The 59,941-nt window shown below is 35.9% G+C and overlaps 1 protein-coding gene and 1 long non-coding RNA gene across 3 annotated transcripts; one reads left to right on the forward strand and one right to left on the reverse strand.

Annotated features, from left to right (window-relative positions):
* The first annotated feature begins 37,368 nt into the window (after window positions 1-37,368).
* LOC141576719 (guanylate-binding protein 6-like) lies at window positions 37,369-39,209 on the forward strand. Its single transcript, XM_074360139.1, has 2 exons — window positions 37,369-37,609; window positions 38,359-39,209. The coding sequence occupies exons 1-2, from the start codon at window positions 37,489-37,491 to the stop codon at window positions 38,742-38,744; spliced, it is 507 nt and encodes a 168-aa protein (XP_074216240.1). The 5' UTR covers window positions 37,369-37,488; the 3' UTR covers window positions 38,745-39,209.
* Window positions 39,210-53,677: 14,468 nt separating this feature from the next.
* Window positions 53,678-59,034, reverse strand: LOC141576722 (uncharacterized). Of its 2 annotated transcripts, XR_012505129.1 has the most exons (4): window positions 58,812-59,034; window positions 58,591-58,713; window positions 55,721-55,821; window positions 53,678-53,771 (listed from the first exon to the last, which is right to left on the reverse strand). It is a non-coding gene; the product is annotated as an uncharacterized LOC141576722 (long non-coding RNA). The 2 variants fall into 2 exon arrangements; XR_012505128.1 differs by having other exon boundaries at window positions 58,591-59,034.
* Between the last annotated feature and the right edge of the window lie 907 nt (window positions 59,035-59,941).

Here is a 59,941-nt window from a genome sequence, read left to right on the forward strand (position 1 = left end):
AACACTTTTATTCACTATTTTCCTGGAACTTCCACAAAAAGCCAGGGTGAAAGACAGTAAGAGTATCAACAAATAAAATTGTTACACTAAAAACAAATCTATTCACCAATCAGATGACATCATCATATATATATATAAATCTTGAAATCATGTACAATTCACTGAGTAGCTCAACTTTTAAGCTGTAAGCGACTCAAATACTTCAGCAAGTAGAAAATACAAATTGTCAATGTATCAGAATTTCTTTCTTGTACACAGTAACAATGAATAATGTCAAGAATAATTTAACAGAATTATATTTTACATAATATCAATATTACTAGAATACTTAAGAATCAATTTTATCAAGGTGTAAGTCTAGTAAATTGAAATGGAAAAGACATTACCAAAAGAAATAAAATAAAACCTTAAAAAAAGAAGACATCCCATGTTGATAACAAAACTAAACATGGAAGGAGTGCCCAAAGCAATCTAGAGAGAAATAGACTGAAGCCAGTTTACTACAAGATTTATCTGCTGACTGAAACTTCCTGTAGTGGAAGCCCACCAATCTACTAAGTATTTACCTTAATTAAAGTGTTTGATTGGCTTCAATTGATGTAGTACAAACTCTTGTAATCCGTATTTTCAGAAATGAAATTGTACTTCCTTAAACATTTGAAAACTGTTGGTGTGTACAACCTGAATCCATACTTAAGCACTGATACAGTTGATATTAAGGGCAGTAATCCTGTGACTGTTAGGATTAGTAATAATCAGAGTGTTGATTTCTATGTTTAAAATCTCATTTTTTTTTATAATTTATTGATAAAAATATAGGTAGTGATATGGAGGATTTTAGCCAGAAGTACAAATATATGTTGAATAATGCTGCAAGGACTATTAATGTTTGTAGGTTGATGTTAATGAAATTTGTTATATCTTGAGTTATTACTCATTTGAGGAAAAACCCTTATACTGGTGGCAGACCACCTAAGACAATATGATGATGGGGATAAAAATTGTGATCAGAAGAGTTTTATTTTATGTGTGTGATAATGATACTGTTGCAGTCCATGCACAGGGCATAAATAGTAAGTTGACAGTGTTTTTGATACAAATTAGTGCATTTAGGGTTGTCATGATTGGATTACACATTGTAATAGCTTTTATTCATCTTATATAGACAGTTGATGAGCAGGCTATAAATTTTGTAGTGAGTTTTGTTAGTCTGTCTCAGCTGCTGATGATACTTCATAATACAGCTTTGATGAATAGTATGTTTAGTGGGCAGTGAGATTTGGTGTAACACATAGGGGTGTACATTTGTCACATTAATAAGATTGGCTGTATTGTATGACATATGCCTTGTATAAATTCAATCACTAAGAAAAGAAATGGGGGAAGTTCAATTTTATGTCTAGGGCTATTGTTAAAATGGTGGATGCTCTTAGATTAAATAATTTTGTACTTGTTCATTGACTGGAGTATACTAGATTAATAATAATATCCAATGTAAATAGTATTGATGTGGTGTTTTTTGTTAGAAAATACTTGTTGGATGCTTCTATAACTTGTGCATTTAATTTTCTTTTAGAATGGAAATACTAGTACCATGTGAGCTTTTTATTAAAATAATGATTCCTGAGATAATGGTCAGTAGAATGACAGTAAAAATAGGGTTTACTAGTATACTAAAGATATAAAACAATACTCTTAGGGTATGTGCCTGATAGTTTATTTAACAGACTATATTCACCATAGAATGTGGTATAATGTGGTAGCATGAACATTTTAAAATTCTTAGGGGTAGGATCAATTCCTATGATTCTAGGAACTGATTAAACCTCTTTTATTTACTATTTTAAAAGAGCTCTTTTGGGGGAGGGTATAGCTCAGTGATAGTTTGTATGCTTAGATGATGATGATGATAATAATAAATAATAATAATAATAATAATAATAATTTAAATAATAATAATATTTTAATTAATAATAATAATAATAATAATAATAATAATAATAATAATAATAATAATAATAATAATTTAAACATACATAAATAAACCTACTTACTTCCCCCCTAAAAGCAAAGCAAAACAAACAAACAAAAACTCTTTGGTCAGACATACTTCTTATATTTTTGTAGTGGGATGCCTGATGCACTGACAGGTACTGAAACATATACATAGAGCTAGACTTTGTGTTAATTTTTTTCATAAATAAGTGATGTATAAAAAAGAAATCTAAAAAGAGAACATATATCCAAAACAGAAATAGACTCATAGACATAGAATACAAACTTGTGGTTGCCAAGGGGGAGAGGGGTGGGAAGGGATAAACTGGGAGTTCAAAATTTGTAGATACTGACAGGCATATGCAGCATAGATAAACAAGATTGTACTGTATAGCACAGGGAAATATATACAAGATCTTGTGGTAGCTCACAGGGAAAATAATGTAACAATGAATATATATATATATATATATATATGTTCATGTATAACTAAAAAATTATGCTCTACACTGGAATTTGACACAACATTGTAAAATGACTATAACTCAATAAAAATGTTAAAAAATAAGAGATGTATAAGATGATCATCTCAAAATTGTGTGTAGGATATTCAAATTCATAGAAAGGATATTGTTAGGATGCATGTTTGAATAATAACATTGGCTGTATGTAATTTGGCTGTATATAATTCTGTTATCTAGGGATTTTGAAATGCCCTTAAAAATAGAATAATTTTGAAACCATTTATTATAGTGATACTGACATATTCAGCTATAAAGATCAGAGAATATAGACCTGCTACATATTCTACATGGAAGGTATATACAAGTTTTGATTCTCCTGTTAAATCAAAATGGGGTTCTGTTGATTTCTGCTACAGTAGAGGTAAATATAAAAAAATATATGGCTAGGGGTTGGGAGGGGAAAATTAATCATAGGTATTCTTCTTTAATAAATGAGAGTATAAATGATCCATTTATCAGTGGGAATAATAAACCAATAATTGCTAGTTTACTTTATTTGAGATTGTGCTTTTGCCTATAAAGCTCTGATTAGTGTGTATTTTTAATATTGAACTCATCCAGATCAGAGCATGGAATAAGAAGCTAGGCTTCATACAGCCAGTATAAGAAGGGTGCCTAAGTTTACATCAGTGGATAGTGAATATGTTATGTTAAGAGGACTGCTAATGTGAAAGCCATGGTTAAGTCCAGCATTGGTGCAATAATATACATAAATTGATGATATTTGGGCCTCTCTAAATTTCCAGAACCTAGGAATTCCCTTTAATTAATGTGAATAATGACACAGTGAGCAAACCTGTAATACTTAGTAAAAGAATGCAGATTGTAAATCTGTTCTTAGGAAGAGGGCTTAACCTTAAGGAAATAAAGATTTATGTTTGATGCAATTGCTGTGTTCTGCTACTGTAGCAAACCATGTTCTACACTAGGGTATGTATAAATTATTAAAGTTTTACTGTATCATCAATTAATTTGATGGTGCTTTTATAAAGTGACCCTTAATTCTTTTGTCCTCTCATACTGGGACAAGTGTATAATAGATACAAACTTACTGGGATCATTCCAGTCTGAACTCATATCTCACAGAACTTTAATCATTAAATGAAATGTTTTCAGCAGTTACAACACTGGGATCTTCTGATACAATTCTGAGGGTATAAAACCTATTGCTGAAATGAATTCTAAATTTGAATTGAGCTATTATTCTTAGAGTACTTTTTTCTGTTAATCAATGTATTGGATCAATACATGCTACAGCATTTTGAAAAGCTGGTCTAAATTTTAATCACTTGGAGCTTGTTATATTCATTGGGGCCACCACAACCATAATTATTAACCCATTAAAAGCTATGCTATCCCTTAAGATTCAATTATTTATTTTATAGATTAAACACATAAAGCACCAAAGGATCTTCTCATTTTATACGGCTCCCACCTCTTATTGGGAAGGTCAATTTCACTGATGAAAAGAGATAGTAAAAACCTTGTGCCATTCTCCTAACTGCTTATTTAGAAAACAAGTGATTATGCTACATTTGCAGTGTCAGGAAACCATGGCCATTAAATATGTCCTTTGTTAGGCAGTGCCTCTAAGATTAGAAGTGCTAGAGGTAACCTTCCTGGTAAACATGCAGGACATGTGATTACCAAGTTCCTTTTCCTTTTAGAAAGTCATTCCTTAAATGCAAACCTGTGTTGGACTAACAGTTTGTTATAATTAAGTATTGCTTAGGGTTTATTTTACTGTTAACCATCAGTAAGTGATTCATCCTGATATAAGCTTATGCAAGGATAAATATTTCTTGCTACCAATATGAATAGTATTGCTTTTACTAATTAATAGATTAGTCCAGTATTAAATTATGAGGTTTATTCTTTTGCTATTGATATTGAGATGAATGTGTTCTTAACCTTGAATACTTTCTTAATTGATGGCTTCTTTTAAGCAAACTACAGCATTGTTTATGCTTATTCTCTAGAGAAGTTTATATCCTGCATCTACAAACCTGTACCTTTTAAAATTACATTAAATTATATTAACAGTTTTGTTTTTAATTAATAATTAAAATTGAACTAAAATTCTTTTATGAACAACCTGCTATCATCAGACTTGTTGGGCTTATTACCTCTACTCATAAATCTTCTATTATACCATATAGATGAATTTGTTCCAGTAAACTGTTCATAAATACATCATCTGGTTTCAAGGTATTTAACTTATTTCATCTTTCCCTAATGGTACTTTATACTACTAGATTTAATTTTCTATCTTCAATATATTAAGTGTTAAACAAATCTCTAGTTTACTTATGATAGTTGAATATGGTAGGAAGCCTGGGCTGGCTTTAGTTCAAATTTTTCATGAAGTATGGGATCTACTGGGTGTAAACCAGGTGCTTTTCTTTCAACTACACTTTAATGCATCAAAGCACACTCTCTGGTGTGCTGACCTTGTCATGAATCACCTCCTCTTTAATGACTTGTACTTGCTAATGGGCTATAAAAAGTTATCACTATTTGAGTAGGGTGATGGGATGAGTGTGCCTGCTTCATGTCCTGATTGTATTTGTCACCCTTCTTAATTTACAACTATGTTCTCCTTTGGTATTTCTTAACAGCTTTGTATATATTATTTTGTACTCAAGTTGGCCCTTGACTTACCATCCAATAGTTTACACTTAGACCTGACATTTTTATATCTGATCATTATGATTATGACTGCTCCTTTTGGGGGTACACTGAAGATGCTGGTAAAGAGAGAAACCACCAAAAAAAAAACTGATAAAATAAATGAGTTTAGAAAAGTTGTATGATAAAATATCAATACAGAAAAATCAGTTGTTAAAATATACACAATATCACTAATTATCAGAGAAATGCAAATCAAAACTACAATGAGGTATCACTTCACACCAGTCAGAATGGCCATCATTCAAAAATCCACAAATGACAAATGCTGGAGAGGCTGTGGAGAAAAGGGAACTCTCCTACACTGTTGGTGGGAATGCAGTTTGGTGCAGCCACTGTGGAAAACAGTATGGAGATTCCTCAAAAGACTAGGAATAGACTTACCATATGACCCAGGAATCCCACTCCTGGGCCTCTATCCAGAAGTAACCCTACTTCAAAAAGACACTTGTGTCCCAATGTTTATAGCAGCAATATTTACAGTAGCCAAGACATGGAAACAGCCTAAATGTCCATCAACAGATGACCGGATAAATAAGAAGTGGTATATTTATACAATTGAATACTATTCAGCCATATAAATTGACAAAATAATGTCATTTGCAGCAACATGGATGCTCCTGGAGAATGTCATTCTAAGTGGAGTAAGCCAGAAAGAGAAAGAAAAATACCATATGAGATCACTTATATGTGGAACCTAAAACAAACAAACAAACAAACAAACAAACAAACAAACAAAAAGCATAAATACAAATCAGAAATAGACACATACACATAGAATACAAACTTGTGGTTGCCAAGGGGGCGGAGGGTGGGAAGGGATAGACTGGGATTTCAAAATTGTAGAATAGATAAAGATTATACTGTATAGCACAGGGAAATAAATACAAGATCTTATGGTAGCTCACAGAGAGAAAAATTTGACAATGAATATATATATATATATATATATATATATATATGTACATGTATAACTGAAAAATTGTGCTCTTCACTGGAATTTGACACAACATTGTAAAATGATTATAAAGCAATAAAAATGTTTAAAAAAGAAAAATGAGTTGACTTTCTATATGCTAATAAAGAAGTTCCAGAAATATAAATTACTAAAACAACCTTATTTCACAATTGTACCAAAAAATAACCAAAATGTCTAGAAATAAATTATAAAGGATGTGAAAGGCCTGCACATGGAAACTTGTAAAACACTGATAAAGAAATTGATACAGGACACACATCCACAAAATTTGTGCTCATACATTTGAAGAACATTGGTATAACATTCATCAAGCCAAAGCAGTGTACACATTAATTGCAAACTCTATCAAATTCAAATAGATTTTTTTTTCATGGACACAAAAACCAAGAAATCCTAGCATTTGTGTAGAACAAAGAACCCAGAATAACCTAAATGATCCTAAGAAAGGAGAAAACAGCTAGAGGCATCTTTCTCACTGACTTCACAGTACATGATGAAGCTACAGTCACCTAAGCAGTGTGGTAGTGGCACAAAAACAGGCACATGAACCAGAGTGATAGAATAGAGAGCACAGGAATAAACCCAGTTTATGTTGTCAGTTAATTCACGACAAAAGAGCTAAGGACACACAATGGGGAAAGACAGTATCCTCAATAAATGGTGCCAAGAACACCGGAAACCATATCCCCCCAAAATGACACTAGACACTGTCAACATCACACACAAAATTAAGAGTAAACTCCACAAGTTCCCATATAAAGCCCCTTCTCTACTGGATCCTCTGAAAATGGAAACCATTAGCTGTAACCACATGGAGAAAGCTTCTGCCCACTTTTTCCACATCTTTTACTCTCATGATGTTGCCTCCTGTTGGTTCCTGAAGAAGTCTGGCTCCTGCCTGTGTGTACTTACCTGAGCATTGTCCTGAAGTTGAAACCACGACGGGTCCTGAAGAGGCCCAGCCTCCACTAGCTCCACGAGGAGCCAAGTCCCTCAGTGAGAAGCGTGCACCTCAAGGGTCAGAGAGTGGGCATGGAGCCACCTTCTGACCAGCTGGGAACTGAAAGGTGCAACCACTCAGTGTTTACCAAGTGTACTCTAATTTGTCCATACAATTATAAAAATGTACATCTATAAATATTCTAAAGGAAAACATGTAATAAAATCTACATAACCTTGTCTAAGTGATGAACTTTAAAAAAAAATCCCCAAATCTATCCACAAAAGTAAAATTTGTATCATGGAATTTAAAAAAAAAATTTAAACATTGTTTACAATCTTATTCAGAAAACCTAAAGAAAAACCACACACTGAGAAAAATAAATCTACACAACACATACCTGATTAAGGATTTGGACTCAAATTACATCAAGAATTTTATAACAAACAACCCAAATAAAAACTAGTAAAGATCTTAACAAACACCTTTCCAAAGAAAATCATATACCATTAAGGAATTACAAACTAAAATGATGATATAGAAATGCACACATATTAGAACCACTAAACTCCAAAGAAATGACATTACCTGTGATTGATAGAGAATGAAGAAAAACAGGAACTCTCCCTCACTGCTGGAGGAATCTATGTGTGGCTACTTTGAAAGACAGTTTGGCAGTTTTTTCCAAAGCTAGTCAAAGTTCACCTGAGGACCCAACAGTGTGTCTCTAGTATTTAGACAACTGCTTTGAAAGTGTCCAAACAAAACCTAGCCTGCAATTATGCACAACAACTCTACTCATAATGCCTAGAATCTTTAAAATATGAGGATATCCTTCCATGCATGAATACATAAGAAAATTGGGGTATACCCATGTGAAGGATGGCAAATTACACTCTAAAATAGATCTCTTTAGCTTGAAGACTACAATGGACAGATTTCTTAAAAAGGAACCATGAGATTCTATGAAACCCAAGTCAATTTTGCCTTTTTGAGGCAATTTTATATTTATAATGGAAATCTCCATTTGAAACGTTGTGTCCCCCTCTGTACCAGGAATAGAAAAATGACTAAATCTCAAACAAAAACAACAACAATAACAACAACAACAACAACAACAACAAAACAATCTTATTAATGGAGAAGGCTAAGATTTAAATCTATACAATGAACATACCCTTCCTTTCTTTTGGTTTTAGATGAAGATGGTATTTCAAATGATGTCTTGGGCCATTTCAGGGAATTACTCGAGTTTCTTGGTATCTCCCATGCTTAAAGGAGGTACGCATGTTACTAAGCTTGTTTATATAATTATGTATAGACTGCTAATACCACAAAAGTATGTACTTAAAATGATTTAAATGTTATGATTTAAAATGATTTAAGTGTCATATTATGTATTTTTAATCACAATCAAAATAATCGGGAATGTAGTACTGATACAATGCATGATAGTAATACACACTAAAAAGATCCCTAGTGAAAAAAGCCATAAAGAAAAGTTCTCCCAGATGAAGTGATTATCGTGTATGCTTTAAACCCATCAAGGTTGTCAAAATGAGAGAATCTCAGTAACAATTCTAGAAAAAGAAAACATGCAGTTAGGCATACTGGTGAAAGTTGAAGTGAGCCTATGGATTAAATAATAATGTGGAAAGCATATCACTTCCTCATTTGCACATTATATGGTGGTTCTTCAGGAGAGTGTCCCTGCTTTGGGGAAAGCAGACTACAGTATTTGGTGCAAAGTGCCAAATATGAGGGCTTTTTATCATTACAAAAATTATTGGAAAGTCCAGTATTTTCAAAGCAACCATATCAATACTATGGCAGAAAGTGGATAAGACAGATATCAAACGTTGATGTAGAAGCCAATACTTACCCAGACCAAGGTCATCTAAAGTTGTGATAATTGCCCTTGTAGAAATCCACTTGCTATTAAGAGGCAGGGTGGGAGGAGTATACAAGTAACCATCAAGGTTAAACAGTATCTAAATATCCTTATTGTCTTGCATCAGAGGTGCTGATGTACTGTCCTTCTGTCTAAGCATCATCCATGTGAGTTTCTGCCTGGGTCCCCAAGCCATTCATCCACATGTCTATGCAAGTAACTGTCTCACTCCCAACAACATAGCACTGCCAGTAACTCCTAGAGCGGCCAAAGGGAAACAGAACATGATGGGATATAGTCAGTGGTAGTGGTTTGGAAGAGGCTGGTTTGGCCGTGTGGCATCTTCCTAGGTTTGCAGGCCTCTGTGAGTGAGCAAGAAAGCCTGATATCTGGGTACATGTCAAGGTGACCTCAGCTGAGCTGAGAGGGTGGGGCATTGGTGAAGTTTATAAAAGACTTTTCAGGGGTACTTCTGCCTACACTTGTGCAACATGGCCTGTTCATCCCCAGCACAGATTAGAGAACAACACAGTTCCCACAGGTGCTGCACAAGGCCAAACCTAAGGTGTAATGGCTTGCTGATCCTGCCATCATGTGGTAACTCAAAACCATCATCAATCCAGTAATGTGTGAATTTTCCCTGAGAAAAGTGTTTTACTGAATTCAATATAAATTCAATGTAGATTTTATAGAAATTCAATTATAGTGAAGTAGAAATCCACATATACAAATATATCCCATGCATGCAACAATAATTTTGCCATCATATGTTTCCTAACATAAACACCTATAATGTAGTTTCTTTAAAGGTTAATTGAAATGAAGGGAGAAGTAGTAAGATCTTAAGATCCTATAGAGAGACAATTTCACAGCAAAAGATATTTGGATGTATGTGGCTTATTTGGGAAGTGATGACAGGAATCCAGAGAGGTGTAGATAGCAAAAAGGGACAGTAAGACAGGGAAAATGGAAAAGTCAAGAAAGGCTAGTTATAGGACTGGTTCCCCTTCTAGGAAATGAGGTCAATCCCAAAATGGATATTCTGAAGAACTACATAGAATGGACTTCAGAAGTATCTCTTTGAAGGGCAATGTGGAGATTTATCCAACAACTCACATTTCCCATTGATTGAGAGTTTTTGTAGATGTCTTTAACACCCCTAAACTTACAGGCTGTGCTTGTGCAAAATGAGCTGCCTTTCACAGTTTAAAGAAAAGCCTGAGACAGAATAGATGAAAGGCACTCGAGGCAGGACATAGACGTAAGCTTACTGGTACCAGGAATGCTCTGCTACAGTACGTTTGAGAACAGAGGTAAGAGGATGAGCAATGAGAATTGGAAATAACTGAAGCCTAAGAATTGGGAAATAGAGTGACCGAATCTGAGTAATACTTTCAGACAAAGCCTTGTACTGAAAATAATTTAAGCTTCTGGATTAAGGAAATGTATCTTTTCAAAAGCAATAAAAATGTTAAACTAGTACTGAATGACATCATTAGGCCAAATTTCAAGGGAAAGTGGGAACTCAATGAGGTAAGTGGAGCATGGAAGCTGTTGTCAAACAAAGGAATGTGCCATCAATTTTGAAGGTGTGTGATAAGGGGACAGAATTCAAAAGCCAGAGCTCACCCAAAGAGTCTATGGGGATGCAATGTACTTGATGACCATAGTTAATAATACTGTATTACATATTTGAAAGTTACTAAGAGAGTAGATATTAAACGTTCTCATCATAGGAAAAAAATATATATAGCTATTTGTGGCAATGGATATTAACTAGACTTATTGTGATCATATGTATGAAATACATAAATATGATATATATATATAATATACCTATCTCAAATCCATGATTTTGTGCACCTGAAAGTAATATAATATTATATGCCAGTTATATCTCAATTTAAAAATAATGTAAAAATGCATGAACTAAAATATCAAAGGAGAAAAGAAGAAAAATAAAGGTAAAGGACTTAGGTTTTAATAACATGATATTAACCAATTATGAGAAATAAAAGCCATATAAAGGGATGTATAATTCTATATTCTTGCCTCTCAAGAACACTGAAGATTAATGCAATGACAACATAGTTCCATTCAACACAAAAGGTGATGAAGCTTCAATGGCAAAGTGTCTTTATTAATGAAGAAATATGTTTTGCTTGAACATTAAAAATTCCAAGCTTGAAATTCCCATAGTAGAGCCCTAGTAAAGCATTCTTGCTGCAGTTTGAGGGGCTTAAACTTTCACTTCAAAAAATAACTTCTGATCAGAATACTCCCTAATCTATATGAGGCAAATGAATAACTGTGCATTGTTTGTTTTTTTCAGCTTAAAGGGAATAGATGCTATCTCATCTCTCCTGAAAATTATCCATTATTTCACACCTCCTAGAGTCATTAATTAGAATTCCAGCATTATTTGATAATAAAACTAGAATGGGTTTTATTATACATAAAACTATATGTTATATTAGAAAATATAATAACAGTATAATATATATTAATCACTTATTGTATTCCTGGAACTGTGTTAAACTTGCTCAATGTTAATATATTAAATGTGATCACTATACACCTTGTGTGATTCTCAATGTGATTGTGCCATTTGTCAATTCATTGACTTCCCAATTCCAAGTCTACTCTTTATTCTCTATTCTGAAAAAATACAGCTGAACTCCTCAAGTATTTTTCCTTGTCAAAGTGGCAAATTTCAGCTTTGTCAGTAGAAAGTGTTAGGAGGACAGACAGGGTCTAGTAGGAGAACTCCTTTAGATATTGAAAGACTAAACTAGTTATTCTTAACATTTTCTGTACATAAACATCAACAGGGATGCTCTTAAAAATGCTCACAGTTGATCTTTGGACCATCACCAGAGTGTCTGATTTAACAGAGCTGGACTTGGAGCTAAGCATGAGTGTTTTTTTAAGGCCTCCTCCCCAAGTGATTTTAATTGCAAGCCAAGGATGAAAACAACTGGAGTACACCTACAAAGAAAGTGTGAACTTGAAGGGAATCTGCCTTCCCTCACTCCCAATGCATTATATTCAATGTTGATTTGATACAGTATGGAAAGGAGAGAGAAGAGAAGCAAAAAAAGATTCATGGCTATCATATTTATTTGCAGCCCGGGGTTTGTTTTAAAGTGTATGTTTTGTTATTATTCAAATATGGTGAGGCCAACAGATAAGGAGATGATTGTCATTGAAAAGACGGTTTGTTATTCACAGCTCCCAAGAGGAGAGGGCATGCCATGCCATGCCAATGTGGGGCCACACAAGAAAGTGCCAGGGTCAGTAAGGAGCAGAGTGAGCAAGGTGAAACCTGGGCAAGAGCTTTATTGTGGCTGCTGCTGGAAGGGGAAATGGAAAGGGTGAAGCAAAGTAGGCAGGGTTAAGATTGGTTAGTTTGAATAATTTCAGCAGGCTGTATGGTATGGGGGTGTCCATAGTTGACTGATATCTGATCCTCAGGTGATTAGAGCAGTTGGATAGTGGCCCAGAGTGTGAAGGCTGATAGAGGAGGTGGCTGGAATACAGCCTATTGATTGGTTGGTTTTTATACAAAAGGCAAACTTGCAAGGGAGTCCTTTACTATTTCTAAGAATTGGCTAACCCTAGATTGATCAGTCTCTTCAGGGACTGCAAAATCCCAAGATACCAAACCATTAAATACAGAAGCTAGTAAATATAGTTACAGGGTTGCACCTCTTGGATGGTCCAGGAACTCAAGCCAAAATTTTGGTGTAGGATGACTCTGGACTGGTAATATCCACAGGCACCTTAAAGAATTAAATATGAATCCTTCACAATGGAAGATAATTTTACCTTATTCATCTTACAATTCCAACAAGGAATTTTAAAAGAAATTAAATAGCAATAACAATTTAAAAATTGCCAAGCTCAAAAGGAAACAATGAGCAAACACCCCTCCAAAAAAAAAAAAAGAATAAAGTGACTAACAAAATTTAAATGTTGAAAATTATTGAATACAGATTACAAACTCATAAGCTTTCTCTGTTTAAACAAATAAAAGACAAACTTTAAAATATTTGCAAGTAATAGAAAATTATATAGTGACAGCAAATTTCAAAAGGAATGGAAAAGTCTTTAAATGAAAAATGGAATAGCTGAAATTAAAAACCCAAAATATATTATTAAAAGTAGATTAGAGACATCTGACAAGAGAACTGCTGTTCTGGGTGACAAGTCAGAATACAATATCCTGAGTGCAGCACAGAAGAGGAAGTAGGAGGAGAAGGAGAAGAAGATATGTAAGAGAAGTGAGGCATCTTAGAGGATAAGGCAAGAAAATCTAAACTATATGAAATGGGTGTTCCAGAACCAAATTGAGATTAATGCAGAAGCAGTTTTAAAGAAATATCAACAGCCAGAAAGAAATTAACAAAATGGCAATAATTGCATACCTATCAATAATTACTCTAAATGTAGATGGACTAAAGTCTCCAAACAGAAGACATAGAGTGACTGAACATATGAAAAACAAGATCTATGTATATGTTGTCTACAAAAGACTCACTTTGGATCAAGATACACACAGACTTAAAGTGAAGGAATGGCAAAATATATCCTATGAAAAGGGAAACAAAAAGAAAGCTGGGGTGGCAATACTTACATCAGACAAAATAGATTTAAAACAAAGACTGTAAAAAGAGACAAAGAAGAGCATTACATAATGATAAAGGGATCAATTTAACAAGAGGATGTAACAATTGTATGGGGGGAAGGTATAGTTCAAGTGGTAGAGTTCTTGCTTAGCATGCATGAGGTCCTGGGTTCAATCCCTAGTAGCTCCTCTAAAAATAGACAAAGCTAATTACCCTGCCCCCAAAATTAAATAATTAAATCATACAATAATAAATAAAATATTTTTAAAAGATGACACAAGACTTGTAAATATCTATGCATCCAACATAGGAGTACATAAATACACAAAGCAAATATTAACAGACACAAAGGGAGACAGTAAGATAATAATAGTAATGACAATAATACAATAATATTTGAGGACTTTAACACCTCACTTACATCAATGGCTAGATCACAGAAAAGCAGAAAGGAAACAATGACTTTAAACAATACTTTAGACCAGATGAACATAATAGATAAACACAGAACATTCCACCCAGAGGCAGCAGATACATATTCCTTTCAAATGCACATAAAGCATTCTACAAGATAGATCAGATGTGAGGCCACAAAACAAAACTCAATAAATTTAAGAAGAGTGAAATTATATTAAGCATCTTTTCTGATCAAAATGGTATAAAATTAGAAATCAATTATAATAAGAAAGCTGGAAAAAAAAAGCCACAAACACATGGAGGCTAAAGATCAAGGTTCTAAAAAAGTAAATGGGTGAACAAAGAAATCAAAGAGGAAATTAAAAAATACCTTGAAACAAATTAAAATAGAAATACAGCAATCCAAAATCTATAGGACAGAGCAAAAATCATTCTAAGACAAAAATGTGTAGTTATAAAGGCCTATCTTGGGAAACAAGAAAGCAAATAAGCCATCTAAACTTACACCAAAAGAAACTAAAGCAAACAAACAAAGAAACAAAGAAAGCCCAAAGTGAGTAAAAGGAAGGAAATACTAGAACAATATGATGGGAGGAGGAGAGAGAGAGAGAAGGGACAGAAAGTTTATTAGGAAGAAATAATGGTTGAAAACTTCCCAAATTTAGGGAGGGAAATAAACATCCATATTCATACAGCATAAAGAATCCAAAGGGAATGGATTTAAAGTCCACACGGAGACACATTATAAGCAATTGTCAAATCAAAGATGAAGAGAGACTTTACAAAGCAACATTAAAAAAATAACTTGTCACATACAAGAGAACCCATAACTATGAGAGAATTTCCTTTTCTTTTTAACATTTTTATTAATTTATAATCACTTTACAATGTTGTGTCAAATTCTAGTGTAGAGCATAATTTTTCAGTTATACATGAACATATATATATATATATATTCATTGTCACATACCTTTTTCTGTGAGCTACCATAAGACCTTGTATATATTTCTCTGTGCTATACAGTATAATCTTGTTTATCAGTTCTACAATTTTGAAATCCCAGTCTATCCCTTCCCACCCTCCACCCCCTTGGCAACCACAAGCTTGTATTCTATGTCTATGAGTCTATTTCTGTTTTGTATTTATGCTTTGTTTTTTTTGTTTGTTTGTTTTTATTTTTAGATTCCACATATGAGCGATCTCATATGGTATTTTTCTTTCTCTTTCTGGCTTACTTCATTTAGAATGACATTCTCCAGGAACATCCATGTTGCTGCAAATGGAGTTATGTTGTTGGTTTTTATGGCTGAATAGTATTCCATTGTATAACTATACCACTTCTTCTTTATCCAGTTATCTGTTGATGGACATTTAGGCTGTTTCCATGTCTTGGCTATTGTAAATATTGCTGCTATGAACATTGGGGTGCATGTGTCATCCTGAAGTAGGGGTCCTTCTGGATATATGCCCAGGAGTGGGATTCCTGGGTCATATGGTAAGTCTATTCCTAGTCTTTTGAGGAATCTCCATACTGTTTTCCACAGTGGCTGCACCAAACTGCATTCCCACCAGCAGGGAAGGAGGGTTCCCTTTTCTTGACAGCCTCTCCAGTACTTGTCATTTGTGGATTTTTAAATTATGGCCATTCTGTAGGTGTGAAGTGATACTTGATTGTAGTTTTAATTTGCATTTCTCTAATAATTAGTGATATTGAGCATTTTTTCATGTGCCTATTGATCATTTGTATGTCTTCCTTGGAGAATTGCTTGTTTAGCTCTTCTGCCCATTTTTGGATTGGGTTTTTTTTTTATTAAGTCATATGAGCTGCTTATATATTCTGGAGATCAAGCCTTTGTCGGTTTCATTTGCAAACATTTTCTCCCATTCCATAGGTTGTCTTTTTGTTTTACTTATGGTTTCCTCTGCTGTGCAGAAGCTTGTAAGTTTCATTAGGTCCCATTTATTTATTCTTGCTTTTACTTCTATTGCTTGAGTAGACTATTCTAGGAGAACATTCTTGAGATGTATGTCAGATAATATTTTGCCTATATTTTCTTCCAGGAGGTTTATTGTATCTTGTCTTATGTTTAAGTCTTTGATCCATTTTGAGTTTATTTTTGTGTATGGTGTAAGGGAGGGTTCTAGCTTCATTGCTTTACATGTTCTGTCCAGTTTCCTCCATACCATTTGCTGAAGAGACTGTCTTTATTCCATTGCCTCCTTTGTTGAAGATGAGTTGACCAAAAGTTTGTGGGTTCACTCATACCAGTCATTCTCAAACTCTTCCAGAAGATTGAAAAGGAGGGAATACTCCCAAACTCATTCTATGAAGCCATCATCATCAGGAAAAAGAAAGTAAAGAAACAATCCCCTTTAAAATAGCACCCAAAATAATAAAATACCTAGGAATAAATCTAACCAAGGAGGTGAAAAAATTATACAGAAAACAATAAACCACTGATGAAGAAAATTAAAGAAGACTTTAAAAAATGGAAAGATATCTCATGTTCTTGGATTGGAAGAATCAATATTGTTAAAATGGTCACACTACCCAAGGCAGTGTACAGATTTAATGCAATCCCTATCAAATTACCCAGGGCATATTTCACAGAAATAGAACAAATCATAATAAAATTATATGGAACCATCAAAGACCTAGAATTACAAAAGCATTACTGAAGAGAAAGAAAGAGGCTGGAGAAATAACCCTCCCAGACTTCAGACAATACTACAGAGCTACAGTCATCAAGACAACATTGTATTGGTACAAAAACATACATATGGACCAATGGAACAGAATAGTGAGTCCAGAAATGAGAGAATTTCTCAGCATAAATCTTATAGGCTAGAAAGGAGTAGAACGATATACTCAAAATGCTGATAGAAGAAAAACTGTAAAATAAGACTACTATATCCCACAAAATTGGTATTCAAAAGTGAAGGAGAGATAAAGACATTCTGAGACAAACAAAAGCTGAAGGAGTTCATCACCACGAAATACTAAAGGGAGTTATTCAAGTTGAAAAGAAAAGACACTAAATAGCAACAGGAAAGTATACCAAAGTATAAAACTCACTGATAAATATAAATATATAAACAAATATGGAATATTGTACACTGTGATAGTAGTGTGTAAGTCACAGTTTATTTTGGTTTAAGAGTTAAAAGAGAAAAATGTTAAAAATAAACATAATTATAAAAATTTATGAATGGATGCACAATATAAAAATATATAAAATGTGACAACAAATATAAAGTTGGAGAAGTAAAAGAGTAGAGTTTTTGTATGTGATTGAAGTCAAGTTATTGTCAGTTTAAAAAGAGACATTACTCTAAGATATTTTATGCAAGCCTCATGGTAACCACATGACATGAAAATACCAACAGAGGAGAAAAAAGAAAAAGAGAAAACAATCAAAGAGTAACAAAAATCAACAAAACACAGAGGAAGACAGCAAGAAAGGAAAAGAGTAAAAAAGAACTATAAGACAGACAAAGCTATCAACAGTTAATGTCCAGCAACAAATGAGTAGATTAAGAAAATGTGGTCTAATCATACAATGGAATATTACTCGGCTTTAAAAAGGTAAGGAATTCCCACCATTTAACACAACATTAATGAAACTGGAAGACGTTACATAAGCAAATTAAGTTGGTCACAGAGGACAAATACTGCATGATTCTACTTACATGAGGTGCCTAAAAATTGTCAAAGTCATAGATGTAGTGAATAAAATGCTGGTTGCCAGGAGCTATGAAGAGGATGAAAGGGAGATTGGTTGTTCATTAGGTTGTCAGTTGCACAAGATGTGTATGTTCTAGAGAGCTGCAGTATAGTACTATGCCTACAGTTAACAATACTGCACTACAAACTTAAAAACTTGTTAAGATATATAAAATAGATAAACAAGTTTATACTGTTTAACACAGGAAACTATATTCAGTATCTTGTAGTAACATATAAAGAAAAAGATATGAAAATTAATATATGTATGTATATATATGACTGAAACATTATTCTGTGTATCAGAAATGGATGCAACATTGTAAACTGACTAAACTTTAATAAAAATTAAATTAAAAAATGTGTGTGTGTATGTGTATATATATTATATATATAAATATATATATATAATATATATATATATAGCAGTTTGGCCCACTAAAATGTTTTTGAAGCAACAGCACTGCAGAAATAATGAACAAATGCAACACCCAGATTTTTGTTTTCAAATTTTTGTTCACTTAAAAAAATGTAGCAAACAATGTTCCTTAGAGAAATCTCAGATTGATTGCAGGTGGAGGGGAAAAACACAAAATGTGGCTATGATATAGTTTGGTGCCAGAAAACAAAAGTACACTCAAAGATTAAGGAGGTCATATCAAATAGGTCATATCAAATATGCCAAATGGACATATCATGGGCAAGTTTGGGATAATTTTAATATCAAAAAGACTCATGACTATAAGTGATTATAATCACATAACCTAAGCCGGTATCCAGATATAACTTCAGCAATAGGAAACATAGGGAAAGAAAAACAAGATAAAAGACACCATGAGAAAATAAACATGTGGGATATTCTATATGAAAAGTAGTTTCTTTTAAAAATCAACGCTGTTTTTAAAATGAATAACAAGTTAAAAACACAAAATGATACTTCTAGTTTTATATAAACAGATATAACAAATAAATATGGAACATGATACTTGGTTTGACCCTGATTCAAAGATATAAATAAATGATACAGCTATAAAAGTATGTTAGATGCAATTGGGAAATTCAAATATTGGCTATCAGGTTATATTAGAGAATTATTAATTACCATTTTTTCCCAGTTACACTAATAACATGTTTATTTAGGAGAAGTTACTTATTCTTGTGAGATGCATGCTGAAATACTTAGGGGTATTGTGAAGTGTCATGAAACAAGTTTTAAATGGTTCATCGAAAAAAGTATGTAGAGAGAGAAAGTAAACGTGACAAAATATTAACAAATTTTAAATCTTAATGGAAGGTATATGGGTGTTCATTGCACTATCTTTTCCACTTTTCTGTATGTTTAAAATGTATCAATTTAATGTTTGGAGAGAGAAAAGAACCGTCAAAGTGTAGAAAGGCATTCTTGCAGTGTTGTTAAAAATATTATAACTCAGGGTACGATCTAAATGCACTGCAAAAATAAATCACTTAAACACATTTAGTACAGTTGGTCCAGCCACAGAATGAATTCAGTCAATCAGTGAACAGTTATCAGGCATCAATACTACCCTAAGCCCTGAGGACAGAGTGATAAAGAAAATAGAGAAGGCCTCTGCTCTCAGGGGAGAGCCAAAAACAAGCCAACAAATAAATGAACAAATTCATTACCAATAGGACTGGTGTATGGCATGAAGGAAATAATAAATGACAGAGGAGTTTCCCTAGATTGAGGGAGAGGGAAGGTTACGTTGGGGTGGCAGTATTTGAGCTGAGGCTTGAGTGACAACAAGGAGCTGCCACGGGGGACACCTCTTAAATCTTCCCATCCTCACAAGGGATAGCAGAGTGTAAAGACACTGATGTGAGCATGAGGACGGCTACACAGGTGAAAAAGATGAGCACGGCTGAGGAACATGTTTGCAATTATGGTGCTGTGTGAGAAGAGGGGTCTAGAACATCTTCTCTAATAGGATACAACTCTTCAAAGATACATGTACACACAGAATGATACAATGCAAACCACCAACAGCTTGTCACTGTATTGACATCACAGGAGACCTTTCTCTCTCTCACTATCTGTTTTTCCCAAGGTACAAATGAACATGTGACTTTTATATAGATATAGATTGATGATATAGATATAGATATAAATATAGATATAGATATAGATATAGATATTTTAAAGGCTTATGCACCCTTCTGGAGGGAAAAAAAAAGCAGCAGAAATAGCTCAGTAACTCCCTGGCACCCTGAATGAAGTTCAATCTGGACACTTGAGAAGGACCATTCTGATCCCACCTAGTCACAATCCAAGAGCTGCACACTGCCTGTCCAAAGGCGTCCACTCTTTGCAGGGAACAGCTTCATACATTTATGAAATGCTTTGCTTTCTTCCTTGACTCTAAACCTTGGGACTAGGACAGAAAATAGGGGAAACTTCTCATAAGCTACCAACAACAGAAGACTAGCTGAGCCTAAACAAACAAACAAACAAACAAAGCAATTAATTAATTTTTTTTAACATTTTTTATTGATTTATAATCATTTTACAATGTTGTGTCAAATTCCAGCGTTCAGCACAATTTTTCAGTCATACATGGACATACACACACTAATTGTCACATTTTTTTCTCTGTGAGCTACCATAACATTTTGTGTATATTACCCTGTGCTATACAGTATAATCTTGTTTATCTATTGTACAATTTTGAAATCCCAGTCTATCCCTTCCCACCCTCGGCCTCCCTGGTTAATCTTTTTAAAGTGTAGCTATGACTGATTCAGCATCCTGTTTACAGCCAAGGAGGAAAGCAACCTACCAGTTGCTCGTTAGTGGGAGCCTGATGATTGGCTGCTCAGCCACAGATATCCACAAGAGGGCAGCAGAGGAGTTTGCTTGCTCAAACACAATCCCGTATGCCCTATCCTCCAGGGCCTCCATTCTTCCCTCTTCACCCACTCTTTTAGTTCCCCCCTCAAAATGATCTCCTGCTTTTCAGCTTACTGTGGAGAATAAATCTGTTGGATCTCCACCTTCTGTAGACAATGCTCAAACCACTCATGCCACATACTCCCAACCATAAACAAACTGAGAAAGTAGCATTTAAACCTTTGTCTTCAATTAAATTGCATGGCGAATGATTTCCCCAAGTCCCAAAAGGAAAGAGGGAAACTATGCAAAAAGTCAAGAAGCCTTGGCTGCTTACTCTCTGAGATTCCCCAAACTTATATCAACTTATAAACTTATTTGTGGTGATACTTTTCTTTGGTTTCAGAAAGCTAAATGGACCACTATCTTGGAAGACCTGGAGGGGTCTCAAATTACTGCTGAGTTCAGTCAGAAAGTAAGAGTTAGAGAAAAAGGGTTAGAAGCCATTCTAAGTTTTATCTTGTTAAAATCGTTTGGTCCTTTGTTCAAAATTGTAAACAACTGAAGGATGAAATGTGGCAAATTAACACCAGCAATTAGAAACTATTTGGAAAGAGCAGTCAAGGCTTGAACTGAATTACAAAAGTAGCCTTTGCTCTAGCCGCAGCTTTCTGAATGATATAAGACTTGAGCTTTATGACAGAAAAAAGTCTACTGTTAAAATGCTGAGATGCCTGAATTTCAGACATCAGCTCAGCATTGTGAGGGTAACGTTTCTAAAAAATAGAAAGTTCACTATCAAATCACATGGCTTTACAACTAAAACAATTACAAAAATCTGAACAAAGACAGGACCCCAAAATATGGGCTTCCATTGAACAGAATACTTGCTGGCATTACAAAGAAAAGTTCACTGGATTTTGGACTGTCTAGACTCCAAATAGAAAGAAAAGCCCCAAAAACACACAGGAGGAATACTAACTTAGCTCTGAGGAAGCAAGCATTCTTTGACCACAGTTCCCACTAAATTCACAGGGTGAGGTTACCCTTGTGAGTTGAAGGGCACCCTACCACATTTCTCTTTAATTTTGGAGTGACATATTTCACTTTTAACACTGCTTCCTTTTCTGGCACCTTCTTCAAAGTCACCAAACTGCCAGTGGTGGGTTTTGATAATTTGTCTCATAGTTTGCCTCCCAGTCCCTCAGTATATCTATAAGATCCCTTCTGTGTCAACACAATTTTCCTCTTAGACCAACTACTCCAATAACTTCATGGATTGGGGTATTATACTTCATTGTGATACTGCAGGACTTCTTTCACAGGTCTCCTATTCATTTCTTTCACTTTTGTTACCTCTAATGGCTTTACCTGACTTCCTTAAGCTTCTCTGTCCTCTTCAACCTAGTACCAATCTTACTGTGGACTTAAGTCAATTAGTGGACAGGACTTCTCTTCTTTATAGACAAGGAATTTAACTGAAATTGGGCATGTATGAGGTGGAGAACCCCATAATAGAATGCTATGGTAAGTAGAAGTAGTTCTGTCCATGCCCACCCCCCCAAGATCCCCCAATATAACATAACACAAGAGAAACTTGATGGGTGCTAATAGTTCAAGAATTATTAGATAAGGTACTCCTGGTTCCTACTTGTATCCCATGCAACACTTTCATTCTGGCGGTTTAAAAGCCAAATGGAAAGGATACTGGCTATTCCAAGACTGGAGATTCTAACATGTTCCCCTTCAAATCTAATAGAACTCTATCCTGAGGTCTATTTAAATGTTCCCATAACTATATACTTCAACCCTCAATCCACCCTTATCAGACTTTCCCCTTCCCACTCTAGCCCTTAAACTCTCTATAATCACTCAGCTTTAGGCTTCTTTTGCCCTTCTGGGGATTTTTGGAAATGTAGGGACCCTAAAAGCAACTACCACATATGGAAAAGACTAATCGGAAACAGAGTGGATATTTTAACAACTCAAATGAATTTGAAAAATACCCAGATAGCTGCTTGGTGTCTTCCTATTCCCCATTCCAAAATTGAGTTTACAGTCACCTTGACATGTATCCAGATGTCAGGCTTCCTCCCACACTCACAGAGGCCTGCAGACCTGGGCAGATGTCACACACCAAACCAGCCTCTTCCTCACTACCACTGAGTGTATTTCATCACGTTTTGTTTCTCTTTGGCTGATCTAGGAGCTACTGGCAGTGCTATGTTGTTGGGAGTGAGACTGTTACTGGCATAGACGTGTGGATGCATGGCTTGGGGACCAGGCAGGAACCCATGTGGATGATGTATAGACACATGGACAGTACACAGATTCCTTTTCTGCATCTCTGCTCCAAGACAATGAGGATAGTTAGACACTTTAACCCAAATGGCACTAGAAGCAGACACTCAGCCTGAGATTCTGGACTTGGACCATTTTACTTGGCTTGTAAGACAATGATACATATATGAGCTGATGACAACCTCTGGTATATCGTAGCACCACATTTACTTAAACCAGGATGACTTCCCATTGTCCACCTTTGTAAACAATGTCTTACTGGAACATAGTTATGCCCATTTGTTTACCTATTGCATGGGTGCTTTCACTGAATAGTTGTGACAGAGAACCTATATCTCAAAAAGCCTAAAATATTTACTACCTGGCCTTTTATGAAGAAGTTCCCATAGACACGGAGAATGCTGAGGAAGGTGGAGAAGAGGAGGAAGGAGAAGTACTCCCTATACCCTCACAGTCTGGCTTCCTTGGACATCTCCCTGCTGCACTTCTCATCTTTCCCTTATACACTGGTCCATTTTCTTTCTCACAAATGTGTGCACCCAGTCACTTTCTTATCTGACCAAATACATCCCTTTGGAACTGGTCCAATTGGCTAAATTCCTGTGGAAAGAGGGTATCTATGTTAGGAGAGGGTCCATGTGTTAGGGAAGTACAGGCATGCTGAGCAAAATGCCAATAGTGAGCATCTCCAGATAATACAATGAAGGGTTGTTCATTTCCATCTTTAATCTTTATTTTCTAATTATGATAAAAGATATTCATTTAACTAAACATATATAATTATGGAACAGATGTAAAATGTTAAAAGCCCTTTACTAACAAAAATACCCAGGAATCCCCACCAAGAGGAAAATGTTTGAATTATACTTGTTGTATACAGCCTTGCTTACATTTGTGCCATGGATTTTCTATTTTTCTTGTTTGCCAAGGAAACTTAAGCCGCCTTTGGCAACTTTACAGGGGGGGAGAGATGTATCAAGAAGGGGGGCTATGAAGGCCTTCCAGTGCAGGGCAGCCCACAGAAAGCGGTGGCATGTGTTAAGATGTGACTATTAAATAGCTTTTTCTAATCTCCTCTCACCATGAACTACACACCCATATTCGTACTGTAATCAGTGGATCTAGCATGACTCTGCTAAATGAAAAACAGCATGAATTACTTTTGCTTTCAGCTTTAGTTTTATTACCATCATACTAGATGGACCAAGAAAAGATGAACCTCCTCACTCTTTTTTAGCTTTCATGAAGGAGAGTCAGACTGGTAGGAGGAGCTAGTGAGCAAGGTGTGAGAGGCACTGAGAACTGTTCTTGTATCCCCAGTGTGTGGAGCAGGTATGTCCTTGTCTTTTACATGCAGTACAAAATTGATTTCTTTTCTGATTTTATTGAAATAGAGTCGATTTACAATACTGTCTTAGTTTCTTGTGTACAACACAGTGATTGATATATATATATATATTCTTTCTCATTATAGGTTATTACAAGATGCTGAATATAGTTCAATAGGACTTTGTTGCTTATCTATTCTGTATGTAGTAGTTAGCAAGATTGATTTCAGATTCAAAGTGACACCTGAGGAAGGGCAAGTAGCCTGCTGTCTGGCATGCAGGGGTCTGTGGCTGGCTTTAGTTCAAAGGAAGCTCAGCTTCTCTGTATGGACCAGTAGCAGCTGCAAAGTGACAGCCAGACACACTGTGTCCCCCTCGATGTGCTGCTCCTTGAGAGAGTCCTCCTGGGAGCCTGCCTGTCTTGCTCTGTCAAGGTCTCTGGGCTGGCGTTAGAATTCAGAGAATAAGACAATCCCTGTCAAGGAGGTTATAGGGAACTGTCATCTATAGAGATTGTTTCTTTTTAATGTTTCTATTAGTCAATTTAAGAAAGCTCACAGTGAGAGCTCTGTAAATCTCTATGTAGCGATAAATTTAGTCCCCTCACCCCTGATCTTTATTAGTTAAACTTTACGATCACATCAAAACTATCTTTCTCTTTCTGTCTCTCTGGCTTCCTCTTCCTCCCTCTCATTCTCTCTCTTCCCCTGTCCCCCAACCCCTGCCCCCTCATTTGTGGGTTTGTTTTTCATAAGAACATTGGAATCATTTGTAGCATGTTTTATACATACACAACCTAGGTTTAACAATCCCTTTGGGTGATTATTTTTTCTGTAGATCACATTTTGAAAACCAACCTGGAACAGGATTGAATAGCTGCAGTTTGTTAATTTGATGTTAAAAATTATGTGGCTTATTCACAGCTAAGAAATCACAGGTCTGTTTCTTTAAAACATTTTTTATTGAGTTATAGTCATTTTACAATGTTGTGCCAATTCCACTGTAAAGCACAATTTTTCAATTATATATGGACATACACACATTCATTGTCACACATTTCACTGTGAGGTACCACAAGATCTTGTATATATTTCCCTGTGCTATACAGTATAATCTTGTTTATCTATTCTACATATGCCTGTCAGTATCTACAAGTTTTGAACTCCCAGTCTGTCCCTCCCCCCGCCCTGCCCTCTTGGCAACCACAAGTTTGTATTCTATGTCTATGAGTCAGTTTCTGTTTTGTATTTATATTCATTTTAAAATTTTTTGAGATTCCACATATGAGAGATCTCATATGGTAATTTTCTTTCTCTTTCTGGCTTACTTCACTTAGAATGACATTCTCCAGGAGCATCCATATTGCTGCAAATGGCGTTATGTTGTCGGTTTTTATGGCTGAATAGTATTCCATTGTACAAATATACCACTTCTTCTTCATCAAGTCATCTGTTGATGGACATTTAGGCTGTTGACATCTCTTGGCTATTGTAAATAGTGCTGCTATGAACATTGGGGTGCAGGTGTCTTTTTGAAGTAGGGTTCCTTCTTGATAGAGGCCCAGGAGTGGGATCACTGGGTCATATGTTATGTCTATTCCTAGTCTTTTGAGGAATCTCCATACTGTTTTCCACAGTGGCTGCACCAAACTGCATTCCCACCAGCAGTGTAAGAGGGTTCCCTTTTCTCCACAGCCTCTCCAACATTTGTCATTTGTGGACATTTGAATGATGGCCATTCTGGCTATTGTGAGGTGATACCTCACTGTAGTTTTGATTTGCATTTCTCTGATAATTAGTGATATTGAGCATTTTTTTCTTGTTCCTATTGATCATTTGTATGTCTTCCTTGGAGAATTGCTTGTTTAGATCTTCTGCCCATTTTTGAATTGGGCTGTTGGTTTTTTCTTATTATGTCGTATGATCTACTTACATATTCTGGAGATCAAGCCTTTGTTGGTTTCAGCATTTGCAAAAATTTTTTCCCATTCCTTATATTTTTGTTTTGTTTTACTTATGGTTTCCTTTGCTGTGCAGAAGCTTGTAAGCTTAGTTAGGCCCCATTTGTTTATTCTTGCTTTTAATTATACTACTTGGGTAGACTGCCCTAGGAGAACATTTTTGAGCTGTATGTCAGATAATGTTTTACCTATGTTTTCTTCTAGGAGATTTATTGTATCTTGTGTTATGTTTAAACATTTGATCCATTTTGAGTTTATTTTTGTGTATGGTGTAAGGGAATGTTCTAGCTTCATTGATTTACATGCTGCTGTCCAGTTTTCCCAAAATCATTTGCTGAATAGACTATCTTTATTCCATTGTATATTCTTGCCTCCTTTGTCGAAGATTAGTTGACCAAGAGCCTGTGGGTTCATTTCTGGGCTTTCTATTCTATTCCACAGACCTGGTTTTTATAAAGTTGTTTCTCTCACATTTTCCTGCAGCTTCCTTTAAGTTTTCCATTTAAAGAGGGGGACTGGACAACTCTGGTCATTATAATGTAGCTGTTAGAGGATCCTGTTTTACCTTTGTATTCTTTTCTCCCACAATGAAGAATCAGACAAAAGGAGATGGTACAGGAGCAGTGTTTGAATTTTCTTGCTGCTTTGCTCTGAAAAAAAAATTATAGACCTTGTTTCTTAGTAACCTGAAGTTTGCAGGTTGTGTTCAAATATGTAACCCAATTTGTTTAGTGCAGTTGTTGTGGATAAATCTCCATCTAATTCAGTAAGCATGCATTGAAATCCCATTTTGTGCTGCATTCTATGCTCATATATAAGCTTTGACTTATCTGATTTTATTATCAAAACATCCTCCAGACTGGACTTACCATTTTTTTCATATTACCCCTATAATTATTCTTAAAAACTTAGGTTTAGCTAGGTGAGGCTTCTTGTTTAAGGCCACACAAGTAGTAACTGATAAAGCTGGTATTTTTTAAAAATATTTTTGATAGTATTTGAGGCATCTTGAATACTTGACCTATAAATATGGAACTGAATAGTTGAGACATTTGAATATAATATCATGTTTATATAGTCTGATTATGAAATATGCATAGATATTATAGGGAAATTTTAATATAATGCCAATCAGAAATATGCCAGAAGAACCATGGTACAACTGTTTTTAATACTTAATTTTTAAAATCAAATTTGCCTTGGAAAAAAATTACAAGGGAATCTCATATCCTTTTCACCTAGATTTACCCACTGGTGGCATTTTCCTAGATTTGCTTCCTCTCTCTAAATATATGTATATGTCTCTCAATATAATATAAAACAATATTTGCATTTTCATTCTTATTTTCATTTATGGGATTAAGTTGCAAAAATCCTGACCCTTCTCAGCTAAGTACCTTGGCCTAAATCTCTCAAGATTCAGGACATCCTCCTGAAACAGAAGAAGAGTGGCAAGTGGAAGAAGGAGCAACTGTGTGGGAACATTGACCTAAAGTGTGCAGTCTCCTTCTCAAAAAGGGGGGGCAGGAGGGTGGGAAAAGTCTTCAGTAGTTTACCTATGAGGATGATGTTACCTGTGCGTTTTTCCATACATAGACTTCATTATTTTCAGGTAGTTTATTTTTATTCTTAATTGTATTTTGTTTCGTTTTCACATATTTGTAGACTTTGCAGTTTTATTCCATCTATTAATTTCCAGTTTCATTTCATTGGGTTCAGAAAAGATACTTTTTATGAGTTTAACCTTTAAAATTTGTTGACTTGTTTTGTGGCCTAAAATAGGGTCTATCCTTGGAAATATTCCATGCCCATCTGGGAAAACATGTTTTCTCTTGTTGTTGGATGAGAGTGTTCTGTATATGTCTGTTAGGTTCAATTAATTTATAGTGTTATTCAAGTACTCTGTTTTTTCTACCTATTATTGCAAGTAAGGTATTAAACTATTGTATTATTGTTAAGTGATCTGTTGCTCAATATTGTCAATGTTTATTTCACATATTTTGGAACTCTGAGGTTCAGGTATACATATTTAGAATTGTTTATCTTCTAGATAAACTTGACTCTTTTAACATAATGTCCTTCTTTGTCTCTTTTAACAGTGCTTGAAATAACTTTTTTATCTCATATAGATATAACCACAACAGTACTCTTTTTGTTGTTATTTGAATAGAAAATCTTCCTGGGGTGTACAGTAAGGTGGTAGTTGCTCAGGCTGACCTGTCTCCAACCTGTCTGGTGGCAAACCAGCACCCATTCACTCCTTCTAGTCTAGGCTTCTCCAGCCTTTCTATCTGTTTCAGTCTTTCTCCAAGTAGCCAATGGGACTTGTCTCCTCTGTGTAGGACCCCAGGACTGGGATGCCAAGTCTGTGGCTTGACCTACTCACTCCTCAGGGTTAGGGTCTGTTTGCACAGTCTTCCTTTTCTTCTTAGTCCTTCCCTAGGTGCACAGGTCCCAACCTGAAGTTTTTACTCCTCCCTAATTATGTGGAAATATCTCTTGAAATCTTGTTTGTATAGGAGTTCTGCCAGTTTTCAGTCATTTTTCTGTGAGAAGTTATTATCCCTCATCTTGACCCCCCTCCTCTGGAAACAGTATTCTTGATTGGTAGGTTCCCCCCTACCCCATCACTCAGTTTTTAGCAATTTAAACATATCATTCCACTGCCTTCTGGCCTCCAAATATTTTGTTGATAAATTGACTGACAATCTTATTGGATGTGATGAGTTACTGCTTTTTGTTGCTTTCAAGATTCTCTCTTTGTCTTTTGACAGTTTGATTATAATATGCCTCAGCATTGGTCTCTGATGATTTATCCTACTGGAGTTTGTTGAATAACTTGCATTTGTAGATTTATATATTTCATTGCATTGGGAATTTTTTAGCCATTATTTCCTCAAATAATCTCTCTGCCCTGCCTCTCCCTTCTGCTTTAGGGACTTTCATAATGTATATACCTGTCTATGTAACAGTATTCCATAAGTTTCTTAGGCTGTATTCACTTTAAAAAAATTATTTCTTCCTTCTGCTCCTGAGACTTGATAATTTCAAATGTCCTGTCTTCAAGTTTGCTGAGTCTTTTTCCCTGTGCAAGTCTAATCCCCTTTATATGTATTCAAATGCTCTTCCCCTGAGCTTTACCCCCAAGTCTAATTCCCTGTAGAAAATGTGTAAATTCATTCATTGTATTTTCCAGCCTCAGAATTTCAGTTTGGTTCCTTTTTTATTATTTTTATCTCCTTGTTCATTTTCTAATTTTGTTCACATATTGTTTTTCTGATTTTCTTTAGTTATTTTTCTGAGTTTTCCTTTAGCTTTTTAAGCATATTTTAAAAAAGTTATTTTAAAGTCTTTGCCTAAAACATCTAATGCACTTGTTTCCTCAGGGTTGTTTTTTTTTTTTTTTTTTACCACTTTATATTCTTCCTTTGGAAGGGCCATATTTTCATTTATTTTGTATGTCTTGTGATTTTTGTTGTTGTTGTTGAAAAATTGGATATTTATTTATCTATTTATTTATTTTAAATGGAGGTACTCAGGATTTAACCCAGGATCTTGGACATGTTAAGTACATGCCCTACTACTGAGTTATTACCCTCCCACCCCCTGAAAATTGAGCATTTATGAAAGCAGTCACCTTTCCCATTCTTTGCATACTGGCCTTTTGACAAGGAAGTCTTTTCCTAAGCTGGCTCTTGATTTTGAAACTTGGGATTAAGCTTAGGAGAAGTTGTAAAGTCTTTTTAGGCTTTTTTGAGCATGCATCTTCCCTGGGCCTGTGTGTTGCTTTTTCAGTTTTCCCATATATGTGCTCCTTTTAAGTATATTAATTTCCCAAAGGATGTCTCCTTTGAACTTTTGATTGTCTATTGTGTGTCTCCACCCTGAAAAGAAAAAGAAAAATTCAGTTTCTCTTCTCAACTTTCTATTCTCTATACTTATTTCTGGTCACCACATACATGAGCATTTTTTCACAATAAGCAATTCTGACACTAACTTCCAAGAGTTAGTTTATACCCTACATATTAAGGGCTCAGTCCCACAAGACTTCTCAGTTCAGATGCAATTACAAATCCAGGTTGTCACCTGTGCTTCTGACTAACTGGCTGTACATTGGAGTTTCCCATCTCTTCCCCAGGCTCAATGATTTGCTAGGATGGCTTAAGAACTCAGGAAGGATAGTTTGCTTACTAGATTACTGGTTTATTTTAAAAAAGGATACAGCCTATAAACAGCAAAATAGGAGATGCAAAGGGAAAGATATCAAGAAAAGCGTGTGGAGCTTCCATGACCCCTTTGGATGTGCCACCTTCTAACAACCTCCACATATTCATCAAGCCAGAAACTCTCTGAACCCCTTCAGTTAGGTTTTATTTATTTTTTTTAATGGAGGACTTCTTAGATAGATATGGTTGAGTAAACTATTGGTCATTGGTGATTAACTCAACTTTCAACTCTTCTCTGCTCCCCAGTGGTTGGAGCTTCAGGATAAATGTTGCAACTTTCTAATAACATTGATTCCTCTAGCAACCAACTCCATTCTGTAGTGATCTAGGGGCTTTACAAAATCACCTCATTAACATAAACTCAGTTGTGGTTGAAAGGTGCTTGTTACAAATAACAAAAGACTCTCCTTTCATCTTTATCAGTCTGGAGCTACTTTAGGAATTGAGGACAAAAGACCAAAAGTTACAAGAAAAATAATTTCATCTCTCTCATCACATAGGGTTTTAAGAGCTATATACCAGGAATAAGGACAATGATCAAATTTGTATTTCTTATTATACATCTCAATATTACACACCCATAATATCTTGTCATAGGTGTCTGCAGGTCATTCTCCCTGCAGCTTTCCCAAGCAATGCCCACTGCTTCTCCCTGCCTAAGATCCAAATAAGGGAAAACATAACAGTCCTTCAGGCAGCCCATGAGATGTCAGAACATTGTAAATGCAGTCTGCTCTGCTCTGTTTATTTTGAAAAAGGGAATTGGAAACTCAATTGATGCCTTAGATAGTCTATTTTATATATTCACTGGTAACCTCTTGCTCTAGGCATCTGTGGAGCTGTCTCTCCACATTTTTCCTTGAGAAATACCTGCTGCTTCTTTCCACCTGATATCCAAGTTTTACCACCACCTACCCCTCTGCCACCCTTCCCCGAGTTTCATGTGAGGTGAAACAGAGACCTGAAGAGGCAGCCCTGACAGGTTAGAACATTATAAAATTCCCTCTCTCTGAATCAGGGGAGGGAATTGGGAAATGATTTGCCACTTCCTTAAAGACCTTACCACAATGGGGACCGAGGGCAACAGAAAAAACACAGAATTTCCTACCATTTTGAATGAGGCTGTTTCTTGATTTGGTATTTGGTTGGTTGCTTTGGACCTTTGACTGTTTTATGGAACTACTGTAAGGTTATTCTAGCCAGTATTTTGGTTGTTGTTTATATCTCCTTGGGGAAACAAGAGCTTAGAGTTTGCTAGTCTGTCATTTTGCTCAAGTATGTAGATTTTCAATCCTTTCTCAATGACATTCACTCAGCCTTTGTGAGAACCATTTACCTCATTTCCAAAGTAGTTATATTAATTTCTAACTTTCAGTCTCTTGTGAATATCAGTTTAGCTGGATATGTAAGTTATTATCAAAGGTCTTGGTATATTGTAGGCCTTCAGTGCATCATAACAATAACTTTAATTATATTATTATTTTGAAATAACACTTTGGAGAGTGATATTATATTATTTCACTACCAATATCATGAGAGACTTGAGGGAATGATGGGGGAAAACCTCTGCAGTATGCTAATTCTAGGTTACATTTTGTCTCATGGAAAGCACAGAACTCTTACTTACCTTACCCTAAGTTGATACATGCTTTGTATAAGTCTGATTTAGAGAATGACTTTATAATCTGATTTCCACTAAGAAGCTCTTCTAGGTTGGCAGGTTGCCATGGCATCCAGACCCAAAATGATGGACCCCATTTGTCTGCTGGAAAGTGTCAAGGAGCTTTCAGTGAACCAAAAATCTCTGCAGATTCTTGGTGAGATTTCTTTGCCAGTGCTGGTGGTGGCCATTGTAGGACCGTATCATACAGGCAAATCCTACTTGATGAACCATCTTGCAGGTCAGAATCATGGTGAGTGTTGTACTGGGTCAAGGACCAATTGCTTGATTCTAGCTAATACCTCAGCTTCTTAATTTTTGTCCTGATCATGTGTAGGGAGAACCAAACTTCTCTTAACAAATCAACTTTCCACTCCTATTTCTCACTGCTAAACCACTGTCTTACTGTAATTCATTATCATATTGTATGTTTTATTCCTGTAAAGCAAAATTTCTCCTACCAATTCTCACAATCCTACCTTATTTTACATGCTTAAGCACTGGACTCTTACAATTGTGTCTACTCACTCTTGAAACACATTTTGCTTTTTTATGGACTATTCTCATCAACATATAAATGTGTTCAAATGTCTATAATCTTAAAAATATTTCCTGTATGTCATATACTACTGTGGCTAACACCTCTCCCCACTTTTGAAAAATTTGTCTGACAAAAAATATAATCTTGATTTTTTTCCCACCTTTTTCTCTTCCCATGTCTGTCTTCAGTCCATTTCCCTCTGGCTTTGAACCTCACCATTCTTTCAAGATACTCTTGTTATGATTATCAGTGACTTCCATTTTGTCTGATTCATGGATTCCCCTTTGCCTCTATGTTGAGCCCTTGCTTGGTATCTTTATCACAATTAATATTCCTTCCTCCTTGAAACAGATGACACAGAAAGTAGGACATTCTTGAGGAAATGGAGAAAGCACCAACTCGTATGCTGGGATACTGACATTCCAATAGATCTGACTTTGTAGCCCCTTGGTGGTTTAGATTATCTGCTCTAACTGAATGCTGCTTTCTCCCCTCTCCTCACAGGCTTTCCTCTAGGCTCTACAGTGCAGTCTGAAACCAAGGGCATCTGGATGTGGTGTGTGCCTCACCGACGCAAGCCCAATCATACTCTGGTGGTCCTTCTGCACAATTAGAGCCTGGGGGATGTGCGAATGGTAAAGCAGAAATTCACAGTTAAATACTTTTTATTCTGGATTTTCCCCTTATCTCTCCATGGTCCTAGAAATTTTACTTCTTTAATCTGTAAAATCTAGAAATCAATTATAGTAAATAAGGCAAACTATGATTTGTTTGAATCTCACTTCTAGGTAAGTTATCATGGTGTCTTAGATAAATTCTTTTATTTCTTGGCACTGTGTGGAAGACTTGATTACATTTAGTAAGTCATTATTGAACGGCTGAGTTCCAGGCCTTTGGACTTAGCATTGTAGATATCAGTGACCAAATAAATGTCCTGCCCTAAAAGAGTCTTTAGTTCAATTGACAAGACATTATCTGCAGTCAGATTTAATACCATGTAATTGGGAAAGAAGCAGGCTGGAGAGAAGAAGAAATTACATTGCATTGCAATCCCCAATTTCTGGGAATTTCATGGGAGCTCCATGGCTGGAATGGCTTTTTTGAGTTATCCTGATTTTGGGACTGGGGCGCTGATACATTTTTGAAGAGCTGCTCCAGCAGCCTTTCTAATTAAGAGGGCTGACACCTGAATACTGTCTTCCACCAGCACTCCCAACAGCTGGGGGAATAAGTCCTTCAGTTTTGAAAGGCAATCCAGGCAGCACCTGACTGGTTTTGAGAACTTAGAGTTAAGCATAATTAAGAAAGAGGAGAAGTATCAATCTGTGAGTGAGGAAATATTTCTGATTCACCTTCTCAGCTACAAGGTGAAGAGTGTATTTGAGGGTTGGATTTAAGAGACGGGTTTACATTTCCTATGATGAAGTTCATCAACTACTCACAGAGTGTTCTGGAAATCTGTGAGACACCTCTGAATGTGCAAGTTCTATAAAAGTAAGTTTTTGTCCTACAAGAAACATTTAAAATGGATTTTGGTGTTTTAGCTTTCTGCTAATGGGTGAAGTGAACTATCCCTCCTTTCCCCCTTTTGAGACTTATTTGGAAATAGTACCTACATTTTTATAGCTCTCTCTTTTTTCTCAACAGGAGTTAGAAAGTCTGTGCTTATTTTTAAAGCCATATATCAAACAATGATATAATCTTGTTGTTGAAATAATTGTTTGTCATAACTGCTACTTCTTCTTATCCTAATTGATTATTTTTAAAAGCTGGGTTTTGGGGGAAGAAAGTAATGAATAGACTCTTATCCCCCCAAACTCCCATTTAGAATCTTCTCAACATAAACCACAGTTTTTGCATTTACACTGGGAGCAACTTTACATGCCATTTATAATAATAAAAAAAAAAACTATTTCCAGTTTATGCCATCATTTAGACAATGCTATGATTTATACAACTTAGCCTGGGCTTTAAGGCCCTTGATTAGGCTGCATGAAATCTCACCTTAACTTCTCCACTTGCCCTCTGCCCTCAAATGACTCTGTTCTAACTACAAGATCCCTGTCTTCTCCCATCTCTAATTTTGTTTCTCTGGGTTTTCCTGTCTAAAGGGTTCACCTTCATTTCTTCAGTTCCACATTTACCAGTTCTTTAATATTCAGCTCAAGACTTTGAGGAAGCTTTCAGATCACATATTCTTTCTCCAAATTTCATAGCTCTGTTCTTCCTTGATAGACTTCTAAATTTTAGTTTAGTGTTATAGCTATAGGTTTCACTGCTTATATACATTACTGAGAGTAAGCCTTTTACAGATACTTCTATCATTTTTGCACTTACTGTTATGGATGTTTGTCCACTGCTTTGAAATAATCATGTTGAAAGAAAATTTTCAATTTTAGCATTGCTTTTTTAAAATCTAAGAACAGTGGGGGATATTTAGTAGCTTCCTGCAAGTATTTATTGATTGGATATAATTTAAATACCCAGTTATGCCAACTATGGTATATTTTATATGGACTCTGATTAATAAATATTTGCAGAATGAATAAGTGCCCACACTCATCACTGAATTCCTAATTACACAACAGGTACTGTATTAGTTTTTCTGTATATGTTATTTTACTTTATCCAATTGAGGAAAAAGAAAGCACTGTGAACATTAGAATCCTTTTATATATGAAAAATTTGCAAACACAAGAAGTGTCTCTGTAATTGTCAAAGTTGATATCTGCATTTACATCTGTCTTCAAGCAATTTCTTTGCATGGTGAGTATGTTAGCTGAAATAATAAATGAAACCATGATTGAAGAAGTGTACAGATGAATTTCTAATGTAGGGGTAAACTTCTAACTCTCTTGTTCTAATGTGCTTTCTAGGATGAGTCTAAGAAGGATTCATGGATCTTTGCCCTGGCCGTGATTCTGTGCAGTAGCTTTGTCTAGAACAGCATGAGCACCATCAACCACCCGGCCCTGGAGCATCTGCAGTATCCTTCCAGGTCCTGAACCACCATGTTTCACTGAATTCATGGGAATGAGGATAGAGTCGGTCTCTCCTTTAATGTCATTTAGTTTTCTTGGGTGGAACAGAGGGGACCCATGGCAAAAGAGTGTGTTTATAATATTTTTATACTAGAGAAATGTGGGAATTGTTGGTAGTGAGTTTCTTTTCCCTAATCAAATCTTAGTTATGTGACAGAGCTTGCAAAACATCAGGGCAAAGTCCTCTCAAACACCTGATAGAGTAGAAGATTCCACAGAATTTGTGAATTTCTTTCCAGACTTTATCTGGACTGTATGGGATTTCACCCTGGAGCTGCAGTTATGTGGTCAGCCTATCACAGAAGATGAGTACTTGGAGAATGCCCTGAAGCTGATTCCAGGTATCAGAGTATGGCCTGGGCAGTGTACAGTCCAATAGAGTGTGGGATCTACTAAACAATATCCCTCATCTCTGTGATTGCATTTGTATTTGAGACTAAATCAAAGCCTGTGGAAATGGTGGCTGGAAAGTGGGTTGCAAAGATCTAGGGGCTACAGTTGAAGTTTACTCAAGAAAAGTAAAGTGTAAAGTGAAATTACTCAAAACCAATATGTTTTTTATACATCTTTAAATTTAGCATCCAGATTTAAATGGGTGCTGAAACATTCTAAAGACTGGACACTGTGTTTCCTATTCCTTCAATTTGTCTCTGTTGAAGAAAACAACTAATCAGCTAATTGTTAGACATGAAACTGCAGTGAAAAGCTTATCTAATGAACAAAATATAGATTTCACATATTATTCTTTTCAAAGAGGGATATAAAACTTTCTAATCCTGTATAATTATATCATCTACAAAATGATTATATGTTCTAAATGAACCTGAAGAAGTGACTGTCTTTACAATCTATGCCTTTTCAATAATACTGACAATTATTAGAACATTCATTTTACCTTCCACATCATAGCTTTCTCCTAATTCCCACATGTTTAACCATGAATTAATTACAAGGTAAAAAATTATTTTCATGGGTTACATTTCCAAGGATGTGTGTCTATTGAATCCTTGAGAGAAATATCAATCCCAATTTATTCATTCTTACATTCATGTTTCTATTTATGATTTCTCAAAACAGCTATTAAGAAATTGGCTGGCAGGAGAGGACCAGATATAATCATTTACCTCAAAGAGTTTATAGATTAGTGGTGATACCTTAAAATTACATTTCAGGTACATTTATACTTCAGAGGTTTTTACTAAAAAATAGATAACACTGCATCAATTATTTTTAGCATCAAAACAGTTTTCCTTAAATAATGAGGATGTCATTCCTAATATTCCAATTACTGTCCATGATCCCTTGTTTGTAGCTCTCCTTTTTGGTTCCAAAGCTCAATTCCTACATGAGGTTGAGTTGAGCAGAAAGTTTCATGTGACCTTTCATCTTTTTAGCTGCTAGTTAAGCAAACACATCATAGACAACCACTCTACTATGTGCATGTCTGGAGAGACCAGCCATAGGTTTCCTTTACTGGATCAGATGTCTCCCTAAATTTCTCTGCAGTTATATCATTGGTATAAGTCTGATGTGCAAAGAAGTATTGAATGTCTATGTTAAAAGAGTTCTGTGTGTAGAAATGGCAAAGACACACAAATCCCTGCCATGAACACCTGTAACCCCCTCGCCTCAAGACTCTACACACTCTAATCCCTGTTTTTCTGTCCCTCAGGGAAGAATCCCAAAGCCCAAACATCCAATCTACCCAGAGACTGCATCAGGCATTTATTTCTAAGATGGAAGTGTTTTGTCTTTGACTGGCCAACATAGGAAAAAAAAATTCTAGCCAATATTGGGATGGTATCTCAAGACCAACTGGATCCTAAATTCCAGGAGCAAACAAAAAATTTCTGTTCTTACATCTTCGCTGATGCAAGGACCAAGACCCTCACAGAAGGAATCATGGTCACTGGGAAAGGTGAGTCTCTTTTTCCCATTTCCATGGGGACTGCTATGTGTTGAATATTTTATATAATGTGCTTTCTAGTATTTTTGTTTGATTCTATAAAGAATTCTGATTTTACAGACATTTATACTCCATGAAGAAATCTGTATACTTTATAATTATCTCACTTTGGGGGCTTTACAAATTCCTTCCCCAAATTGCAACTTTTGTGAATGATATCTGTGGCTCCCACTTATCTGAAAACATCCTCCACTTAGAATATAATCACTCTCTTGGTGTAAAGACAGAATACTGCATGTTTTCAAAGGAAGTCCTATACAAGTGTTCTTCACAAGGAGAATTCAAAAGATATTTTGAGAATTTAGAGTGGTCCAAAAATAAATATTAGCCCATAAATCACTGAAAATCCATTCAAAGCCTCAGAATTAGGAATAAATTAAACATGGAACACTTTGCCTCATCTGTCTATCTATGTAATCTATATTGCTTTCAATTTTTAAAATGGGGAACTGTATTTTCCAGGTAGCCCCTAGTATGTTAGATAGAAGTAGATATTAACTTTTTTAGTCCTGTGGCCTGGAAAACCATAGAAATGAAGAGTCAGTAAAAAAATGAAGGTGATAATAGTAGAAGGAGGTAGGGGTGCTTGTGTGTGTTTGTGTGTGTGCATGTGTATATGACCCTAGAAGCATAGTCTCAGAATCCTGGAGCCATTGACTGATAACTTGATATTTAGCCCCTAAATTTCCTGGCTTCTTCAGGGCTGAGGACTCTGGTTGTGACCTACGTGGATAATATCAATAGCAGAGCAGTACCTCGCTTGGAGAATGCAGTGACAACTCTGGCCCAGCTGGAGAACTCAGCTGCCATTCAGAAGGCAGACAACCACTACAGCGAGCAGATGGCCCAGCGAGTGAGCTTCCCCACAGACATGCTGCAGGAGCTGCTGGAGGTGCACGCTGCCTGTGAGAGGGAAGCCCCTGCAGTCTTCATGGAGCACTCCTTCAAGGAAGACAAGCAGGAGTTACAGAGGAATCTTGTTGTAATCTGTTTTAGTATTTACCGTATGTCGCCTCCCCTTGAAGAACGAAACCTAGAAATGTTGTTACCGGTCCCATGGCTCATCTCTCACTCAAGGATAAAGTAGTCCATGTTCTCATGAGGGACAGAGTTTCAAAGGACTACATTTCCTTCTTTTTTGACTGCCAGAACTCAGGCAGTTTATCTGGAACTCTCTTTGACCTTCAATGAAAAATCAGAATGGATATCCTCTTGAAATAAATACTTCTGTGGATTCCAAGCCTGTCCAGAACACCCAAGACATTCTTTAGCTGGCTTCTTTTTCTGTGAACACACTCCTATGGCTGGGAACCAAAATTTCTCTTTTCAGATCCACATCTCTGGCCACTTTCAGCTTAGGTTGCTCCTTGTTGTATCTATCATTGAAGACAGAGAGAATCACTGAATGTGGCAGCTTCAAGGAACCACAGAGATTAGGTAATGCAACTCCAACAGCTCAGATGAAATACCCAAAGGAGGTTAGGGAACTTCCCCATGGTCTTCCAGAGTTTTCAGAGCTGTGAATAAATCAAATCTTGTGACTGCTGTTTTATTACATGTCCTCCAACAGAATACTTTTCTCATGAGGAACACAGTTAGACCAATTCTTTTACCAGATCCTTTGGAAATTTACTTCCTCTGTTCCTTGCTTCTGGTGACAGCCCTCTAACTTTCTTCCCTCTAGGAAATCATAAAGAAAAAGAAAGAGGATTTCTTGATGCAGAATGAAGGGACATCAATCAAATACTGCCAGACTAAACTTGATCAGCTTTCAAAGACACTAATAAAAAGTATCTCAGCAGGAACTTTCTCTGTTCCTGGAGGTCATGAACTCTACAGGAAAGCAAAGGAAATTATTGAAAAGGAATATCACCAAGTGCCCATGAAAGGAGTGAAGGTGAGGAATAAGGGAAACATGGGGAACCTACAGAATAGTCAAAGGGGTCTCCTGAAAATCTGAGAGTGCAGCTCCATGCATGCATAAAGAGAGAGTATGGGGCCATTCAAACAGCTGTGGCTTTTAAGATTCACTGCATGCTATTTATTCCTGAAGAGAGTACAAATGTCAACTCCCAACCATGAGTACAGATTTCTTAAATCCACAAGAGACAGAACAGAAATTATTCATTTTTTTTTTACTCAATAACATATTTGAAGTGTTGAGCACTGATAATTTACAAGTCAGCCTTTGTACACAAGGATGATCACAAGTGAGACAGGATGTCAACTACATAGACAAGTTATAACACTCAGGAAAGAGCTACTTAGGTGTTAGAAACAAATATAATAATAATTAATAATAATAATAATAATAATAATAATAATAATAATTAATAATAATAAAATAATAAAAAACAACAATAAAAATGCAACTAATATATATTGAACTGTTGTTTCCTATAGCCAAAATGTTAAGCTCTTTCCCTAGACTCTTTAACTTAATCTTTCAAATAGCATTAAGAAGCATCTACATTATCAACATTTTAAAGATCTGAACTGAGAAGCATAGGCAGGTTAAAATAAGTTGTCTAAAGTTATAACCAGCTAGTGGCAGAGGAGAACAGCAGCACAATTTAGAGGCGCTATTTCACACTGGTAAAGCAGATATGTAAAAGCACCAGAGATTTGGGGTTTGTAGAACTGAACATGATTCTGACTGGCAGGATTCTAGAGTGGGGAGAAGGAAGTAGCACTGGGCAAGAGACTGGAGAGAGACAGGTCACTCTAAGGAGCTTGGACTCATTGTAAGGAACCACTGTGGAACTTTAAACTTGAAGCAAAATTTACATGGACTTAGTTGTCTTTGCAGCACTAATTTCCCTATTGGAAATCTAATTTCTGTGCTCCTCCTTGGTTCCTCAGGCAAATGAGTTCCTCCAGAGGTTTCTGCTGTCCCAGGTGGCACTAGAGAAATCCTGCAGGCAGATAAAGCCCTCACTGATGGGTAGAAGGCCATAGCAGGTACGGGGTAGGGCTGGGCTCACAGTGGGATGCGTATGTTCTTGCAGTGCCCTCTGACAGGTGTGAGAGCAAAACCTTCCCAATACCGGAGCTTCCTTCCTTTCTGTGGAACAACCCTGCTGCATTTGGAAACAGCAAAGGAAACTGTGATTGGATGCCAGACAGGCAGAGCATTTTCTCTCACATTCTGAAGTGTGCTCTCGATGGTGTGGACATGGGGTGTGGGGGAGGACTTCAGAGATTTCCTACCTCTCTCTTCAATTTGGTTTGGCCTCTGAGCTCAGGAGGGTGGAGGTCAATTCTTGCCTATTTTTTTCCCTCTCTAATACCTTCCTGGGGCAGAAGAGTGGACTTGGAAGGAGACAGCTGAGAAGGAACAGGAGCTGCTGAATCAGAAACTGCAGGAGCAGCAGCAGCAGGTGGAGGCTCAGAAGAGAAGTCTCCAGAAACACATAGTCCAGATGATGGAGAAGCTGGTGAGAGAAAGAGAAAACCTGCTGAGAGAGCCAAACAAGATATTGGAGCATCAGCTGAAGGTGAATCAGGCTGTGGCAGTAGTAGAGCTTGATAGCTTTGCCCTGGTACCCCAGGAATGGATGGGTGAAGGTTACAGCATGGTCATGCAAAGATCACAAGTGCATCTACTGCTTGTGATTTATTAAAACCCTGAAGCCTTTGAATCCTTCCAAAACCTTTAAATTCGGCTCTGTAAGTAGACTTTGGAGAGTTCAGGATGAGTATTCCCCCCTCTACTCCAAGCCCTCAGAGAATATAAATAGGGTTGAATAGCCATTTAGAGAATTTTAATATGATCTCACAGGGCTTGATTGAACAGATATTCCAACTATGTGTGTTTAATATGAACAACAACTAGTACGCTCTACCAAGATCACTACCTTTTACCAGGAGACCTGCTCAGCCCAAGGCCCTGAGGTAGATCTGTGCTGACATAAAACTACCAGAAATGTCCAGACTTAAAAACACATAGAAATAATAGATTTTACACTTGCTGCATTGCCTCCAGGTGTGGACAGATCCCCAAGCTATCATGTGGCTTGGAGGGATTTCTCTCATTGTTCATCTGAACATGATTTATAAGAGATTTCTATAATTTAGGGGCCATGTGTTTATAACAGATTTTTATAATATGGGTGACAGTGTCATCCTGAGTGGGACTGAGAATTAGTGCAGTCAGACCAAGGCTACCTCTCATTTGCATTTTTTGACTGGAAAATATTACATCTGTCCTCTTGCCAGGCTTAGCCTCCTGGCAAAACCCTAAGGTATATGAATATTATTAAGGCTGTAAACTACACTTCCTCTTAATATTTAGGTCCAAACCAGGAAATATTCCTTGTTACAAGAGTCTCCTTTCATGATTAAGAGAGAACAATTTTAGGAATAAAACAAAGATAGTCTGACAAAGTTTTAAAATTTGACAAAATGTAATCCTTGAAAAAATGGGGGATTTAAAAAGTTTTACTTCCTTCCTCATTTTTATTTTTTTTTTTTAGGTCCAAGAAGATCTGTGTACTGAAGGATTTAGAAAGAAATGTGAGGAGATGAGTACAGAGATAAATGATTTGGGAGAGAGAATTGTTGATACTAAAAATGATGATAGTTCCTTGCTTGTACAAGCCTTGGACAACCTTTGCAAAAGGATCGCTTCGTTATTGCCTGCCCCAGCTAACATTCTTGGTAATGTTATGAAAGTAGTGAGCTCACTATTTAAAAAGAAGTAGCTCTCCTTGTAAAGAAATCAGATATATAATATAATATACATGTATGTTCTCTGGCCTATTTCTGATGTGCATGCATTTCACTTTCATCCAGCAATGCTTTAAATATAAAAAGTGATTTCTAGAGAATACTGATGCCTGGCCCACATTAGATAGAATAAATGCATGGACACTTTGATATAGTGTGTTCAGTTTTAGGAAATATATATGTGTGCAAAATCATATATATGTGTATGTACATATATACAAGAGTTTCACTGAGGCTTCACTTCTAATGGCAAAAGATTGGAAACAACTTAATGCTCATTTATGTAATTTGGTAATATATATTTTGCATGCATTTATACTAGAATACTAGGTTGCTAGTAAATAGATAGTGGAGCTCTATTTGTATAAATATAGAACAATCTGGAAGATAGAATGTAGAGTGAAAAAATGAGGCACAAAACAGTTTGTATAATGTGTTCACCATAAAAAAAAAAAGGCAATTATTTTGGGCACTCATACACATGTATGTATAGTACATTTCTGGAAGATTCATTAGAAATTGGTATCATTGGTTCTTCCTGGAGAGGGCAGCTTGGCATCAGGGATGGAAAGGACACATGCTTTTCATTATATACACTATATTTTCAATTTTGCAAAGTTAGCTTGTGTTATTTCTCGAATAACAAAGAAAACAAACTAAAATACTAATAATTAAAATAGTAAATGGAATGTGAATAAATGGAATTGCTCATTGCTTCCAGAAATGACATTAGCCTGCTTAATGAGGGATCTAAGACTAAGATCAGAATACTAGAAAATAACGTTTGCATCCTAATCTTGTTTTTGCTTTGGCCTTGGTTTTTAATCCCTTATATTTGCTTCAAAAATAAGGTATGAACTTTCCTGTTACCCCTTGAAATCTCAACAACAGTAACCTTTGCTTCATAGGTTTCAATTACACTTTTACAGTGTTTAGAAACAAATTACTAAACACTAAGAATATTCACTGGTGAGAGGAATTCCCAACATCCTTAAGTTCAGTGGTGGCGTCTCTGCTGTAGACAAGTACAGAAGGGGTGATGCACCACTGCAGAAGTGGATGCCTTGATAGTAATGGGGAATGAAAAACCCAGACACACAGAGGCCAGGTGTTGGCATTTAAACATCAGAATTCAAGTACATACAATAAGAGTAATGAGCATTGTGGTTTGTCTTAGCTCAGGCTGCTATAACAAATTACCATAGACTGTGTGGCTTACAAAACAAACATTTATTTCTCCCAGTCCTGGAGGCTGTAAGTCCAAAAGCACTGTGCCAGCATTGTTATTTTCTTGGTAAGGGTCCTCTTACAGCTTTACAGATGACAAGGTTCTTACTGTGTCCTAGCATGGTGAAGAGAGAGAGACAGAGAGAGAGAGAGACAGAGAGAATGAATCTCATGATTCTTTGTTATACAGGCACTAATTAGATGCATGAAGGCCCCACACTCATTATCTAATCCCTCCCAAACCCCATTTCCAAGCACATTGGGACATTGGTAGTTGGGGTTTCCTCAAATAGATTTTGGAGAACACATTCAAACATTCAGTCTATAATTTGGTTGGAGTGGCAGCCAGCAGACCTGACCAGAGAAAATTCTGAAGATGGCAAATAAAACAAGGTGTCTGTAGAGAAAAAAAGAATGGGGAGGAAACCATTGGAATCAAGGATATTTATAGGAAGCTGAGAGGTTACATTGATAAAAGGTTATAACCCGTACCCTTGGTCTAAACCAATTTCAGATGATGGAACTATCACCTGGAGGGGAGGGCAGGATCCCAGGAGAGAGGACCTTGCAACTCTGGGATGAGGATAAATGATAATGATTTTCACAGTGCCTCTCCTAGGGGACCTCTGGAAATGTACTTGGATCCATATGCTGGGAAATGAGAATACCCAAACACTTCAAGGACTCTCAGAATCAGGATCCAAGCTAGGAGTGATGCTCAGATCCTGAAAAGACATCACAGTCTCCCTGTTAGAGGTACATGACATCCTTGTATGAACACAGTCTTGGCCCAGGTGCAACTAACTTGGTCTAGTATTTGTTTTCAAATAAAAGTATAGTTCGTCTGAAGACAGACACCATTTTATATATATATATATATATATGTATTTTCTTTACATCTTCATAGTGTATGTTTAGGCACAGAGGGTACTTAGTAAGAAACTTCTGTAAAAACAAAAAGCTGACACATGTGTGATTGTTTTCAATTGCCAGAATTCCATGATCACACCAAACCTCTGAGATAATAGATTGTTTGGATTTTAGATATTAGATTAAGGTCTCTAATTTGACTTAAGGACCAGAGGAGCAGAAGAAAATCTTTCGGTACAGTTTCCCCCTATGTGACCTTATTCACCACAGTCTCAGTATCTCTGCGAGGATGTTAACTCATCTCCACTGGAGAATTTAAATGACTCCGTCTAGTCGTGGCTTCAAGTGTTCAGAAGGAAGAATGAATGGCTTTGCCTTTTAAAGAAGAAACCATATAGTAATGAATATGTGACCAATGTATCATGGGGTTTAATGGAAAAGTAAACTATTCTACAGAAATATCTGTATATCTGTTCCCACTGAGAGCTTGACTTAAGCAGATGTTCTAATCCCTTGGACTAGACACACCCTGCATTGAAGAGCAAAGAGAAACCTTGTCTTTTTTAGATGCGACATGCAAGTGATATCACACTGTACTTGTCTTTCTCTGACCTATCTCACTTAGCATAATGTGCTCAAGGTCCATTGATGTTGCAAATGGCAGGATATCCTCCTTCCTTGTGACTGAATAATATTCCCTTGTGTATATGTATATGTGCCACATCTTTTGTATCCATTCATGTGTTGGCATTTAGGTTGCTTTCATTTCTTGGCTACTGTGGTTAATGCTGCAATAAACATGAGTGCAGATATCTCTTTGAAATACTGTTTCTATTTTCTTTCAATAAAAAATAATAAAACTGACAATGGTCACTTAGAAAAATAAAAAGGCTTTAAAAAGTAGTTAACAATTTATTCACACATCTATTCTAATTCTCATTAAGGAATGCTTGGTTCTAATTATTTACATTGTTTGTTAAATTCTTATGTCCTCCCTGCCATTGTTCTGGATTATGTAAAGAGAGAAAAGCAAAGATCTTGTCCTCATGCAGCTTACACTCTGTATGGGCCTTACATAATGTTATTTAGGCAGAAATAAATATTGTAATTATATACATGTATATATATATATGTGTGTGTATATAGATGTGTGTGTGTATATAGATATGTGTATGTGTATGTATGTGTATGTGTGTGTGTATATATATAAATATTTTATGTGTAGTGATCAAGAATCTAAGTAGCAACCAAATAGTCATTTTTTAAGTTTGGTTTCAACTTAGTGCATCTTGCCTGGAGATATAATTGTGTATTATAGAGCCCTAAGGACCAAATATGGTAACTTTAAAGTAAGGTAAAACCTAGAGTGCATGGTGATTGAAACAATGAATAAATAGATTAATGGTTGGATGTATGAATAAGTGTGACATTTGTTTATTATTTCAAAGGGTAATAAATATCCCTCATTACCTATAGGCCAAAAAGTAAAGGTTTTGATGAAGAATTTTGTGTTCTTTGATCTCTATTCCTTTATCACCTGTACAAATTTATTATGTTTAAACAAACTAAAGTGGATTCTGTTTCTATGACTCTACTAGGAATGATATGACAACTCTGGAATATTCTTCCTTGTGTCTCTTTTTCCATGGAAGTGTGGTTGTGCCACTCAACAGTGTTATTTGGATGGAATTCCTTTTACTTCAGATAATGTGATCTTATTTCCTGACCACTATTTTGTGGACAGTGGTCCCAGGCTGCATTGAATATGGTGCTCACTCTTAGCCCAGGAAACAGTCCCTGATAAAACATGAGTAATGAATTCCTCCCCTGATATATTTGGTCTAAGGCCCCAATCTCTCTCTGCCCCTGCTGACTGTCCATTAATATAGAAAATGCAGACAATCAAGTTCTATTTCCCTCCCACTTAAAGTACCTAATTATTTTATTTTGATGAAATATGCACAACTATTTACTATTTTAACAATTTAAAGTGTACAATATAGTGGAATTAAGTATATTCACATAGATGTTACAATCATCATCACTATCTACCTCCAACCCATTGCATCATGCTCAGCTGAAACTCTGTATTCAATAAACAAGTCTCCATTTCCCTCTCCCCAAGCTCCTGGTAAGTGTGAGTAAACTTTCTGTTTCTATGAATTTAACTACCCTGGATACCTCATAAAAATGACATCATATAGTATTTTTCTTTTTGTGACTGTCTTATTTCAGTTAGCATAATGTCCTCAGGTTTATTTAGACTGTAACATGTGTTAGAATATCCTTCTTTTTAAGGCTGAATAACATTCCATGGTAAGAATGTACTACACTCTATTTTATTTTTTTAATTTTTAATTATTATAGAACTTCCACATTTCCACTTAATTTGCAGTTATTACAAAATACTGGCTATGTTCCCTTTGTTGTGCAGTACATCTTTGTAGCCTGTCTTATACTCAATAGTGTGTTACTCCCACTCCTCCCACTCCTCCATACCTTTATTGCCTGCCCTACTTCCCACTGGTAACCACTGGTTTGTTCTCTATATCTGTGAGCCTGCTTCTTTTTTTGTTGTTGTTTTTGTTATATTCAATAGTTTGTTGTATTTTATACATTCTACATATAAGTGATATCATATAGTATTTGTCTTTCTCTGTCTGACTTATTTCACTTAGCATAATGCCATCCAAGTCCATCCATGTTGCTGTTAATGGCAAAATTTCATTTTTTATGGCTGAGTAGTATTCCATTGTGTGTGTGTGTGTGTGTGTGTGTGTGTGTGTAGTATACAATAAATATCTATACATACTATATCTATCTATATCTATCTATCTCTGTGTGTGTGTATATCATATCTTCTTTATCCATTCACCTGTTCATGGACACTTAGGTTGCTTCCATACCTTGGCAATTGTACATAATGATGCTATGAACATTGACATGCATGTATCTTTTCAAATTAGTGTTTTTGGTTTTGGTTTTGGTTTTGCTTTTATATACCCAGGGGTGGAATCTGGGTCATATAGTAATTATATTTTGAGATTCTTGGAGAAATCTCCATACTATTTTCCACAGTGGCTGCATGAATTTACTTTCCCACCAAGAGCCCACCAAGGGTTTCTTCTCTCCACATCATTGCCAATATTTGTTGCTTGTGTTCTTTTGATGACAGCCATTCTGACCAGCAAATACACTACAATTTATTTACCCATTCATATGTTATTGGATAACTAGATTGTTTCCATTTTTTTATATTGTTTTGAATAATGCTATTATAAACATTGGTGTACAACTATATATTTGAGTTCTTACTTTCAGTTCTTTTGAGATATATAACTAGAAGTTGAACTGTTGAATCAAATGGTAATTTTACGTTTAATTTTCTGAGGAATAGTTATACTGTTTCCTACATTAGCTGTTCAATTTGTTCCTACCAATGATGTACAGGATTCTCAATTTCTCTACATCCTTACCAAAATTTGTTTTCTGTTTCTAAAGAAATGTCAACCATATTAATGTGTGTGAAATGTATCTCATTTCCTTAATGAATAATGATGATGAGCACCTTTTCAGGTACTTATTGGCCATTTATCTTTGTTATTTGGGGAAGGTGTCTTCAAGTCCTTGACTATTTTTGAAATGAGCTCTTTGTTTTTGTTTTTGTTGTTGCTGAGTTAAAGGGTTCTTTATATATTCTGTATATTAATTTCTTATCAAATGTATGATTTGTAAACATTTTCTCCCATCCTGTGAGTTACCCTTTATTCTTTTGATATTGTCCTTTGATATGCACAAAAGTTTTAAATTTTTGTAAAAACCAATTTATCTATTTTTTCATTTGTTGTCTACAAACACCTTTGGTGTATATCCAAGAAATCACTGCCAAACCCAATAGAATGAAGAGTTTCCCCTATGTTTTCTTCTAAGAGATTTTGTTTAGCTTTTACATTTAGATCTTTGTTCTATTTTGAGTAAATTTTTGAATATGGAGGAAGGTAAGGGTATAACTTCATCCTTTTGCATGTGAATATCGAATTTCCTCAGTATCACTTGTTGAAAATATTGTGCTTTTCCCACTGAATGGTCTTGACACCTTTACCAAATCATTTGACCACATATGAGAAGATTTATTTACTGTATTCGTCTATATGTCTATTTGGATTACAATAGTTTGTACTAAGTTTTGAAATCAGGAAGTATGATATCTCCCACTTTGTTCTTCTGTTTCAAGATTTTTTATTTGTTTATTTGGGATCTCTTGAAATTCCCTATGAATTTTAGAACTTTTTATTTTCTGGAAAAAATATTGGAATGTTGATAAGAATTGCATGAGATCTGTAGAATCTGTTGAGTAGTACTGACAGCTTAACAATATTAAAACTTCCCACCTATGAACATGGATGTCTATTTCTTTATGTCTTATTTGTCTTTTGGCAATGTTTTCAGTATGCAAATCTTTCTTCTTCTAGGCTAAATTTATTTTTAATTAATCACTTTGATCCTATTTTAAATGGGATTGCTTTCTTAATTTTTTGAATTGTCATGTTAGTGTATAGAAATGCAACTGATTTTTAATTGTTGATTTTGTATCCTCCAAATTTGCTGAATTCGTTCATTTTTTCTATTTTTTGGTGAAATCTTTGATATTTCTATATTTAATATCTTGTCGTGTGTTGAGAGAATTTATTTCTTCATTTCCAATTTTAAATCTCTTTATTTCTTTCCCTTGTTTTATTACACTGGCTAGTACCTCTAATACTATGTTAAATAGAGGAGGGAAAAATGGGCATTACTGTCTTTTTTGTTATCTTAGGGGAGAAGATTTCAGTCTTTCATCATTGAGTAGGATGTAGCTGTGGATTTTTCATGCATGGTTTTTATCATGTTGAGGAAGTTTTCTTCTATTCCTAATTTTTTAGTATTTTTTTAACAGAAAAATTATTAAATTTGATCAAAGGATTTTTGTGAATCAATTGGATGACCATTTTTTTTCTTTGCTCTCTTAATGTGGTATATTATATTGATTGATTTTTCTATTTGGAATCTACAGGATGTAATCAACATTTATAGAATACCAAAAACATCAGAATACATATTTTCCTCAAGCTAACATAAAACATTCACCAAGATAGACCTCATTATGTATCATTAAACACACCTTAAAAATTGAAAGGAACAGAAATGTTATAATGTATGTCTCAGACTAGAGTGAAATTAAACTAGAAATCAACAATGGAAAGATAGCTGGAAAGTCCTAAAATACCTGGATAGTAAACAACACACTTCTACGTTATACATAGGTCAAATAAGTCTCAAGAGGGATTTTAAAATGTATTCAATGAAATAAAAATAAAAATACAACCCATCAAAATTTGCAAAATGCAGTGAAAGTTGAAGGAGACTTGTAAGATACTTTTGTCATGATATATAATCTTATGGAGACCATAAACTCAATTTTGGGAAGGGGAATAGGAAGACACAAAGCAGCAGTTCCCAGGAAGGGAAATGATCCTAAAATTAAATTCATAAATGGTTTCCAAGCAAAGAACAAATCAAGGGTGTTGCCAGAAAAGAAAAGAAAAAAGATGGAGGGGTCAAATATGAAATGAAGGACATGACTGAAGATTCTTTTCCTTAAACCTCAGAATCATTATGGTTGCATCCTTGGAGTATGACATAATCAGAAAAAGACTCTCTGAGGAGATACAGTATGTATCATAGATGCTCTCAAACAATTGGGCTTCTGGAAAGTTTAAGGGAGTTTTTCCTCAGACTTCTCAGCAAAAACCAAACGTAGAAATAGGGCTACATTGAAAGGATTTGTGGGTTCAGCATTGTTGAGCCTTGATGAAGCTCGCCTCAGAAGGCTTAGACCAAATTGGAGGGTATTTGTGCTAATGAAGAGCTACAGGGGAACCTGTTGATCCTGCCCTGGCACTCCCATGCATGACTATACTTTCATACATTTTTCCTTACCACTTTATTCTCTTATCTATTTTTACCCTTTGTTTTTCTTTCTTTTCTCATTTCTTCACCCCTTTTTGGACAGTTTTGTGTAAGTAATGGACAGAGGACAGGCCTTGGAGTCAGAGAGCTTGCATCTGAGACTAAGCTCTAGAACCAAGCTAAGTGACCTAGAATATGTTAAGTCTAATCTCTTCACTTGCATAAATGTAGGAATAATATCTAATTTACTGTGTGATCATGAGGATTAGAGATAGTAAGTGTACTTCCTTAAAGGTAGAAAGTGTCCAATAAGAGTGGCTGTTATATTGTTTTTATTACTGTTGCTACAATTTTGTTTATGTGGTTGATTTGGGTTCTTGGAGCAGCTGTTAGTAAACTCTACACTGAGTTTCTTTACTCTACATACTCTTTAATATGATTATTTTTATGAGGTTGATTTTGATAGCTGATATTGAACTCTCTTAGTCTCTTTACAGCAGAGTATCCATCCCAAGATGCTTTGAGTGCTGGCTTCTAGAAATGCTTACATGATCTCCCTTGAGAAATGCCTGGGAACTTGCATCCTCCTATGTCTCCACTTCTCTAAAGATTTCTTCTCAGAGGATTCAAGCAACAAATCATCTACAGGAATTGCCATCTTAGGCTTTGCTTCTAACATACTAACATTAGAAAATTATTTTTTAATTTTTATTTTTAATACTACAAATATATCTTAGGCCTTCCACTAGCAACCAAAGATACAGCAAGCCTTCAGTTAAAGAGAATGCTAATCTATACTGTATCAGTTTCCCCTTCCTGGCTCCACTTCTGGCACGATGGTGTGCAACTCAGTATCACTCCTCAAAAAAACTGATGAAAACTATTTTTAAAACACATTTAAAAATAGTTGGCCTTATGAGCATACACAAATGGAAATGCCGCTACAGATATACAGCAAATGAAGACACATTTACTCAAGAATATTTACTAAAGCTCCATAAAATGATGAGTCTTTAGTATTTGAAGATCCGCACTTTTCCCCTCTCCACTCATTGAGCTGGGAACTCCACCCAGACTTGTACAACCAAGAACACAAGTTTTTGACTCCCCCCAGGTCCTGGTTGGAGGGTTGTCTTCCTGGGAAGGACATGACATTAGCATTTCTCATACTGCCCCTAGATACTTGTTGCTGAGGCAAAGTTCTGTACTACTGCAGCCAACAGGTGGGGGCCCCATTCTTCCACCACATTTCCTCTCATGAGACAATGGTTCTACCTTGGGCATGGTAGGACATTGAGATCCCAATTGCTATTGACTCAGCTCATAGGACAGGGGCTTGTGCCAAGGGAGACAAGCCAAGGACACCTGGGGCTCTTGCCCATATATCCACTGAGCACTTACTTCTTCAAACTGGGCTGTCACTTAGAATTGACCTATTGTTCCTTACTCCAGCACCAGAGTTGTGGCTCAGAGATTTTCCCTGGGAGGAAAGGCAGACCATAGAACAGAGAGTTCAAATTATCTCCCCAAAGGAGCCAACATTATTTGCAACAGCATATGAAGTTCAAATCTAAGTGTGCTTTCAAAAACAGTAGAAGTGTTGGTGAGAGGCAATGGGGAGGAGACTGATAAAATCCTTGAAGATACAGGCTAAATGATAAGCCAACTAGTTGCTGGAGAAAAATAAGAAACCAGCTGCAAGAACTAGAGTCTGAATAAATTTCAAACTTTGACCATCAGGAACTGTCCCTTCATAGCAGCCTGAATTTGAGTGGATTAGGGTGTAAATAATTTATTCTCCAGGGCATTGTTATGAACAATAGAGCTTTTAACCAGCAGTTAGTGGAGTTTCATAGGTTAGTGTGGTCAGGTAACTAGACAAACACTGCCTAAGTCCTGCTAAAACCTTGTTATCCCAAAGTGGCTGGGCATGTCCAAGGATGAATCCCTGAGGAAAAACATCAGAGGCTTTACCCTGTGTCTGTTTAGGGGATAGAGGAGGAAGAGAAGGGAATGGACAACACTAAAATAATCCAGTTAGTCTTTAAACAAGTAAACAAGCTAACAACAATGACAAGCACTGAAAGAGGGGAGAGATGAAGCCAGTACCCAAAGTTGCTGCAATATCTAAAATGTTCATTTTCCAAAAAAGATGAGACATGCAAAATAAGCAGGAAATTATGGCCTAGATACCAGAAGAATAGCAGGCAATAAAGCCACCTGCAGGAGAGACCAGATGTGAGAAAAGAAGACATTATAAATATGTTCAAAGAAACAAAGAAAACCATGATTTTAGAAGTAAAGCATGATGACAGTGTCACATCACATAGAGAACATTAATAAAGAGACAGAAATTATTAAAAATAACCAAATGGGAATTTTGGAACTGAAAGGAGCAATAACTGAAATTTAAAAATTCACTAGATAGAATCAATAATACACTTAAATGGGCAGAAAGTAAAAGTACTTAAGAATAGATCAATAGAAATTATGCAATCCAAGAACAGAGTGAAAAAAGAATGAAGAAAAAATGAGCAAAGTCTCAGAGAAATGTGGGACACTAATGTATACCAACAGACATTTAAAGGCAGCACCAGAAGAACAGAGAAGTAAAGGAGCAGAAAAATATTTGAAAAATTAGTGGCTAAAAAATTCCCATTTCCTAAAAAATTTAAATCTACATATCCAGGAAGTTCAACAAACTGCAAGTAGGATAAACTCAAAAAGACCCATGAATAGACACATAGTAAAAATGCCAAAGAAAATCTTGAAGGCAGCAAGAGGAAAATGACATCTTGCTTAAGGAAACTCCTATAAGATTAACAGTTGACTTATCATCAGAAACAATAGAGGGCTGAAGGCAATAGGATAACCTATTCTCAGCCCTCAAATCTTAAAAGTTCTTAATCAAGAATCATATATCCAGCAAAATTATCATTTAAAAATGAAGATGAAATAAAAAGACATTTGGAAAACAAAATCTGAAGGAATCTGCTGCCAGTAGACCTACCTTACAAGACATACTAAAGTTAGTTCTTCAGGCTGAAAGCAAGTGACCCAAGACAGTAATTTGAATACACACACACACAAAACAAAGAACACTGATAAAGGTAATTATGCAATTATAAAGGAGTATAATTGCCTATTTCTTATCCTTTCTTATCTTGTTTAAAAATCATAAAGCAGTATACATTTAATTGTATTTGTGGGCATATAACATACAGAAATGTAATATATTTTCCAATAGCAGAGCAAAGAGGTTGGTGAGAACAAACCAACATTGGGTTAAGAATTGACTCCAGATGTTTCACTTGAATCCAAAGGAACAAATGCATAGAACCTGAAATGGAAAGAAGGCTAATATGAGAAAAATTATACATATAACATAAAAATTGTGTTCTACACTGGAAACTGACACAACACTGGAAACTGACTATAACTCAATTAAAAAAAAGAAAAAAGTTATACGTATAAACTTGTTCTCTTTTCTCCTCTCAGCTTCTTTAAAAGACATAAAATTACATAAATGAATAATAATTATAATGATGTATTGTTGGGCTTATAACATGCATAGAGATAATACCTATGACAAGAATACCACAGTAAGAAAGAAAAGAGAGTAGAGCTATATGGGAATGCTGTTTCTACATTCTCTGAAATTGCTGGTGTAATTGTGAAACTGTTTTTGATAAGACATATATGGTAAGGCCTAAAGCAATCACTAAGTAAATAACTAAAAATATATAGCAAGAAAATCATTAAAGAAGTTAAAAAGTAATATTAGAAAATATTCAATTAATGAAAAAGAAAACAGTAATGACAAAAAAAAAAAAGACTTGAGGTGTAGAGAAAATAATAACTTAAATGAGAAATGTAAATCCTATTGTTTTGCTTAGTTTTGTTTTTATGAACTCTGGATACAAGTCCCTTATCAGATATATTATTTGTGAATATTTTCTACCATTTTGTGGGTTCTCTTTTCATTTTCTTAACATTACTTTTTCAATTAATGCTATGTCTCTCTCTCTTTTTTTTTTTTTACTTAAAATGAATCAAAGCAAACGCAACATGTGTACAAATCTATAGATAAAGCTGCTCTGGAAAAAAACGCATAAATACATGGCAAAGAAATGAGACTTGGCATTTTAATGCTGATCATGCCATCCTCAGTGCCATAACACCAAATCTGTGCTTGCAACACAGTAAACTATGTGTATCTGCTATACCCTACTTCTCAAATCCAGGACTTATGAACTCAAATCAGAATTTGCCATCAAAAACTCAAACTTGAATTCCTGTACTAGGAATGTCTCCAGTAGAGAGCAGTAATGCTTTTTGAATATTCGGTGTAAGTAGCTTTAATTGAGATAAGGCCTAGGAAGGAGTTACAACCATTTCCCATTCCCATATATCTGGGTACACAAGACATAGGCATTTATTCCATATCCATTAACAGTTTACAGAGCACCCACTGTCCCCAGGCACCACATTAGGCCTTGGGAACCTGAGGAGGAAAAGATACACTCTTACCCTCAAGGAATTTGGCCTAGTGAAGAAGACTGTCTCAATCCCCTAATAACATCTCCTTGCATCAATCAAGGAAAGCATTTACTAATCATGCACTTTCCTATCACAAACTACATACATATATGTAGAAAAGCACATGGACTGTAAGCATTTGCAAACAGTAGGTTCAGGAGGGCCTTAGAGAAAATCTAGTCAAAATCTCTCATTTTATACCTGGAAACGTTAAACCCAGAGTGGATAAGTGACTTACCCACAATCACGACAAGAGCTAAGATTAATAAGGCACTTCCTATACGCCTAGAACTGCTCTAACAGTATTGTTTATTTAATCCTCACCACAACTCATTTTTGAAATACAAAACTAAGGCACAGAGAAATTAATTAACAACAAAAATCAAACAGCTCACAAGGGCAAAGTCAGGATTTGATCTAAGTAGTCTTGCTCCAGAATCCATACTTTTAGTCACCATGCTATATTTAAGTAGCTATGTCTAAAGGCAGTCATGATTTTCTGACTCATGTTTTTACATTGTCTTGTTATTTTATACTGTCAGGGTTTCCAGCATCTCTAGAACCCATTGGTCAAAAATTATCAAAGAAATCTCAAGATATTATGGTACTTCAAAGTCACAAGATCCTCGATTTGGGGAAAATGGCTCAATTCAACATGGATGTATATGTTACCAGAAGGTGAAGATGAAGACATGCACAGACATGAGAAATATAATAAGTAATCTTGTAATAAGTATTCTTTTATCTTACTTTGACAAATGTTGCCACTTGTGTCTCATTTCCTTGTCTTCCTGAATCACTTCCATGTACTCCTTCTCACTTCCAAATCCCAGTCTTTAAGTGTGTTGATTCTTCAATCAAATAAGAACATGTTAATGTAGACAGAGCTAGGGATTAAATCTTGAGAGGACCCTGCACTATACAAGATAGAGAAGATGTGCATTTCAGAAGCCTCAGACTTCATTTCACCCATTCATTTATTAACTAACAAATATTTATTGGGTGCCTGCCATATGCACAACAATGCACTGGGTTCTGGGGATGAGCTAGTCTATGTGATGGATGTGACCTTTACCCTCCTGAGGTCCACAGTCTTACAGCATTCCTCCAGAGTAAGTTAGGGATCCATAGTTAAGCACTTGTCAATTCTCAACCTGTTGGGCCTCTGAATGATGCCTGAGCTACAGGAGGATGAACAGAATGACTCAGCAAGACTGGGGACTGCTAAGAGATGCTGTCACTCTCAGGTGTGCAGACTACAGAGGAGAGAGCATGTTATTTTGAAATGACAGTAATACACTGTTTGAGTGATATGCATGAACTATAAAATAGTTTATAAATAGAAATTATTTGCATTATGATTATGTTTTGTCAGAATGCACACATCTTTTTTTGTGTGTTTGTGTCCTTGAGGACCCTGAAGAACCAAATTTTGTATCTGATTATTGAATTGGTTAAGTAAATTAAGCAAATCCAGGCATTTTATTTGATAATCAAGTTCACTCAAAAATGAAGGTAAAATTATAAAATTTACACCCACTTACATATTTGTTTCATCCTTTAGTATGCTTCCCCCCTCATTTTTACTTGTAATCAATCTGTCTGTAACTCCCCCAGTTACACAGAGGCCTTTACCAGACACCAAAAGCTGTTCTGCTCACAAAAACAACAGGCTTCCTTAAGCCTTAAGTTTTTTTTTTTTTTTAATTTGCCCTTTAGGTCTCAATTTCTCTGAGAAATCTGGGAAGTCCTCTCCACTTTAGCCCACTCTTTCATCTACCAATGTAAGACCCAACTACTTTTGCCCTTCAATTTTGTAATGAGATAAAGGATGCCTGAGTTATTATCATACTGCACTTTTTCATAAGGTGACCTGGTTACATTCAACTATTATAAAGCATATTTGAGTCATAGGCTCTGAAACATGTCAATATCCTGTACTAGGAGATTTTAATCAGCCCTGAATTTTCTCATATATCCAGCTACATATTTGCCTCTATTTTTTTTAAAACTCTAAGTTTCTTGAGGGCACATGTTTATTTGTTTTTATATCCTCCAAAAACAATTTGGTGGAGAGACTGAATTGGAGATAAAGAAGTTAGCAGAGATAAATTAGTAGAATAAGTGGATAATTGGAAGGTGTGCCTGCATTTGGATACATAGGATTCAGGAGACAAAGACAAAGAGAACTGTGGTGTGGGGACACACTGGGGTTTGGTTAGTTAGTCCCCACTGATTTATCATGTCCAGCCTAACGGTCCCTGGAGGAATTCTTGGAGACTTGTGGACCCCAGGAGGGCAAAGGCCACATCCATCAAATGGGCCAATGTATCCTCAGAAACCAGTCCAGTGTTTTGCACACAGTAGGCATAGAATAAACATTTGTTGGATGATAAATGAGTGGTAAGATGAAACGAAGTCTGAGATATCTGGAACATGAAATACTCCTATCTTCTTTTCTGATATAGTCCAGGATAGTTACTTTAAACACATAGAAAACAGAAACTCCTGCCTAGACTGTTAGTGGCTTGCCCCAGATCTCACTGCCAGAAGAGCCACCAGCAGAAGCCAAGATACCAATTCTCATACACTTTCTGACTCATATCTCTTTTCCTCTATTTCTAAAATGTTCTGAATCTTGTTCTTTTACAATTTATATTGATTCTTAAAAATTCTTAACAAACTATATATATGTGTGTATATATACATACATACACACACACACACACATACATGTGCATACATATTATGTCCTAGTCTTAGAGAATCAGTTAAGGTTAGAATTGAATTTCAGTATTAAATGTGTATTACAATTAACAGATAGCCTAATATTAGGCCAAGAAACACATATGCACAAATACATACTCACACAGTCATTGAGGAAAAAAAGATGGGAGGGGCATGGAATCAAGGTCTAGCTGGTATTAGACCTGGGTTACTTCAAATCAAATAAATGAAAAAGTTGACTATGAGGAACCTCAGAAACCAGCTGCTTTCACAGTATCAGGAAAACTTTTGCCCAGATTTCAACATGGTCCAGGGAACACAGATTGAATTCTTACAGGGATCCCAGCAAGCACTGTCTCAGTCACTAGCAGAACCCATCAGGGCATTTTTTATATCACTTCACAGGAGCTAAGGAGCACTAACTCTGCTTTAATTCTAAGCTTTCAGCCTGGCTTCACTTGCAAATATTTTCTTAGAAGTCTTCATTTTATGGATGGGAAAGAGACAATAGTCAATAACTGTCTGGCTCCTGTGTGGCAGATTCCAATATGGGACCCAGATGACAGTACATATTCTTTAAATGGGATGCATGGGAAACTTTCAAAGAAATATTTGGACATCTTCCAAGAAGACAGATTAGCTGGAGATGGCGGGCATCCTGCTGCAGGAAATCGTGTTTTTCCCTTGAAGAAGAGCCTGGAAGATCACCTTCCTAACACTTGTCATAAAAGGAAGGGATGTCATATAGTTAAGGCAGAGGGTCAATCAGCACAGTGGGCTGAGAACACAGAGTAATTGGTCGTGAATATTTAAGACTGGGACCATGATAAGGGATCAGCTCACACAGAAGTGCACAGCTGGCCTTGCACAATTACAGTTTCTAGTCAAGCTACCTTATTCCAAAAACACTTGCAATGTCGACCTCATCCTGTCCTTGGACTTCTCACCACTGAGCTCATTCTCAGGGGTCATTCTCAGAATTTCTCCCAGGCCCGAGGAGAGCTCACGTTAAAACTCTGCAACCAGGAGATTGAAAAGGTCAGGAAAACATGGTGAAGTCTTTGATCAAAAATAAATAAAAATTCTTCATCAATGATAATATGCTCAATCATACACAGCTGAACCAGCAGGATGACTTTCTGAGAATGCAAAGCCGTAAATGCCTTCTCACTTTTGTTCTTTTCTTCTGACCTGATGTCTCAGTAGGACTAACAAACTTGAACCCTGGTGTTGAGAAAATATTGCAAAGTAGTATTTCAATTGAGCACTGTAAAGCTAGCCAAACTTTCCCAGACCCATGTTCCTATGCTCCTCCTTCAACCCTGCGTGGCCCACCAACCTCTCCTCCCCTTTCAGGTGCTGCATGCTTACCCTGTAGATTACATACTTCTGAGAAAAGGAATAATGATTCCTGTTTACCTTCGTATTCTGCCTCACCTCTCCAGAACTCCAGTGCTTTCTTTTATACACTGTAGAATTTCAATGTTTTAATTAATTTAAAGAAATAGAGAATTTTCCATTATCAGAAATAATTTTATAATACAGAATTGGAAAATAACTGTTAATACTGGATAATATTCTGTCTTCCATTAATCATAAAAATTTTCTCATGACACAGAGAAATCTGAACTCTTATCAAGGCAGCCACATGGAGCAGAGATGATGATACTCAGAGTCTCTCTTTTTTAAAATTTTTTTTTTTTATTTTTTGGTTTGGTTTGGGTTTTATTGTTTTGTTTTGTTTTTCAGGGAATCAACTCAGAAAGGCCCTGCCAAACCTAGGAGTGAGTTGATTGCTCCATGTAGGTCATGCAGTTCAATAACACAATTTGTAGTGATCCTTTCATTTCTGTTATTTGTGACTCTGCTTGTGCCATTGGGCAGAGGAACCAGCCACATTGCTGCTCACAGTCATCTCCTCTATCATATGAATGTGAGAAGCCTACCACTAGATATTGCCCCAAACCAATGGGATGCTGTAGAAAACAGAGTATTTCTATGTCTTTTTCTTCTGGATTTTCTCAGGTTACCAGAAAGAGATTGACTGAGCCCTGAGGGTGGATTGGTCATTTTAAGACAATATTTGGGGCAGATAAGGCAAACATATAGAATTTAGGTCTTTCTAAATTTTACTTCACTTTCATGAGTCTCTTTCTGATTATTATCACCTGCACTGATCCATCTCTTCATGTAAGTAGTACTTGGTTGTTTTCTATGTGTTCACCTAAGTTCTGAGCTGCTTGA

Source organism: Camelus bactrianus, unplaced genomic scaffold, assembly GCF_048773025.1.
Source record: "Camelus bactrianus isolate YW-2024 breed Bactrian camel unplaced genomic scaffold, ASM4877302v1 HiC_scaffold_26, whole genome shotgun sequence".
NCBI classification, from domain to species: Eukaryota; Metazoa; Chordata; class Mammalia; order Artiodactyla; family Camelidae; genus Camelus; species Camelus bactrianus.

What these genes read in the sequence shown, in the direction of transcription:
- LOC141576719 (XM_074360139.1), top strand. Translation starts at nt 37,489, where the DNA reads ATGGTATCTCAAGACCAACTGGATCCTAAATTCCAGGAGCAAACAAAA. An exon ending in AATCATGGTCACTGGGAAAG is followed by an intron (nt 37,610 to 38,358) that starts GTGAGTCTCTTT and finishes TGGCTTCTTCAG; the next exon opens with GGCTGAGGACTCTGGTTGTG.